Raw genomic sequence first — 72,089 nt, 5'->3', positions numbered from 1 at the left:
TTCACCATGGGCACCCGTATGGGCCCCAGCTATGTCTGTCTCCTTGTTAGCGACGTAGTACAGTCCATCTTCCGTAGTTACACCGGCACCACTCCCCACCTCTTCCTCCACTACATTGATGACTGCATTGGTGCCACCTCGTGCTCTCACGAGGAGGTTGAGCAATTCATCAACTTTACCAACGCATTCCACACAGACCTTTAATTTACCGGGACCATCTCTGACACCTCCCTCCCCTTCCTGGAACCCTCCATCTCCATTACTGATGACTGACTTGACAATGACATTTTTAACGAATCCCATAGCTACCTGAATATTTCCACAGGACTACATTTCCCAAACCAACCGAGTCCCATAGCTCCACCTGCTTCAAAAATTCCGTCCCGCATTCCCAATTCCTCTACCTCCGCCGTATCTGCTCCAGGAGGATCAGTTCCACCACAGAACACACCAAATGGCCTCCTTCATTAGACACGGCAATTTTCTTTCCCAAGTTGTTAAAGATGCCCTCATAGCCATCTCATCCACATCCCGCACCTCCACCCTCAAACTCCATCCCTCTAACCAAGGACAGACCCCTCCTGGTGCTCACCTTCCATCCTACCTACGTACACCAAATCATCCGACGACATTTCCGCCACCTCCAAACGGACCCCACCACTGGGGATATATTTCGCTCCTCAGCCATTTCCACTTTCCACAAAGACCGTTCCCTCCGTGACTACCTGGTCAGGTCTACATCCCCCAACAATCCACTCTCCTTCCTGGCACTCTCCCCAGCCAACTGCGCCCATACCTCCTCTCTCATCTCCATCCAAGGCCCTAAAGGAACCTTTCATATCCATCAAAGTTTTATGTGCACATCCACATATATAATTTCTTGCATCCGTTGCTCCAGAAGCGGTCCCCTCTACAATGGGGAGACTGGAGGTCTCCTAGCAGAGCGCTTTAGGGAACATCCCGGGACACATCTCCGGGACCAATCAACCACATTGCCCTATGGCCCAACGTTTCAACTTCCCCTCCTACTCTTCCAAGGACACCCAGCTCCTGGGCGTCCTCCAGCGCCGCTCCCTCACCACCAGATGCCTGGAGGACGAACGCCTCATCTTCTGCCTCAGAACACTTCAACCCCAGGGCTTCAATTTGAACTTCACCAGTTTCCTCATTTCCCCTTTCTCCTACCTCACACCCGTGACAACCTTCCAGCTCATTACCGTGCCCATGACCTGTCCTACCTGCCTATCCATCTTTCCACCTACTCACTCCACCCTCTCCTCCTACCTAGCACCTTTATCCCCACCCCCATTCACCCATTGGATTCTTTGCTACCTTCTCCCACTCTCTTCCCTGACCTATCACTTCCATCCTCACCCCCATTTACCTATTGTACTGTATGCTACTTTCTCCCCACCTCTACCCCCGTCTCATTTATCTCTGCACTCTGCAGGGTCCCTGCCTCTGTTCCTGATGAAGGGCTTTTGCCCGAAACGTCAATTTTCCTGCTCCTCGGATGCTGCCTGACCTTCCGTGCTTTTACAGCACCACTCTAATCTAGACTCCGGTTTCCAGCATCTGCAGACTTTGTTTTTACCCCATAACTGAACAAGGTGTCAAGAAGACTGAATAAAATTGAACCTTTTGGGAATCAGTTGTAAACTTCCACTGGTTGGGCCATTCAGAACATAATGTGGCTGATGGAAATCAATCCTCTCAGTCCCAGGATATCTCTTTGGGCGATCTTCCTGGTAGCTTCCTCGGCACAAACACCTTCCGCTGCTTCAGGAAAGTCTGACCCTCAACAGTTCGCTCAGAAGTGAGGATGCTCAGAAAAGATCGCGTAAAACTTCAAAACCTAGACAACATTCAAGCTCGTGCTGTTTACATGTAACAGTACTACTGGAACCTGAACATTTCCACAGGTCTAAAAACGAGGAGCTCATTCCACATCTAAAGCTGATTTCATGGAAACATGAGAACTCCATTCAGCCCATCGCAGCTATTGGATAAGAAGAGGCACAGCTCGTTCACTCTCCCTGACCTATTACACAAGAAGATATTTTGGTTTAAAATGCAGATGTTGGAATGCAGGAGGCTGAAAGAACACAACAAACTAGGCAGCATCAGGAGAAGTCCACACCTTTCTTCTTCTTCTTCTTCTATAACCTTTCTTCAGGACTAGGGGTGCTTGTACAGGTAAAGAGGCGAGGTGGGGGAGTAGGAGGAGGCGGCATGGTGAGGTGGAGAACACAGGTAAAGGATACCACCGAGTTGCTCAATGGTAGGAATGAATCCAGTTGACAGCTGGACGCTATGTCTATAACTTTTGCTCATGTCAATAGGCTAAGGTATATGTGTGGGGACTGTTTCTTTCGCTCAGAGGGTCGCGACTGTTGGGGCTTCTTTATCCCAGACAGCTACACCTCTTAAACGATTTGGGGCACAGGGAGATGCTAATGGATTTTGACCCATCAGGGAGTTGAGGGCTACAAAGAATTGGACATGAAAGAGAAATTGCGGACGAGAGAGATCAGCCCTGACCTTACTGGAGGGAAGGGCAGGCTTGAGGGGCTATATAGCCTGGTGTTATTCCAGTATACCCCATAGTCCCGTCACTTTGTTGCCTCTTCCATTTCCTATGTTACTGACTTCAAGTAGCTGAATAGTCACAGACTGTTGCAGCATGATCTAAACTGGGTCCAGTTCTATCGACTCAAGGGGCTGATTGGTCTCCTCCTATAACTGTATAACATGCTCCAGGGGCTGAAAAGCTTCATCCTGTTCTGGTATAACTGGAATACATTTTCTCCAACGACTGCAGATGCTGGAGATCAAAGTCGAAAAGTGTGGCACTGGAATAGCCCAGCAGCTCAGGCAGGAGAATCGATGTTTTGTATATTCCTTATGATGGAATTATGCCGGAAATGTCGATTCTCCTGCCCGTCGAATGGTGCCTTACCTGCTGTGCCTTTCCAGCACCACACGTTTGGACGTTTACTGGCCTGCCCGACTCGACCTTCTTGGTCACGTCAGCAAAGAGTTTTAGGAAATTCGCCAGGCATAAACTTCCACTCAAAACTTCCTACTATTTCTAATCAAACCCTGTTTTCCGAATACATGCACATCTTATCCCTCAGAATTTCTCAGGTTATTTACCTACTACAGATGTTCAGCTTACCGGTGTGTATTTCCCAGGCTTTATTTTTCAGTCCTTCTTGAATAAGGACACAACATTTGCTATCTTTCAGTCGACTGGGATCTCACCTGTGATAACTGATGATCAAAATTATCAGCCAAGGACCCCGCCAATTCTTCTCATTGCATTGCAGCCCATTGCAGTGTTCTTGGATGTATCTGGTAAGGCCCATGAGATTTCTCCAACTTCAAACATTCTAGTACATCCAGAACCTCCTCTACTGTGATATGGACTGTCCCCAAGACATCACCAACAATTTCCCCAAATTCCAAGTATCCCCACTGTAAATATAGAGGAGAAATATTTGGTGAGGGCAATGCCTATCTCTTATGGTACTACACATAAATGTCCACTTTGGTCTTTGAGAGGTCCTATTCTCTCTCCAGTTAACGTTTTTCCTTTAATATCTTTAAAGAGCCTCTTTGGATACACCCTGATCTTTTCAGGCAAGGTTACCACATACCCCCTATTCGCCCTCCTGATTTCCTTCTTCAGGAAACTCCTGTATCCCCTGCACACCTCCAGGGATTTTCTTGATTCCAACTGCCTCTAACTGACCCACGCCTCCACATTTTATTTTGTCAAAACCTAAACATTTCTGTAATTCAGGGTTCCTCATTCCTGTCAACTTTCCTTTCACCCCCACAGGAACATATAGATCTTAAACTTCCACTTGCTGGAGCTCCCTTTTCTTGCAAACAGGCTACTCTAATCAACCCCTGCAAAGTCCTGTCTAAGTCCATCAAAATTAACCTTGTCTCAATTTAGAACTTGAATCTGTGGACCACTTATTTTCCCCTCTCCATAACTATTATAAAATTAATTGAACTATGGTCACTGGTCCCAAAGTGCACACCTACTGTCACCTCACTCACCTGTCCTGACCTATTTTTAGGTCATATTTTGCCACTTCCCGATTAGGACACTCTATATAATGTTTGAGGAAAGATTCCTGACGCACTTACTTGATTCCATCCCATCAAATCCCTTAATGCTCTGGCAGTTCTAGTCAGTGTTATAAAAACTAAAACCCCTATTATAACAACCCGAATGTTTCTGCACGTCTTCCCAATGTCTTTGCATATTTTTGTACCTGTAATTCCTGTTGACTGTTTGGGGGCCTATAGTACAAGCCCATTAGTGTCACCATCCCCTTCTTTTTTCTTAGTTCCACCCACAATGCCTCACTGGATGATTCACCAGTTATTTTATCTCTGATCACTGCTGTGGTACTCCTCTAAATCAGAAACACAAGCCCCTCCCTTATTTCCACCATCTCTGTACCTCCTAATACACTTTACCCTGATACATTAAGCAGTCCGTCCTATCCATCCGTCAGCCATGTTTCTGTAATAGCTACTCTATCCAGCGCCGATTACCGATCCACACCCTAAATTCATCGGCCTCAACTTTTAGTCCTTTTGCATTGAAATAAGTGCAATTTAATCCATAGGCATTCCTTGCTCCCTATGGTATTCCTGCCTGATGTATCTCTTCAACGTACTGTTCTGAATACTGTATCGCCTTCCAACCTCACATTTGCTGCCCAGCTCTTGAGGATACCACGTGCTGCCAATCTCGTTTAAACACTCCCTTGTAGCATGAGCAAAACTGGCTGCGAAGATATTGGTTCCCCCTGCCCCCTCCAGTGCGTGTGACACCAGTCCCTCTTGAACAGGTCAAAACTTTCACAGAAAAGCTACCAATTATCTAAAAATATGAATCCCTCCCCCTGCACCAATTCTTTAGTCACATATTTATCTACCATATTCTCCTATTCTTACGTTCACTACCTCATGACACTGGAAGTAATCAGGAGATTATCACTGTCAAGGCTCTGGTTTTTAACTTTTCTCCCAGCTCTCAGTAATCACTCTGTAGGACCACATTCCTATGTCTACCTGTGTCATTTGTATCAATGTGTATAATTACTTCAAGCAGCTCAAACATCCCTGCTCCCCGAGAACTTTCAGCAGCCACTCAGAGACATGCTGGACCCTGACACCTGAGAGGCCACACCCCATCCTGGGTTCCAGTTTGTGTCTCCCTAACAATCGAATCCTCTATCTCTAAGACGCTGTTTATCTTTATCCTATCCTGCTGCTCCCCAGAGCCAGTCGCAGTGGAACCAATCTGGCTACTGCTGCTTTCCCTTGAACGGTCATTGCCTGACACCCATCCCCCATCTCCCAACACACACAATCAGTAACCAAAATGGTATACGTGTTTTCGAGAAGAATGGCTGCAGGGGATTCCTGCACTCTCTGCCTATTCCGTTTGCCATACCTGCTGGTCGCTCAACTACTCTCTGCCTGGAACATGGCTGTAAGCAAGGGACGCCTGTTGGATTAAATTCCATTTATTTAAATGCAACAGGGCTGACAGGTAATGCATATGAACTCAGGGCGTGGATCTTTACATGGGACTGGGATATTATAGTCTTTACAGAAACATGGCTAAGGGGGGACATGGGCGTTACCACCTCACTAAAGCTCTTATATATGAAGTTCTCAGTATCTTGGATGACCCGGAGACCAGCCAGGTGCAGCTCCTGACCACGGTCTCCCAGGAGCTGCAGCTGGTCGCACTGCCCACATGTGTAGTCAACTCACATTTTGGACTGATTTGATTCCTTCTCTCGACATGGTCATTAAACTGGCCGTGCCTGATGTCCTATTCACCCCGACCTTCCACTCATTTCCTGATCTGCTGCTTTGGGCTAAATGTTAAAGTGTGAAAAGTTTGGGGTGGTGAATTCTGAGACAAACAACTGGCAAAAAACACAGGAAAACTTGCTGTTTGTCAAAGTGAATACCTGGGAATTAATTTATTATGCTTCAGAGAAATAACATCCTTATTGCTAAAGATCTGTATTATAATGGAAAAAAGCTGTGTTCAAGTTATGGCTGTGACTATAATAATGGTGGCAAACAGCCAGAACAATATCAGTGCTATTGTTGGACAATGCTTGCAGAGAGCATGTGAATTACATTGGATGTTCCCAGAGATGGCTGGCCTGACTTTGGTTGAGTAAGTGCTGAAGCTGCATGAGATGATGCTGGTTTGTAATATAGCCACTTATTGAGTACAGTCAAAGGAACAAAGCAGCAACTGCCATTGTTAATTGTTTCAGAATATATCAGAGTGTTCTTGGCTGCCACTGCAAAGAATCATGCAATGAAAAGCAGTCCGATCACGTCTTTGCCAGCAAGTGCACATCCAAAGGCTTATTAAACGTTTTTGTGGTTACCTGCCTCAACCACCCTCCTTGACAACGCATTCCAGATTCATACCACCCTCTCAGTTCATATTCCATATTCCATTCAATAAATCCTCTCTCAATCTCCTGCTTTTCACTTAAAAAGTGTGTCCCTTTGTTTTTGATCCTTTGACTAAGGAAAACAGCTGTTCCTGTTCATCCTCTCCATACCACTTATGCTCTTGTACACCTGTAACAGGTTCCCTCATCAACCTTCCCTGCTGCAAAGAAAAAACGAGCAAATGTAGCCCTCCTACTTCATACTCACTTTTGAGTACTCACTTGTCTTGTTACTTCTGTCTTGCATCTTCCCAATTTATCAGTGTTAAATTTAATCAGGCCATTGATCTAGCTATCTGACTAATCTGTTTCTATCCTCCTGTAGCCTAACACTTCCCTCCTGACTGTGATCCACCCAGCCCATCTTTGTGTCATCCATAACATTGATCATCATTCCACTGCTCCCCACCTCCACATTCTCACAACCATCATTTCTGAATATCGCAAACAAACCGTGATTTCCTTAATGATCTCCAGATGTTATTCAGAGGATGATTTGACAATTCCAGTCACTTGCTTTTCCTATTTTGGTGAATGTATAAGTGATGTAGTTAACACATTTTACGAGGGAGCCACAAATAGCATTTTCGACACAGAGTTGAATTTACCTTTTCCACTCTGCCCCTCTGCATGTTTTATTTATAAACCTTGAAAATATTTTAGGCTAAACTAGGGTTTGACACCTTGCAAGTGGAACATTAGCACTTTGCGTGGCACTGTTTTTTGTAACATTCCGTGCAAATGTTATCTATATTTGTCAAAGAAATAAACTATTATCTTCAATTCAACTTGCTGTCTCCAATCATCTGAATTGCAGACCACTCTCTTACAAACATCTGAGAACAAAACTATGGACAACCTCGAGATCCCTTTTTGCGCTGACTGATTTATCTCTCGTGATCTCTCTGTCACAAACCCTGTCCACTACCAGCTCATAATATCCCCAGTCTCCATCTCTGCGTCAGTGCTGTGGCTGAACAAACCATTGTCTGAACGTTGGTAAAATTCAGACTTTATGTTTCAAGCTCTCTTCTTGTCACTTTTCCAGTTACAAGTATTTCAATCACAAAATTATTCTTGTCTCGGACATTACTTCATGATTGGGACAATGTATGAGAGTAGGAATGTCTCTGGATGTAATTCAGGAGCAAAATTTATTAAACGAAAGGCATTGTTTCAAGCAATTTGTTTCAAGTCCTACCACAGCTGATGGCAGAACTTCAATGAAAATGATAAGAATTGGAATAAAAGTGAATTTACGAAAAAGAACCATAAAACCCACCTTTTGTAGGAAAATCTTGCTGTTTCACTGATGACCTTCGGTAAATAAATCTAATGTTACTACCCGGTCTGGGTTAAGTGTGACTTCAGACCCATATCAATGTCCTTGATTTTATTTTGGCTTGAGGAATGGCCTCACAATCAGGACAATTAGTGATGATTAACAAATGCTAGCCTGGCAGAGACAACGACTTCCCATGGAATAAAACTTTGAAGATTAAACCAAATACAAGAAGATGCTGGAGATCTCATATTGCATGAGAAATGCAAAGAAAAGAACAAAAATTGCTGGGGAGCTTTTCTGAACAGAAAACAGTTGGAAAATAGTGTGAATAATGCTGATGACAGTGAAGTCTGCTTTGAAGGGGAGGAGGAGTGAGTTAAATCGATAGAGAAAGGAAGAGATCGAAGAAAAAGAACAAACAAATGGAATTATAATCATCTAGGATGGAAATAAAATGTGAGATTTACCTCATCTATTTTTAACTTTTCCCATCTTCCTGAATATCTTGCCCATGCCGGTACATGTAAACCCCGCTTTTCAAAAAATCGCTTTTTGCCACTTCCCTTTCCGAAAAACCTCCATTACGTCCTGTTTTCGCTAACCAAAAGAAATTCGAAGAGGATTTTCCCTTTTACCAAGAAAGATGATTTTTTCCCACTTAATTAATGCTACTTTGCTTTATGCCATATCAGCTTATGAAAGGTTTTGTAGGAACACTCTACCTTCAGATACCGAGGGAAACTGTATATATCTAAGATCACGTTTAAAGTGATTTGATCCCACTTGTCTGTCTTGGCTGAGTGTCGTCATCTTCTTAAATTTATTAATGTGAAATAGGTATCGCTGGCTGGGCCAGCACTAGTTCACTCATTTGATTGCCCTTGAGAAGACCTTGAGCCTCAATGGCACTTACACAGAGTGTGGCACTCAAGGTTACAGCTGCACAGGAGGTGTGCAAAGCAAGATCGACTTTCGCAAGATTAATATTATTTGAAAGGTTAGAGATTTCAATTCGTCAGTGTAACTAAGGTAAGGAAGAAGGTGTTCCTGAGCATGCTGGTCCATGTTTTCAAGCCTTTGTATCTTCTCCCTTTTGAAAGAGGTTATAGGAGATCATTACCGGTTTTGGAGATATATTTGATGCTGCCCGCCTTTTGCTCACAATGAGAATTATAATTGGAGGGAATGTTGACTTCCATGATAGTCTGGGCTGTGCACACAACCGTCTGTAGTTTCTTCTGGTCCTGGGAAGAGCTGTTACCGTCACACTATTATGCACATGAATAGAATGCTTTCAGTTGCCAGTATGCAGAGCACTCAGGGAAGGCAGGTCCAAAATATTTAGATGTAGCAATTGGCTATTAAATGGATATCCAAGTTCTGGTTGCTGTTTTGACAGCAATTGAAATTTAACCAATATTTCCAACATGCAACCAAAGAGCCATCACATGCTTCAAAACAATAGAGAAACCATCACCATCACATCGAGGGAGAGCTGGACAGACACTTATAAGGAGAGAGAGAACACAGCGAGGGAAACAGAATGACAGTCAGTAAAACAGAGAAAGGAAACAAAACAAGAAACAAACAGTCACATGGACAGGGAAAAGGGGAGATAGTAAGTTCAGGGAAAGAAACAGAAGACAGAGAAAAGGAAAATACAAGGAAACAGACAGTGTGAGAGAAATAGTGAGAGACAAAGCACACAGGGAGCTGGGGATGGGCTCACAGTGAGCTGGGGATGGGGTCACAGTGAGCTGGGGATGGGGTCACAGTGAGCTGGGGATGGGGTCACAGTGAGCTGGGGATGGGGTCACAGTGAGCTGGGGATAGGGTCACAGTGAACTGGGGATAGGGTCACAGTGAGCTGGGGATAGGGTCACAGTGAGCTGGGGATAGGGTCACAGTGAGCTGGGGATAGGGTCACAGTGAGCTGGGGATGGGGTCACAGTGAGCTAGGGATGGGGTCACAGTGAGCTGGGGATAGGGTCACAGTGAGCTGAGGATAGGGTCACAGTGAGCTGGGGATAGGGTCACAGTGAGCTGGGGATGGGGTCACAGTGAGCTGGGGATAGGGTCACAGTGAGCTGGGGATGGGGAATGGGAGGTGCTGGGGGTGAGGACCAGAGAGAGCTCGGAGTGAGCTGGGGGGAGGGAGATGAGCATTTACTATGACCTGTACCAAGGTGTACAGGCTGATCATAGTAAGCAAGGATGTGCAGAACGATGGCTATAAAACATGTCTGAGAGGCATCCAGGTTACGCTGCACAGCGCACGCGCTAGGTGAGATCAACATGAACAAGATCAGTATTATCTGAGATTAGGGAGTACATTCTTCAGTCAAATAAAAGTCAAGAAGAAACTTTTAATGAACCTGCTGCTCAGTGTTTTCAAGCTTCCATATCTTTTAGCCTGATGGAAGAGGTTGTGGGAGACAATTACTGGGGTGTGATGGGTCTTTGATAATGTTAGAACAAAACATTCCAGCACAGAAACAGGCCAGTCGGTGGTCCGAGCCTGCGCCGATCCAAATCCTCTATCTAAACCTGTCGCCTAATTTCTAAGGATCTGTATCGCTTTGTTCCCTGCACATTCATGTATCTTTCCAGAAACATCTTAAATGGAACCCCCTACTATTCTCTGCCTCCTGTTGCCCAGTCAGTTCTTTCTCCACGTAGCTAGCGCACCATGTGACTTTCACTTTCTCCATAACCTGACCGAGGGGAAACATACCAAACGCCTTCCTGAAGTCCATGTACATGACATCTACAGTATCTCCCTCACCAATCAACTTTGTCACTTCCTCAAAGAATTCTATTGAGTTGTTAAGACATGACCTTCTCTGCACAAAACCATGTTGTCCATCACCGATAAGACTATTTTCATCCAAATGAGAGTAGATCCTATCCCTCAGTATCTTCTCTGGCAGATTCCCTACCCCTAACATCAGTCTCATCAGTCCATAATTGGCTGGATTATCCCTACTACCTTTCTTAAACAAGGGGTTTAACAATTTTCCAGTCTTCCACGACCTCAGACGTGTTCAAGGATGCTACAAAGATATCTGTTAATGCCCCAGATATTTCCTGTCTCCCTTCCCTCAGTAATCTGGGGTAGATGTTGGCAGCCTTTCTGCAGCAACGAACCATGTAAATGGAATCAATGGTTGGGATGTTAGAGTCCGTGTTGGTCAGAGCTGTGCACCCAACCTTCTGTCGTTTCTAACAATCCTGAGGAGAGCAGTTGCTGTACCAGGCTGTTATCCACCGGGACAATACGCTCTCAATGGTGCATCTGTAGAAGTAGTGCATGCTGCATTTCTTGTATCACCTCAGGAAGGAGAGGCATTGTTGAACCTTCCCGACCGTCGGACCTATGTGAGAAGTTCAGGACAGGTTGTGAGTTATCATCACTCCGAGGGACTTGATGCTCTGACTCACTCAAACGGTTGATGTAGATGGGGTGTGTTCCCCTCCTTTCTTCATAAAGTCAGTGATCAGTTCTTTACATTTGCCGATTACAGAGAGAGGTCATTATCAACAGGTCATGCCATCAAGCTCTCTATCGCCTTTCCAGATTCTGACACGTTGTTGTTAAATATCCGTACTGCTATAGTGATGTCATTATCGAACTTGTAGCTGGCGTTGTTTGGAATATGGAAACTCAGTCGTGGCTGTACAGGGAGTACATAGGGGGCTGAGGACACAGCCGTTGTTGTACAAAGAGGACATTAGGGGGCTACAGAAACAGCCGTGGGTTTACAAAGAGTATAATAGTTGGTTTAGGTCATATCCGTGCGTGTACAGGATGGATAGTGGGGGGCTGAGGACACAGCCGTGGGTGTACCTGGAGTACCATAAGGGGCTGAGGGCTCAGACGTGGGAGTACATGGAATACAGTAAGGGGCTGAGGGCACAGACTTGGGTGTGCATGGAGGACAGTGGGGGGCTGAGGACACAGCCGTTGGTGTACAGGGAATACAGTAGGTGATTGAGGGCACATCCATGGGTGATTTGCGAGGACAGTAGTGGGCTGAGGGTACAGCCGTGGGTGTACAGGGAGTATTGTCGCGTGTTGAGAACACATCCTTCAGCAGCTTTAGTGTTCATTGTTATTGTGAAGGAAGTGGTTTAAATCTATCTTCACGATTGTGGGTCAGAAATCTGGGGAGCCAGTTGCAGAGGATGGAACCGAGATCAAGATCGTGGAGTTTTTGATTAGTTTGTAAGGGATAATGATTTTGAATGTGGAGCTTTCGTCAATGAGCAGGAGTCTGGTGTAGGTGTCCTTGTGGTCCAGATCTTCCAGTGATGCGTGCAGGCTCGGATATGGCATCTGTTGTGCACCCGTTACATCAGTCAGCAAATTATAGTGCAGCAGGTCAGGCTGGGAGACTGGAGTTGGTGTGGGCCATAACCAGCCTCTCAAAACACTTCATGATTATTGAGGTCAGAGCCACTGGATGGTCGTCTATAAGGGCATGTTCCATGTGCTTTCTCACGAAGATGATGATAGCCTTCTTGAATCAGATTGGGACTTCGGCTTCTGGAGGGAGAGGCTGAAGTTGTATGTGAATACCTCTGCTAGTTGGTACAAACAGGATCTGAGTGCTCAGGCCCATCACTTTCTTTGATTTGACTCACTGAAAAGCTGACCTTGCCTGCAGCGGTGACAACAGTCACAGGTACATCTGGGGCTTTCGCGGCCTGCGTCAGCCCTCAGTGACAGTCTCACAGTCATTTATGATCGACATCCCCTCCCCACACCTCCCTCTGTCGTCTTCAATACAAAATGACATTAGTTGTTGTGAGCACCATACAGTCAGCATTGAGACAGATTGCCATTGATAGACTGGGATCGTGCGCCATCAAGTTCTGTATCACCATAATGCGGTAAATTCAGAATAAAATAGTGAGCAGGGTGTCAGTGCCAGTGGTGCAAGGAGTGAAGGCATTGCAGGTGTAATTCCAGTCAAAGCACTGCTTAAACCTAAATGGAGTCAACCATCTTGAGCGTTGTGCCTTTTCAATGGCGGATAGTCCTTAGGTAGTCAGGAAGTACTATTTACGTGAACCATCTGACCTGACGGCAGTTTTACTAGGTTTGCAGATGATACAATGATGATTGGATGGGCAGGTGATATTGAGGAAGTGGGGAGACTGCAGAAAGACTTGGACAGTTTAGGACACTGGGAAAACACATGGCTGATGGGACACAATATGGGAACATGTGAGATTATGCACTTCAGTAGGCGGAATACAGGCAGACACTATGTTCTAAAAGGCTTCATGAAATCTGAAGCATAAAAGGAGTTTGGAGTCATTGTCCTCTCTTACGGTTAATGCGCAGGTGCAGTTGGCAGTTAGGAAAGCAAATGCAATGTTAACATTCATTTCAAGAGAGTGAGAGTACAAGAGCGGAGACATACTTCTGAGAATGTAATGGGCTATGGACGGACGGGAATTGGAGTATTGTAAGCTGTTCTGGGGAAGGATCTACGAGTGTTGGACATGATCTATCCTGGGAATGATGGCTTGTCATATGAGCGGCAGTTGAGGGCTCTATGTCTGGACTCAATGGAATTTAGAAGAAGTGGGGGGTGTAATTGATTGAAACTGAGTGATTACTGCAAAGATTGATACAATTATACTATAGAATATATTTCCACAAGTCTTAGAGACTATGACAAAATGAGACAGTTTCAGAGTGAAGAGAGAGGCTGAATGGCCTACATCTATTGCTATATAGCATGCCTGTATTGTCATACGGCCTATTATTCAGTGCAGAATTGTAAATCTCAGACCTGCTCTTGTAACCGTTGTATCTTCATTTTGGTTTGAATTCACCTTCTGGTCAATGGTAACCCCTGTAATATGGACGGTGAGAGGATTCAGTGTGAAGCAGTAGCGCAGTATGATGTTGAATATAAGCTGCTATCTGTGAGTCTCATCTGGCGGGAGTACATTGTCTCGACGATGATTGTCATTTCCAGTCTGCTATTTTTGAAGGATCGATCCAGTTACACTAATATTGCAATTAATAAAACTGGTGCAATTTACCACAGCACTCAGCAACAATATGCCATGGAACACTGAACACCTTTCTCATAACAGAAAGGTCGAAAATGTTCAGGATCAGAAACATTGCTTTCCTGTTCATGTTCAAATCAGAAAACCTGTTACATCGAGGTGTTCAACTTGGAATTTTTTAAACTTATTTTTTTGGTTATGGGAATCGCTGGATGGGCCCACCATTTCTTTTCCGTCCCTAGTTACGCTCTTGAGAAGGTGGTGCTGAGTTGCCTTCTTATACTGCTGCAGTCCAGCTGAGTTGAACCACAATGCTACGAGGGAGGGGATTCCAGGGTTTTGACCCAGCAACAGTGAAAGAATGGTGATATATTTCCAACTCAGGATGTTGACTGGTTTGGAAGGGAGTTTGAAGGTGGTGGTGTTCGCCAAAACCTGCTGCCGTTGTCATTCAAGATGGAACTGATTGTAGGATTGAAAGGGGCTGTCTTGTCGATAGAACATACTGCTGCTACTGAGCATAGGTGGTGAATGGAGTGAATGATTGTGGATGTGGTGCCAATCAATTGGGCTGTTTTGTCCTGGATGGTGTCAAGCTTCTTCAGTGTCGTTGTGGCTGCAGTCATTCAGGCAATTGGGGAGTATTCCATCTCACACCTGACTTGTGTCTTGTAGATGGTGAGCATGCTTTGGGAAGACAAGAGGTGAGTTAAACGCACAATATTCCTAGCCTTGGATCTGCTCTTATATTTATGTGGCGAGTCCAGTAGAATTTCTGATCATTGGTAACCTGAAGTGTATTGATAGAGTGGTTGGGAGGGGAATTTAGTGACAAATATGCTACGGAATACCAAGTGGTTATATAGTTTCTTATTGGTGATAGTCATTGTCTGGCATTTGTGTGGTGCCAGTGTTAGTTGTCGCTTATTAGCCCAAGCCTGGATATTGTCCAGATCCTGTTGCCTTTAGGCATGGACTGCTTCCATAACTGAGCATTTGCAAATGGTGCTGAACATTGTGCAGTCATCGTCGAATATCCCCACTTCTGACCTTATGATGGAGAGAAGGTCATTGATGAAACAACAGAAGGTGTTTAGACCTAGGTTTCATCCGGAGGGCAACTGAAGATATTGCCTGGTATGGTGACGAAACATCTGAAAATGACCATTCCAGCTCATGGAGCAAACCTACGTCCACATTATCCTGAGGGACTTCTGCAGAGATATTCTGGAAGTGAGATGACTGACCTCCAACAACAATAACCGTTTTCCTATCTGTCAGGTATAACTCCAATAATGAAATACTTGCTCGAAATAACCTTTTTGCTTGGGTTCCTTGATGCCACATTTGAAAGAATACAGCCTTGATTTTCAAGTGCTGGAATTCAGTTCCTTTTTCTATGTTTGAACAAAGACTGCGGTGAGGTAAGGAGCTGAGTGTCCCCGGTGGAACCCAAACTGGGCGTCACTGAGCAGGTGCTGCTTGACAGCACTGTTGGTGAGTCCTTCCATCACTTTATTGATGATGGAGAGTAGACTGATGAGGCGGTATTTGGCTGGTTTGAATTTGTCCTGAGTTTTATGTACAGAACATACTTGAGCAGTTTTTTCTCATTGTTTTTACTCTCTATTGCATTAGGGTTAATCCTCTGCTTTGATGGTAATGATTGAATGGTTTATATGCTGCGACATGAGATTACAGATTGTTCTGGGGTATTGTTCTTCTGCTATTGTTGGACCACAGCGTCTTATGGATACTCAGTCTTGAGTTGCTAGATCTGTTTGAAGTCTGTGCCATTTAGCATGGTGATAGCGCCACACAACACTATAGTGTTTATTCTCAATGTGACCGTGAGACTGTGTCTCCTCAACGAGTGTGGTGGTCAGTTTTACCGATGCTGTCATGGACAGATGCATCTACAGTTGGCAGATTGGTAAGGATGAGGTCAGGTGTGTTTTTCTTAGCCTCTCGTTCATTCCCTCGCTACCTTCTGCAGACCCAATCAAATAGATATGTCCTTTAGGATCCGACCAGCGTGATCGGTAGTGCTGCTGCCAAACCACTCTTGGTGGTTGACTTTGAAATTCCTCAGCGAGAATAAACTTTGTGCCCTTTTCACAGAAAGTGCTTTCTCCAAGTGTTGTTCAACATGGAGGAGTACTGATCCAGCTGAGGAATGACGTTACATGTTAATCAGTAAGGCTGCTTTGCTCACGTTTAATCTAAAGTTATGGGACTTCATTGGGTTTGGGGTTAATTCTGGGGACTCGCAGAGCTACTACCTCCAGAATGTATCGCACTGAGCTGCCCCCTCTGCTGGATTGATCCTGACCTTGGGCCAGGACATATCCAGTCATGGTGATGGTGGTTTCTGGGGTATTTCTGTCAGTTATAATTTCATGAACATGAGTTATGTCAGGCTGTTGCTTGACTAGTCTGTAAGGCCGTTGTTCCAATATTGGGACTAGCCCTCAGGTGTTAGTAAGGAGGACTTTGCAGGTCCGACAGTGATGTTTCCAACTGACGTTTTCGGTGGTCAGATCGATAACTGATGGTCCACCTGGTTTCATTTCTTGAGATTTTGTAGCGATTGGTATAACTGAATGACACGCTAGTTCATTTCAAAGCTCGACTGAGAGTCATCACATTGCTTTGGGTCTGGAGTGTGGATGCAAGATTACTTCATTTGAGGATATTAGTAAGCCAAATATTTTTTTTCTTTTCTGACAATCGGCAAAGATTTCCTTCTCATCAGTAGATTCTTAATTCCAGCTTTTTAAAAAATTGTTGAGTCAAACTTTCACTTTCTGCAGTGGCGGGTTTCGAACCTGGGTTCACAGAACAAGAGCTGACTCTCGGGATTGATAATCTCGCGATATTACCATGAGGCCTACTTGGTGCCACATGTTGTATTCATGTGCTATTTCTTGTGTTGCCCTGTTTTTCTTTCACTGCTTCGGTTTTTCCAGAATCTCATCCTTCATTAAATCTGAATTGAAATCCATCGTCATGAGCGTCTTCTGGACTGCTCGAATTTCATTCAGTCTATTTTGTTTGCACAGATATTTCAAGGCAGCTGTACATCAGAGAAGAACAGGAAGAGATAATGGGTGATTGTGCACTGTACTTGTCACCGCACCAGCTTATCTGACCAGGCACCTGAAGTATTTATTGTGGATCAGAGAACTGCCAAATTAATATAACACCGATGGAGGTCAGTCAACCCGTTGTGGGGTCACAAGCTCTTCAACTGCACAACTAGAGATAGAGAGAGCGTGTGGAGATAGATGGCGTGAGAAAGAAATAAACCGGGGAACAGAAAGTGAATGGAGATAAACTGAGAGAGGATAGAAAGGGGAGCGACTGACTGAGAGGGAGAGGAAGAGGTGTCAGATGAGAGTGAAGTCAGATAGATCAGAAGGCAGCATGAGGGTAGATAAATACGGACAGACAGAAGTTGGAAGTTTTATTTAGAAATTCCTCTGAACTGCAATCCATTTGTCTTGGTGCCATACCCTGTGACCACTCTGCCGATACTGGCTGTCGTCCCAGATCATTGTTTTCCAATAATATCACAGACCTATGTTACTGACAGCTAAACAGAACCCAAAAGACCATAGATTAGTTATATGGTGAAGGTGGATTTTTTTAAAAAATTAAACTGTGCCATGAACAGCAGGAAATGGTAACCCCACCCACCTCCAGATACTGTGTGAGAGACTGGGCCAGAGAATCTCAGTGAGGGAGATCACTGACAGAGGGGAAATCAGCATCTCCGCTGTGGATCAAATAATGATTGATACAGTTTGTACATCACTTTTCAAGTTTTCACATCCACATTTCAAATTATATAACTCAATATCAGGAATGCATTTTAACAAACTTATCTCTTTATACTTTGCATCTTTTGGTCTGCATAGAAAATCATTTTGTCCCTGTATTTTGCATTGCATAAATATATTTCATTAATATTGTCTCTGCTAATTTCTCATTATAGATTTATCCTTGAATCTGTCCTTCATATGAGTTATAAAGTGTAACGTTCCAATACTGATAATTAGGGAACAGCAATGTTCCTCTTCCCAGTTTGATCAGCCATGTCCCCCAGTCCACTCCATCTTCTGTCTTTTCCCCAATGTCATAATCACAATGTAATTGAAGTCAGTAAATGACACTTCATCACAGTTCCTTAACATGGATAAAATCAACACTCACGCTTGCCCTCTCTGATTCTGGAATAATCTGAATTGTACTTGTCACGAACAATTTTCTGTTAACATATGCATGCCGTTTGATTGTTATAAACCCACATTGTCTTAGGCACATGTTGCCATCAGATCATGGATGGAAGATGTTCTCCCAATGTTTTTCTGATTTTGCAATGACTGATCAGTATTTATCGGATTTATTTCTACATTTATGAGGAGAGAAGCATGTTTATCTTCAGTTAAACCTCTGGCATTACCTCTATATCCAAGGCAGACTGAATGATTACAAACAAATAATATGTCATCTCCAACATTCCTTCCTTCAGTCACACTCACATCTCACATCCAGAATGCATGTGTTCAAAGTTATTTTTAATTTTAGTAAAACAGTATCACATTGAGAGAGGTTAGCTGGAGCTGTTTGTTCAGTGATTGTGATTATGCGAGTCTCCATTGATCCTATGGGTCCTCAGAGAATTTCAGTCTTCTATCAATAATGGAATGTGTTCAATGGGTAATCCCATAGTATGAGCGGGAGCATCATCCACACCAATAAAAGGGATCAGCAGCTTCAAGGAGAGAGGGAGGAGAGATCTGAATCCGGGAAGAGTACACTGGAGTGTTCCAACAATGGATCAAGATCTGAGAACATTCAAATGGAAATTTCCAATAATGGACAGGAGTTTATCGTGGGGTCTTTTCTGGCTTTCCCAGCCTTGGCTATCATTAGCATCGCGGATTGAAGATGTATTGAAGATTATTCAAGCTGGTTACTATCCTATCCTTGATATAGTTGGTGTTCCTGGTAAGTCACTCTTGTGTCGAGTGAAACGGTCTGAACTGAATCGATGGTCATGATATGCAAATTTTGGAAAGGTGCAAGTCAATGTTTTCAGTTCCAATCAAAGATTCCATTCCTTACATATTATAACTAGCAAATGATTATTTAAAAATTACGCACCAATATGTGAGGATAAAGCAAACTTCTCCTTGATTCGTTTTCTCCTGCACAAGTTTACATTTCCATATCCTCCCCAATCACCATTTCTGTCTAGTACCACCAACATGACATCCCAGTCCCTACTCAGCCTCATTACAATTCCTGAATAAATTATCATTTGTGCCTTTGTTAATCTCCGCATACAGATGTTTCAAGCCCATTCTTACCATGTGTCCATTGCAAAATAATTGCAGTTGAGATGTTTACATTGTTCTCTGCACAGAATTAGAAAGATGTGAAGACAGTGTATGGTGGTTACGTCACTGGCTCATAATCTGCAGCCACAAAATAATAATCTGTTGATATCGGCTTGCCTCGTGCCCATTAGAGAAGGCAATGGGTCATTCTTCTCTGGTCAGGTCTCTGTGTGACTGAAAACCTACAGCACTGCGTTTTAATCTTTACTGTCCTGTGGAACAGCTAACCAGCCACTCAGTTCAAGGTCAACATAACATGCTGGCCTGACCAGGGCTGAATACAACCCGTGAGGGCAGATGAAAAGGTAAGATAACCCCCTTCCTCTGCCTGTATCCCATATTCCTGCGCTGAATTACATTCAGGTAGGTGGCCACTCACACTTTTAGTCGTATTCTTTGTGATTGAGTCTGTCTCCGAGAGTGTTTTCCATCTCGATAGGCACCTCTGGTGCTAGCTTTATTGATGCTGACCTACAGATGGAAGGATGGTTTAAATTCCACGTCAGTGGCTGTGCATTGTAAATGAATGGTATCCTGTGTCACATGAAGGAAATGGAGCAAGTTAAGTGAGGGAAAGGAGTTATTGTGATCAACTGTGAGAGCGTTGTTGAGGCAGGGTTTGGGGTATTGTGGACAGATTTTATCTCCTTTATATGGAGTGATCTCCTTACCACAGAGAGAATGAATAAGAGTCCCACCGGATTAATCCCTGGGATGATGGCACCATGACGAGTGAGTAAAGGTTGATCTGTAGCGCTGTGACATAATAAGAGGTGATTGCATTGAACCCTGAGAGGGATGATCAATCACTCCTTATATTCGAAACAGGCAATGAGAAGGCGATAAATTCCTTGACTGTTGATTCATTCAGAATGCATGATTCTGGATAGTTTAAGTGCCTCTGAGGACGTTACGCCTACCCACCCCAACCCCCACTCCCCACGGCGCTTGACAGAGACAGAGAGGTCCAGGTTTTGAATAAGTTTTCCTCACATTAATACAGTGCAGTTAGTGTGTGATCCTGCACTGAATGTCATATTATCTACCATTCTGACAGCAGCCAATATATCTTCATTCAAAAACAGTCAACTATTTTTGGCCCTGTTGAGACCACACCTGGAGTACTGTGTGCAGTTCTGGTCTCCAAATTTGAGGAAAGACATTTTAGATATTGAGGGAGTGCAGCGTAGGTTCACGAGGTCAATTCCTGGAATGGCGGGATTACCTTACACTGAAAGACTGGAGCGACTGGGCTTGTATACCCTTGAGTTTAGAAGACTTAGAGGGGATCTGATTGAGACATATAAGATTATTAAAGGATTGGATACTCTGGCGGCAGGAAACATGTTTCCACTGATGGGTGAGTGCCGAACCAGAGGACACAGCCTAAAAATACGGGGTAGGCCATTTAGGACAGAGATGATGAGAAACTTCTTCAACCAAAGAGTGGTGGCTGTGTGGAATGCTCTGCCCCAGAGGGCAGCGGAGGCCCAGTCTCTGGATTCATTTAAGAAAGAGTTGGATAGATCTCTCAAGGATTGTGAAATCAAAGGTTATGAAGATAAGGCAGGAACAGGATACTGATTAAGGATGATCAGCCATGATCATATTGAATGGTGGTGCAGGCTCGAATTGCAGAATGGCCTACTCCTGCACCTCTTGTCTATTGTCTATTGCCTATTGTCTATTTCCACCAGCTCCTGACCTTCTTGAAAAACACGAATCCATATTCTCAGAGATGCAAAAAGACTCTTTAAAGTTTAAACCATGATACTATAAGACATAGGGGCCTAAATTAGGCCAGTTAGCCCATCGAGTCTGCTCCGCCATTTGGTCATCGCTGATAAGTTTCTCAAACCCATTCTCCGACCTTCTCCCCGTAACCCTTGATTCCCTGGATAATCTGAAAAGCTATCCCCGTCTCACATATAATCAATAATCTGGCCCCACAGCCTTCTCTGCAAATAAATTACAAAGATTCACCATTCGTTGGTTAAAGAAGTTTCTCCTTAGCAACATCCTAAAAAGATGTTCCCTTGAAGCTTAGGCTGTGTCCTTGGGTCCTCGTCTCTCTTACCAATGGAAACATCTCATGCACATCCACTCTGTTCAGGTAATTCAGTATTCTGTATGTTTCAATTACATTTCCTCTCTTCCTTCTAAACTTTTCAAGTATAGACCCAAAGACTCAAACATTCGCCAAACAACTAACTTTTCACTCCTAAGACGATTCCCGTGAAAATCTTCTGAACACGCTCCAGGGGCAGTATACCTTTCCTGAGATATGGGGCACAACAGTGCGCTCAACTCTCCAAATATCGTCTGACCAAAACTGTATGCAGCTTGTTCTTAGATTCAAATTCTCCCGTAATAAATGCCATCAATAATAAGTGCCCTCTTAACTACTGCCTCAACCTACAAGCTTACCTTAAGAGAACCCTGCACTAGAACTCCCAAGTCCCTTTGCACTTCACAGTTCTGAATTTTCTCCCCATTTAGAAAATAGACCATGCCTCGATTCTTCGTGACAAAGTGCATGACCTCACACTTTGTGACGTTGGAATACATCTGCCAACACTTTTACCTGGTCAATTCCTTCTTCAGCTTCTCTATGCAACCAGTCCATCTGCCTATCTTTGTATCGTCTGCAAACTTAGCCAGAGTGCCCTCAGTTCGATCATCTATATTGTTAACTTAACAAGTAAAAAGTTACGATTCCAACACTGAGCCTTGTGGATCACCTCTTGCCACCGGCTGCCATTCTGAGAAGGACCATTTTATCCCCACTCTCTGCTTTCTGTCAGACAGGCAAGTTCCTATTCATGCCTCTACCTTGCTTCTAACACCACGGACCCTTATCATACTCAATCATCTCCTGTGTGACACCTTGTCAAAGGCCTTCTTGGCGTCCAGGTGGATAACATCCATTGGCTGCACCTGATCGAGCCTGTTCATTTCGTTTTCAAAGATTTCCAATCTTTGTCAGGCATGACCTTCCCTTGATGGAACCATGCTGACTTTGCCCTATTTTAACAAACACTTACAAGTATTCAGAAATCTTATCCTTCACAATGGATTCCATGATCTTACCCACGACAGAGGTTAAGCTATTCATTGCGGTTTCAAAAGTAATTTTTCCTTACTCCCTGCTATAGCTGACTTCCCTCATCAGTCATGGTTACCTCATTCTCCATGTACTCTGCCTCATTTTACTCGGGGTAAATCTCTGCTGCATCCCGAATTACTCAAAAAGTCTACTGCCATTACTGCTCCACTGTCTCTCCTGCTGGGCCCTTCTACCAGTCAATTCTACCAAGCTCCTCTCTCATGTCTCTGCAGTTGCCTTTATTCAGCTTTAATACCGTTACTTCTGAATATAACTTCTCCATCTGAAATTGTAAAGTAAATTCAATCATATTCCGATACTGCCTCCTATGATTTTCTTCACCTTAAGCTCCCTCATCTAATCTGCCTGCACAAGCTGCTCCAAAAAAGCCATCTCATAGACATTCCACAAATTCCTTTTCTTGCAAACCACCATCAATCTGAATTCACAGCCCACTTCGGTAATGAAATCCCACATGATCACTGTAACTTTGTATTTCCTACACATCTTTCTATCTCCTGGTGTATCTTGCACCCCAGCTCCTGAGTACTGTTTGGAGCTCTGAACAGAACTCCAACTATCTGTTTTTAATCTTTTTGATTCATCAATTCTACCGATACAGATTCTACACCATTTTACCTTACATCATCTCTTATTATTGATTTCATTGCATTTCTTACTAATAGGACAGCCCCATTCCCTCTGCCCAACTGCCTACCCTTTTGATAGGATGCATATCCTTGAATATTCAGCTCCCAATCCTGATCCTCTTGCAGCAACGTCTCCGTGATGGCGATCTGCCAATTTGTGTATGAGCCATAAGCTTATTTACCTTATTCCTTATGCTGCATGCATTCCGATATAACAGTTCAGCCCTGTAGTAACTATCCCTCTTCTCATCGTCATTTGTTTGTCCCGAGTGTTTGAAGTTTGATTGCGAACACTTTCCATACTCTGCGTCTGTGCTGAAGATTTGAATAACTTAGAGTTTTAGAGTCATCGAGGTGTACAGAATGGAAACAGACCGTTCGGTCCAATCTGTCCATGCCAATCAGATATCGATAATACAGTCCCACCTGCCAGAACCCGGTCCATATACATCCGAACCCTTCCTCTTCATACACCCATCTAAATGCCTCTTAAACGTTGCAATTGTACCGGCCTCCGCCACATCCTCTGACAGCTTATGCCATACACGTACCACCCTCTGGGTGAAAACGTTGACCCTTAGGTCTCTTTAATATCTTTCCCCTCTCACCCTTAACCTCTGCCCTCTAGTTCTGGACTCCCTGATCCCAGGGAAAAGACTTTGTCTATTTATCATATCCATGCCCCTCATAATTTTGTAAATCTCTAAAAGGTCACTCCTCAGCCTCCGACGATCCAGGGAAAGCAGCCTCAGCCTGCTAAGCCTCTCCCTACAGCTCAAATCCTGCGAACATGACAACATCCTTGTAATTTTTTTCTGCAACCTTTCGAGTTTCACAACATCTTTCTGATACGAAGGACATCAGAATTGCATGCAATATTCCAACAGTGGCCGAACCAATGTCCTGTACAGCCCCAACATGACGTCCCAACTCCTGCACTCAATACTGTGGCCAACAAAGGAAAGCATACCAAACGCCTGCTTCTTGAGATCTGCAGTCTTACCCGCTCCTTTAATTTGGGTTTTATAATTTTCCCTATAACTGACACCACCCCACCCCCATTTAGCTTCATGCCCAGTCTACAGCCCTAGTTATGCGATTTGCTTGAACTCAGCTCCCAACACGTTTCAGATGAAGACCGTCCGATCAGAACAGTGCGCTCCTTCCCCAGTGTCTGGTGTCAATGTCCCATGATACAAACCCATTTCTCCCACACCAAACTTTGAACCACACATTTTCCTGCTGACCCTGTGCTAATTAGCTCATGGCTCAGGCCGTAATTCGGATCCTATTTCCTTTTTGCTTCTGTTTTCTAATTTAGCTCTGAGCTCTTCGTATCCCTTAGCAGAACCTCTGTCCTAGTTTTATCTCTGTCGTTGGTACCGACACAGACCATGACCAATGGATCTTTACCCTCACACTCGAAGTTCCCCTGCAGCCCAGATGAGATATCCCTTTCCCAAACACCAGTCAGTAACGCCGCATTCAGGACTCTCAATCTGGGTCACAGAGAACAGTGTCTATGCCGCTAACTATACTATCCCCAGTTACATTAACATTTCTCTTCTCTTGCCCCACTTGAAAGCTTTCCTCAACTCGGTGTTGCGGCCAATCAGCTCATCCTCCCTGCAGTCCCCATCCCATCCACACAGGGAACAAAACTCTTGAACCTGTTAGACACGGACAGGGGCTGAGGCTCCAGCAATTCTACGTCCTGGATCCCTTTATCTACTTCACTCAGAGATAATCTCTCTGCTTTCTAACCACTGGCTGAATTTGAGTCAGTTGATCTTAGGAGTGTAACTGTCTCTTGAATCACAGCATCCAGGGAACTCATCCCCTCCCTGATGCATCGCAATGTTTCAAGCTCAAACTCCAGCTCACCGACTCAGAACCAGAGTCTTTCTTGCATGCGACATTTACTCCAGACATGGTCACTGGGAACCACCGTGGGGTCGACCACTCCCACATCATGCAGAAACAACACATCACCCGAGCCTCCATTCTTATTTTATTTATCTACTATTGAATGGTTCCTCTGCAATTTCGTTTGTTTATGTACATCTGCTTATGCAAGTTGTAACCAATAAATTAACATGAGTCAATTTAACACAGATTCAAATTTAACACACTGCCTATTAGCAAATGAGATCACATCCTCCCTTTGTCAAACCTGCACATTACCTTCTGATAGAATTCTGACAGACTTGTCAGCGGGCCCATACCTTGATGAAGCCATGCTGACTCAGCCCTATTTTACCATGCACCTCCAACTATTCTGCAATGTCATTGCTAGCAATGCCCTCTAAATCCCTAATAACGGCCGATGCCAGGCTATACTGCCCTATGATTTCCTGTATTTTGCCTTTCTTCCTTCTTACACAGAGATTGTACATTATCCATTTTCCAGTTCTCTGGGACTCTGTCTGATGATAGTTTTTCCTGAACAGTCGCGACCATTGGTTTCACAATCTTCTCCGTGAATTACTTCAGAACATTGGTTGTTATCCTTCCAGTCTGTGTGATTTATCTATTTTCAAACAAAGCTGCTTCCCCAGTACCTTCTCCTCAACGCTGATCACTACATCCGTTCCTCATCCTTGACTCGCTTTAAGGTCTGGATTGTTCATAATATCTACCATTGAGTATTGACGGAAAGTACCTATTCAGGTCATTCTCCAATTCTTTGTTTTCCATTTCTCTGCAGCAAGCCTCAATTTCTGGTTGTCCAATGTTCACTCTCCCCTTTTATATATCTTAACAAAACCCCTGCAATCTCCTTTTCTAAAGCAAGCTAGCTGACATGTTTCGTGTTCATCACTTTGTTGCTTCTTGAATTGTCCTCTGCTGCTGTATAAAGGCTTCCCAATCTTAGGTAGGCTGCGTGTGAGCATTCATGTTAACTTAACTGTTGAAAATATACTAATGTAACTGTCCTAATCCTATTGTCTATCATTGGATAGCGTGGTGACACAGCACTGCTGTCTCACAGTGCCAGGGACTGGGGTTCAATTCCAATCTCTGGACCCTGTCTTTCTGGAGATTTTGCAATCTCTGCATTGGGAGAATTGCCTCTTTTCTCTCTCCACAGTATGTTTCTGTGTTTGTTTCAGGTATCTGCCATCTACAGTATATTTGCTTGTGTTTGATGCAAATATGACGGGTTTATTGTCGACGTCACTCTGGTCCTCAGGCTTCCTGGGTGCTTGGGAATCTTGCGCATCTACTTATGTGAGTCAATGTCCCTGATTACCTACTCTGTCTCTCTCAAACCCTGAGGCCATCCGTCACTGCATGCAGCCTTTCATTGAGCCACCCCGGGATTCCCCACACCCCATGGCCTGGCACTAGATGCTCTTTACTCAGTGAGCGCACAAAGACACTGGGCACTTTCTGACGCGCTGGGATCCGGGGTAAAGGCCCAGCCATTAAAAGGAACAGAATAGCTAAAATCCAATTGAACAGCAAAGCAGAGTAAACAGGCTGACTGGCACCCATCTGTGATGACGTTTTCAGGTATTTTGGACTAATTTCTTTTTATCACCGTCCATGTACAAATAGATGCTCCATAAGTATATCTTGTCACACAGGTTTGGTGGAGGTGACAAATATCAGATCCAATGATCATTAGGACTGATTCGTTGGGCTCCACGTTCCTGGTTAATGAGATCATACTTAAGCTTTTATTGTCAAGTCTATCCATTTCAAAGTAAAGGACTTGCTGGAGTTGTGCTGTAAGCATATTTGAATGTTGGGGAGACTAGATTATGCCACGTGCCAGTGAGGTTAGGAATAGGAAGGTAGTAAAGTTAAAAATATGGCCAAAGAGCTGGTAGGGTAGGCAGCACTTCCAATATGTGGATCATTGGGATTCCCGGGTAGGTAGGATAGACACAAGTAGGACGGGATGCAGCTGAACTGGCAGCAATCTCAGATATGTGGGTCATTGGGAATCCTGGGTCAGTAAGAAATGCACAAGAAGGACGGGATGGATGTGAACCAGCAGCAATCTCCTGGCAGGCAGGTTTGTTATTGTCACTCAGGAGAGTTTAAACTAGAGTGGTGGTGGGGGAGGGAGGGTGGGAGAGCCAGAGCAGTACATCCACACGCACAGTGACGGAAGAGCAGTTGGAGACTAATCCCAGTACAACTAAGAAAAGCAACAAACTGGCAGAGGGGAGTGAACACAATGGGACTGGAAGTCTGAAGTATGCTGATTTTAATGTGAGCAGTGTGACAGGCAAGACAGATGAGTATATATAACTATGATACAAATATTACAGAGATGTGTTTGAGAGAGGGATCAGAAAACTGTCAATCCAATAGGTCTAGAGCGAGTTGAAGAATGTGCCGTGAGAGGCTGGAGACGGTTGTTTGAAGCAAAATAATTACCCAGCAGTTTATTGGAATTGGACAGTGTGGGATGAAATGTACAGATTGAAGGGACAAGGGAGGAAACTGAAATTGTCTGTTTACAATATTTTCCGCTTTACCAAAAGTCCTTTGTAATCTCCTGTTACCAGAGAATAGACGAGGAGGAATTTACATCAGGGAAACGCAAACCAAATATCAGGTCAGAATTTGATGGAGTTTGGCTGAAGTGTATTTATTTCAATGCAAGAATTGTTATGGGTAAGGACGATGAACTGGGAGCCTGAATCCATACATGGGACTATAATGTTGCGGCTTTACAGAGACTTGGTTGAGAGAGGGAAAGGACTGGCCGTTCAAAGTATCCAGAGTTTCATTGGTTTAGGCGAGAAAGAGAAGAAGTTAAATGAGGTGGACGAGTTGTTTTACTGATCAGGGAGAATGCTACATCTGCACGTGAACAGGACATACAGGAGGGACCATCCACTGCAGCAATAAGGGTCAAGCTCAAAAATAAGATGGATACAAGCACTGCGTTACTATAATCTCTCCAACAGCCACGGCAGGATTGAGGAACAGATATGTATGTCGATTAAGGAAAGATGTATTAAAAAAAGAGTGGTCATATTGAGTGACTTGAATATCCCCAATAATGACTGGAAGTCCATTAGAGCAAGGGGCTTAGACGGGGCAAAATTTGTTAACTGCAGCTGTATATGGATAGTCCAATGAGAGGAAGAGCCATACTGGACCTCGTATTGGCTATTTAGCCTGGTCAGGTGACTGACCTTTCAGTGGGACATAATTTTAGAAACAGTGGTCACAGTTCCTTCAGATTTAAGAAAACGTGAACACGGATATGTCAGGACCTTGTGGGAATCTACTGAATTGGCGGAAGGAAAATTACGTCATCTTCAGGCAGAGCTGGGCGGTGTCAATTGGGAGGAGCTGCTATCAGGCAAATCCAATTTTGTAAGAGGGAACTGCTTGTTAAAAGCTGACATCAAAATCATCTCGTGAGCGTTCTCCCAACTGCTCGAATTTCTATCTTATTTTTGAACTGATATTTCAAGGCTGCTGCATATCAGACAACAGAAAGAGATAAAGGATGATTCTGCACTGTGACCTTCGCAGGATCAGCTTGTCTGTCCAGGCACCTGAAGTCTTTATTGTGGGTCAGAGAACTTCACAATTGATAGAGCACTGAAGGAGGCCATTTAGCCCATTGTACACCGACGAGCTCTCCAACAGCACAATTTGTCAACAGAGAGAACAGAATGTGTGTGTGTCTCTGTGTATGTGTGCGTGAGAGAGAGAAAAATTAACAGAGAAAAAAGGAAGTGAAGAGAGATAAAAGGAATGGAGAGGAAACGGAGCGACAGAGTGAGTGAGAGCAAGATGTGTCAGACGAGTCTGAAGTTATATCAGAAGACAGCACGTGGAGAAATACACAGAAATTTCATTTAGAAACTCCCACAGACTGCAAGACCTTTGTCTGGTGCCGTACTCTGTGAGCACTGTGCTGTCATCCCAGATCATTCATCGCCAATAATATCTCAGAACCGGGTTGCTGACGCTGAAGAGAATCCAAAAGAACAATAGATTAGTTATAGGGAGAAGGTGAATTAATTTAAATATTCTGGGCCAACAGGAACGTGTAGTCCCTCTAGACCCGGTGTGAGAGACAGGGCGAGAGATTCTCAATGAGGGGGATCACTGACAGGGGGGAGATCAGCATCTCAGCGGTGGGTCAAATAATGACTGATAAAGGTTGAAAACCTCGTCCATGGTTTTTAAATTCACATTTCAATTCATATATCTCCACATCGTAAGAGTATTTTAACAATCTTGCATCTTTGTAGTTTTCATGTTTTAGTATGTACAGAAAAGCTTGTTTTTTGTCCCTTCATTTTGTATTGGGACCATAGTCCGATTGAATCCTAACTAAGGCTGTAGACAGAGGTCTAAACTGATTAGGAGTTTGTGTGTGTTTTGGCAGGGTGGGGAGGGGGGGGGGTGCTGGGTGTTCCGTTATAGGGTTAAATTAGAAAAGAGGAGGTAAATGTGCAGAGCTCAGGAGAGGTTATTAAAATCTCCAGCACAGACGCAAATAAGACAGAGTGTATGGAAAGTGTAAGCAATCAGACTTCAAGCACACCGGACAAACAAATAACAATGAGAAGAGGAACCGTTAATACAAGATTGAAGGGGTTATGTCTGAATGCGTGCAGTATAAGGAATAGAATAAATGAGCTTGTGGCATAGACTGAAATTGGTAGGTTTGACGTGATGGGCATCACAGAGAAGTGGTTGCAAGGGGATCAGGACATTCAAGGACATATATCCTATCGAAAAGATAGGTAGCGAGGGAGTGGGTTTACATTATTACTAAGAAATTAAATTAAATCAATAGTAAGAAAGGAAGTAAAGTCAGATGTGTAGAATCTGCGTAGGTAGAATTGAGGAATCACAAAGATAAGACAACCACAGTTGGAGACTTGCACAGGCCTCCAAAGAGTAGTTAGGAGCTGTGGTACAAGATAAACCAGGAGATAGAAAAGATCTTTAGGAAAGACAAAGTTACAGTGATCATAGGGGGATTTCTATATGCAAGTGGAATAGGAAACCAAGTTGGGAGTGGATCGCAAGGAAAGGAATTTGAGGAATGTCTATGGGATGGCTTTTTGGAGCATCATGTGGGGGAGCCCACTCGGGAACAGATGACACTGGATTTAATGACGCAGGCTAGATAAGGGAGCTTAAGGTGAAAGAAACTTCAGAAGTGGTGATTAGAACATGGTTGAATTTATTCTGCAATTTGAGAGAGCGAAAGTAGAATCAGAGTTAACAGAATTTCAGCTGAATAAAGGCAACTGGAGAGGCACAAGGGAATAAATGGGTAGAATTGACCGGGACAGGGGCCTAGCAGGAAAGACAGCAGAACAGTCATGGCAGAAAATTCCAAGATTAATTCAGGAGACACTGCAGTAATACATGCTGAGCAATAAAGGCATTGTAGAGGGAGAATGAGGCAACCAGGGCTGACGAGGGAAGTCAGGGATTTTGTATAAGTAACAGCGCAAGCAATGTGAAGGGCAAAGGGAAACTGGAGAATGGGGCCAACAGAAGGCAAGGAAAAAATAAATAAGGAGGGAGAAGATTAAATATGGGAGTAATCTAACCATTAATATAAAGGAAACTTTAAGAGATTCTTTAAATATATAAAGTGCAAAAGAGAGGTAAAAGTGAACATGGACCACTGGAAAATGATGCTGGAGAGACGGTAGTGGGAAACAAAGAAATGGCTGAGGAACGTTGCATCAGTCTTCACGGTGGAAGACACGAGTAATTTCTCAAGAATTGACGAGAGTGAGAGGGCAGTCCTGAATATGGTGGTCATCACCAAGAAGAGCATGTTAGAAAAGGGAATGGGCTGAATGTGGATAGCTCACCTGGACCAGATGGACTACACCCCAGCCTTGTAAGGGAGATAGCTGAAGAGTTAGTGCAAGCGTAAGTGGTAATCATTCAGAAATGACTAAAATCAGGAAACGGCAAAGTGGCTGTATAATTGCTAACATGACACCCCGTTTAATAAGGGAGTTAGGTAGAAGATGGAAAACTGCAGACTGATTTGCCTAACCTTGGTTGTGGGTAACATCGTGGAATCCATCGTGAAGGATGGGATTTCTGATACTTGGAGGTGTTTGGTAAAATAGGACAGAGTCAGCATGGTTTCATCAAGGGGAGATCAGTCCTGCCAAACCGGCTAGAAAACAATGAGGGAGTAATGAGCAGATTAGATCAAGGAGAACAAATAGATGTTATCCATCTGCACTCAAGAATCCTTTGACAAAGTGCCATGCATGAGGTTATTGAGAAAGGTATGAGCCCATGATATTAGAGGCAAGGTGATAGCATGGATAGAAGTTTGGCTGCCTGAGAGAACGCATAGAGTGGGGATAAAAGTGCTCTTCTCTGGAAGGCAACAAGTGACAAGTGGTTTTCCACAAAACTCAGTGTTGGGACCACAACTATTTACTTTTTGCATTCATTATCTATATGAAGGAACTGAGGGCATTCTGGCTAAGCTTTCAAACAGTGCAAAGATAGACAGAGAGACAGGTAGCATTGAAGAGGTGGTTCGGCTGCAGGAGGGTGGTCTCGTGCATCTCCTCAACTTCCCACACCTCCGCCCTTGCACACCACCCTTCCAACGACAACAAGTTAGAACCTCTCTGGTGCTCGCCTTCCATCCCACTAACCTCGGGATACAACGCATCATCCTCCACCATTTCTGCCACCAACAGTCAGACCCCAATACCAGAGTTATTCTTCGCTCCCTACCCCTATCATCATACTGCTGAGACCATTCCCTCACAACTCCCTCGTTAGGTCCACACGCCCCCACCAAGCCACCTTCCACTCGCAACACCATCCCTCGGCACTGCAAGAGATATGAAACCTGTGCCAACACCTCCCTCCTCACCTCCACCCAAGGCCCCAAAGGATCCTACCACATCAGGCAGAGAACATCCTGTGCATCCAAACACCTAATCTAGTCAGTCCATTGCTCCTGTTTCCTATACATTGGCGAGGCAGGATGTCAACATACAGAATGGTTCAGGGAACACACGGAAACCCAACAACCCCACTTCCCTGTGGCCGAATACTTTAACTCTCCCTCCCACTCCGCCAAAGCCCTGCAAGCTTTTGGCCTCCTCGACTGCCAAATTCTAGCCACCTGACTTTTGGAGGAAGAACGCATCATCTTCTGCCTTGGGACCCTCCAAACACACGGTATCAAGGATAATTTCACCAGTTTCCTTATCTCCCCTCCCTCCACCTTATCCCAGATCTAACCCTCCAACTCAGCACCGCCATCTTGAACTGTCCTACCTGTCCATCTACCTTCCCAAGCATCAAATCCACCTTCCATTCTGATCTATCAGGATCATCACCCACCTTCATTTGGCTGTCGCCTTCCAAGCTACCATTCTCCCAGCGCCAGCTCCCCCCCCCCCCCACACACATTTATCTTTCTGCCCCCTTCCACCCACTCCACATTCCTGATGAAGGCTTTATGTCTGAAACGTCGAATGTCCTGCTCCTCGGATGCTGGCTGACAGACTGTGCTTTTCTATGACTACACTTTTTGACTCTGATCTCCAGCATCTGTGGTCCTCACTTTCACCTGCTGAAGGACTTTAACAGGTTTGGAGAGTGGGCAAAGAAGTGGTAGATGGAGTACAATGTGGGAAAGTGTGGGAAAGCATTCTGCCAGGATGAATAGAGGCATGGACTATTTTCGAAATAGCGAGCAAATTCAGAAGTCTGAAGGGCAAAAAGACTAGTCCAGAAGTCTTGAAAGGTAAACCTGCCGTTTGTCAGTAGTTAGGAAGGCAAATACAATGATGATATTTATTTCAAGAAGGCTTAAATATAAAAGCAGGGATGTTCTTCTAAGGCTCTACAAGGCTTTGGTTACGCCACATTTGGATTATTGTGCGCAGTTTTGAGTCCCATATCTCAGGAAGGATGCACTGGTCCTGGTGTGTTTTCCAAAGAGATTCACGAGAATGGTGCCAGGAAATAAAAGCTTATCATATAAAAAATATTTGAGGACTCTGGGTCTGTATTTGGTAGAATTCAGAAGGATGTTAGGAGGTCTAATTGAAACTTACAGAATACTAAATGACCTGGGAGAGAGGGGATTTTGGGAAGATGTATCCAATGTAGGAGAGACTAGTACCCGAGGGGACAGTGGAAAATGAAGATCTTTTCGAACAAAGATAAGGAGAAACCTCTTCAGCCAGACAGCGGTGAATCTATGGAATTCACTGCTACAGAGGGCTGTCGAGTCCAGGTCAGTGAGTATATTTAGGAGTGAGACAGATAGGGGATCTGTAAAGGGGATCAAGGGTTACAGGTAGAAAGTGTGAGAATGGGGTTGAGAAGCATAACAGCCATCATGGAATGGCGGAGCAGGCTCAAATGGCCTAATGGCCAAATTTCTGTTCCAATTTCTTATGGTTGTGTGGTTAATATTGGCTCTCCTCATTCCTCATTGGCAATGTACCCTTGAGTTTGATCTTCATATGATTTATGAAGAATAAAATTCCAATACTGATGGCTGGGAAATATCATGTTCCCTCCCTCCACTCTTAGCAGCCATGCCTCGATATCATAATCAAACTGCAATTGAAATCCAGTGAAATTTACTTCAATACAGTTGATTGACATGGATAACATTAATAGCAGGACCTTTACCTGCCCTCTCTGATCCATGAATAATCATATGAATTGTGTGTCACATCATATTCCCTGTTAACATATCCATGCTATTTGTCTGTTATCACTCATGTTGTCATAAGCAATTTTCTGTCAGATTATGGACTAGAAACGCTCTCTACATATTTTACTGACATTATAATCACTGATCAGTAGTTACAGACAGTATATTTTGATTTATAATCCGAGAAACTTGTTTAAGTTCTGACAATCCTTTGACATTACTGTCATATCTAAGACAGATTGAATGATAACATACAATCAATGTACCATCTCAAATATTTCTTCCTGTTCACCCCCCACACATATCCCATGCCAAATGTGTAAACTTTAAAAGTTCTTTTGAATTTTAATAAAATCATTATTGAATTCAAAGGGGTTAACTGGAGCTATTTGTTCAGTGACTGTGATTAATATCAATCTCAGTGGATCCGAATTATGGCAGTGGAGAGTTTCCATGGTTGAAATATAAATGGGCTCTGTTCAATGAGCTATCACATCGCGAGAGTAGGAGCATCACTGACAGCACTAACAGGGATCAGCAGCTTGAGAGAGAGAGCGGGAGGAGAGATCAAAATCTGAGAACATTAGACAGGAACGTTACAATAATGATTCATAATCTGAGGACCATGGATTGGAATGTTCCAACAATGGATCAGAATCTGAGAACAATTGACTGGAATGGTACAGCAATGTATCAGAATCTGAGAACATTAGACTGGAATATTCCAACAATGGACAGAAGTTTATCCTCGGGTCTTTACTGTCTTTCTTGGCCTTGGATATCATTAACATCACGGATCCTGTATATCCTTTGGATTATTCAAGGTGGTTACTATCCCATCCTTGCGATAGTTGGTGTTCCTGGTAAGTCATTATATTTATCTACTAAACTGGGTTGAACTCAATTTCTGCTCATGATATACAAATTGTGGAAAGTGCAAGTCAATGTCTTCAGTTCCAAACAAAAAAATCCTTTCCTTATAAATTATAGCTATCAAACTACTTTTTATAAATTACTCACTGATAAGCGAGAAGGACACAGAATGTTCTCAAACTCCATAATCCATTTTGTCCCTCACGGATTTACATCTCCATGTCCTCCCCACTCACCAATCCTGTCCAAAACCACCATCATGATATCTCAGTCTCGTCTGCAGCCTCAGTGCAACTTCTGAATGTAACATGATTTTTGCCTTTGTTCAATCTGGATGCAACAGTTTCAAGTGCCTTCTAATCACATGTCCATCACTAAATAATTGCTCTTGAGGATGTTTGACGTGTTCCCTGCACGTACAGGAAGACAGTTTATGGTAGTAAAGTCATTGACTCATAATCTACAGCCACAGAATAATAGTCTGTTGATATCTCATGAAGGAAAGTGGTGGAATTTAAAAGCAACCATTATCATTTGTTATAAAAGTTCATCTACTTGGCTGAAGTCCTTGTGGTAAGTCAATGTGTCAAACATCCCTAATCAGGTTTCCGTGTGACTTCAGTGATGAACATGTGGGTGTACTGCACCTTTAAACTACCTGACAGCAGCAAGTCTTCTGAAAAATAGATATAATTTAACATTTGATCGAACAACTCGATTAGCTCATTGTCTTGAGACAAAAACAAATTCAGCCAAACAGTTAAAATTATACTTCAAATGACCCACTTCCAATTAAGTTTGAATGCAATAGATTGATAATCTTAAAAGCCAATGACACAATCCAATAGTTTGGAGGTACAAGACCGAGGAAAATTGAACAGTTGAGAGCAGAGCTGCCAAGATACCAGCATGCAAAGACTGCCTGAAAAATAGTTCCCTTAAAAGTATATTCATTGATTAGTAACTAGTGAAGCAGAATCCCCCAGAAGAAAAGAAGACAGGACTATGGAGAAGAACCGAAAGTTTCCTGGTTTTGAGATAAGAAGTTTTATTTTGTAAATCTTAATTAGGAATCTTATCTGACTCGTATTGTGGAGGGGGGAAGTCAAAGATAGGTTAGAGGAAGAAGTTGTAAATATTCGTTCGATTATTATTCTCTGTAAAACTTTAAGAAATAAAGTTGTTAATTTTTACTTTAAATAGTTCTTAGACTCTAGAAACATCACACATTACCGCATTGGATAAATCTTTTCAGTGTTGCTGGTTTTAATTAACCAGGAGAATTTATCCTGAATTGTAACACGACAAGCCCCCAGCAATGTGTTTTACTCTTTACTGTCCTGTGGAACAACTGAAACAGCCACTCAATTTAAGATTGGTGTAACATGCTGCCCTGACCAGGGCTGCATACATCCTGTGAGAGAAGAACAAAAGTAAAGGTAGCTCCCACCCTCTCCCTGTTTTCCGTATTTGTACAGCTCATTTCTATTCAGGTAGGTGATCATTACATCTTTTAGGTGTATTCGATCTCATTGAAATGCTCCCCGAGTGTGATGCACATCTCCATAGGCAACTCTGGTGCTGGCTTTATTGATGCTGACGTACAGATATAAGGAACTTATAAATTCCATGTCAGTCGTAGTGCATAGAGAAATAATGGCGTTTCATAACACAGAAAGGAAACGGCGCTGTCTAAGTGAGAGGAAAGGATTATTGTGATCATCCCTGAGTGTGTTGAGGCAGTATTTGGGGTACTGTGGATAGACTTTCTCTCAAGTCTCACCAGACTAATCCCTGGGATGATGGTAACATGAACAGTGAGTGAAGCTCTGTGAGAGAATAAGGTGATTGCATTGAACATTCAGGGGGATGCACAATCACTCATGATGTTCTAAACAGACACTGTTAAGGTGATAAATTCCATGGCTTTTTTTCAATCGGGTTACATGGTTCTCGATAGTTTAAGAGCCTCTGAGAACGTTCCACCCAACCATCCCCACTCCCTATTTCGATTCAGAAACAGAGAGAGAGGTTCAGGCTTTTGAATGCAGTTAATGCAGTTCAATTGGTGCGTGATCCTGCAATGAACATAATACCATCCATAATCCCGACAGCAGCAACAGTACCTTCATTATAAAAGAGTTAACTCTTCCCAGCAGCTTCTGACCTACATAGAGCACATGGGAGTGTCTTCTCGGAGATGGAAGCTGCCTCCTTGAGACTTTACACAAAATATTTGGTTTCCCTTATCACTGCCAGCAAACCATGTTAAGGTAGCACACGTTCTACAAACAATGGAACCATGATTAACACCATGGAGCCCCCTATCAATGCAGTTTCGGTTTTATTGGTTTGTAATGTTAGAGTATCAATGACGTCCTCCTGTTTCTGTATAACTATCTCGTGGGGCTGAATAGCCTCCTCCTGGTCTCATGAAACAGGTTTAAGGGTCTGATTAGGCTCTGCCTGTTCCTGTTTAACAGCTCGATGTACTGACCAGACCCCTCTTATTCCTGTAGAATAGGCAGGTGGATTGAATGGGCTGTCCCTCTTCTTGTTCATGAGTTTCCACGGGCTCAATGGCTTCCACATATCAGTGTGCAACCAGCCTGGGATGCTGATTGAGCTCCTCTATTAACTGTGGAAATGTGCAGGGTCTGGCAGCGCTGTTACATGAATGTTACCGACACTTTACCAGCACAAACGGAATGCTGTCCAGGTCTTGCCGCACATGGACACAAGATGGTTCAGGAGCTGGGGGGGCACAAAATCTCTGAATATTGTGTGATCTTCAGTCATCATCCTTACTTCAGATCTTATGTTGGGGAAAGATATTGATATAGCAGTTGAAGATGTTTGTGCTGAGGAGGCAAACCTGAGGATCTCCTGCAGAGATGTCCAGGAACTGTTAGGGCTGTTGGCCACCGACCAAAAGCATCTTTCTTTGTGCTCTGAAAGACCCAGACAAGTGGGAGGTTATACCTGATTTCCATTTAGCTCAAATAAGTAGGTGATCCTGATGCCATCCTCAGTCAAATACTCACTTGACATCGGAGCCATTCACTGTTTGCTGAGCCCCTGTGTTCACCTCTCGTTCATATCAATTAGGTGACGATGTATGTGTAGGGAATGTTTTCCTCTCATAGCGGGTAATCAATGTCAGGAATTATCTGGGCTAGCGAGTTATGGGATCTACATCACTGAAAGTCTTTAAGGAGGAGGTAGATGGATTTTTGAGCTGTCAGACAGCTAAGGGATGTGAATAATTGGACATTAAAAAGGAGTTAATGCCAATAGTAGATCAGCCATGATGGTAGACAATGGCATGATCGTCCGAATTAGCTGATCCGGTTTCTTTTGTCCTCATATTCTGTAATTACAAATTTAATAGCTGTAATTTTCATAAAAGTTCTGTTATTGAATGTTGCAATCAGACAGAGCAAAGTATTTTGTGAGTCATCTCTGGGTGAGATATGAGGGTTGTATTCACAGTGAATCTGGGCCTGTATTATGACCAACAAATAAAGCACAAGTTGCAGTGAGGAGACACTCTGCAAAGAGACCAGAGGCATCTTTCGAACCCAGCCTGGATTTCCAAATAGTATTTTCCAACCCACACTAAACCGTGTGTGTGTGACAGTCTTGAGGGACTGAATGAGATGCTGTGTTACTGTGGATCAGGTATTTGGAGCAAGTGGCCTCCAACTGCTCCTTGCAGGAGCTGTGAATGGTTGGATGGAACATAGGAACATAGGACTGAGCAGCAGGAGTGTGCCATTAGACACTTTGTCACCGCTCCACCATGCACAAAGATTATGGGTCATGTGATTGTGATCTCCCCAGCACTGTTCTGTCTGTATACCATTTTCTACATTCACTTTTCTGTCAAATGTCAACAAATACAACTTTGAATAAATGTAAACATCCAGGCACCACAAACTTCTGGGGAGGGAATTTCCACTTGGACAGCCCTTTGAAAATTTCTCATTTGTGTTCTAGCCAATGTTGGAGGGTCACTGTTTCCTTTTGCGTCTCACACCTCCACTGGTTACACCAATCTCAAATGTAACCAGTTTAATGATGTACCAATGATATCGGTCTCAGATTAGGTCATTTTCTAGAAAGAAAATGTCAGACACAGAACGTTGAACTCATATCAAATAGTAAAATGACAGAGTGTTCCAAATGTTATTCTGCCTTTGAAGCTATTCTGTTCAAATAAGCTACTGATTGTGGGATTTCTTTCTGGAACATTTGGATTTGGCTGAATTCCCTTTGTTTCGGGCATATGACAGTTTCCAATGAATCCTCACCAGGAATCCACCACAAGTGGCAAAGATAACTCAGGGATTTTATAGACTGACACTTTGCTATCTGGTGGAACAAAGTAAGAGAAAGGGATCAATTGGCTATTGATTCTCAGGCAGTGAACAATTTTCTCCCTCTCTGTGTTGAAACATACAATAATGTCAACTGAACACCAAACTGGACCATGTGTGCTCTCCTGGAACATTCTCGGGAAAACCTGATTATGGATTATATGCAGCGGCATCATTGCTCTTGTTGTACACAATTCCATTCAATCTCAAAAAATGTCCCCATTTTATAATTTGATAACATACTTACACGTGTCTGTGTAATTTGTAAATATTGGTAGGTGTCTTCATAGTATTGTGTGTTAATTTCAATACATCTTTTTCTTCAAATATTTTCTCTAGCTTTAGTCTCCCTGACAAGAGATAATATCCATCCAGCTGATGCACTTTTCTGAAATTCATGGTGGTTCAATGCTATTTCTAGGCGAAGATCGGAACTGATTATCCCCCATAACCAAAGGCCGGCATCCCAGGAATGAGAAAAGGGAAACCTCTTTGAAAATTTCAAAAATAATTATATCCTGTTATTTTAGTGTTAGGGGATCAAAACTGTACACAGTGCTTCAGATGTGGTCTCATCAATGCCCTGTACAGATGCAGTAAAACATTCCTGCAATTAAACCTTAACCTTTTGTCAAAAACAGCATCATTCCACTTACCTTCCAAATCACTTGCTGCATCTGCAGACTGAATTCACATGATTCATGTCCCAGGAACATGGAAACCTCCTGTATCACAGAGTTCTGCAATCTCTCTCCATTTAAATTGATTACCATTATTTTATCCTTCATGCCAAAACAGACAATTTACGTTGTTATTTCTACTGAAGGATTGCACACTAACCATCCCTGTCTATAATCATATCGCAGACTCAGTATCTCAATTTGACGACACAATGAATCTTGGTGTACGTGCTAATTGAGCTCCAAGCCATTCCCTCCCCTTCCTCCAGATCATTGATACAGATTATTGGTCATTGATGACCCCACAGTGATCTCTGAGGCACTCCATCAGTTAGAGCTTTGCAGCCTGAAAGTAAACATTTCTCTCTACTCACTATTTCCTGCTAGCGACATATTCCCTGTTCCTGTGTAGCCGCTCAGGCGGGTTGAATGGCCTCGTCCTGGTCTGTGTAATATACCCAACGATCTGAATTACTTAATTCGATATTCCTGTGTAATTTCTTAGAGGGGCAGAATGGTCTCCTCTTGTCTCATTATAACGATCGTGTCTGACGGATTGGGGTGGTCCCCTACCCTGGAATAGCATCGAGGGGTGGATTGAGGGAACAACACATTCAGGTGAATTGGCCATGCTAAATTGACCATAGTGTTAGGTAAGGGGTAAATGTGGGGGTATGGGTGGGTTGCGCTTCGGCGGGGCAGTGTGGACTTGTTGGGCCGAAGCGCCTGTTTCCACACTGTAAGTAATCTAATCTAAACACAAGGGTTCGGGGCAGCAGTATATCTCTGTCACAGCCTCGATGGTAGATTGAGGGAATAACACATGGGGTAGCGGCAGCAGTATATCTCTGTAACAGCATCGAGGGTGGATTGAGGGAACAACACATGAGGTAGGGGCAACAGTATATCTCTGTAACAGCTTTGAGTGGTGGATTGAGGGAACAACACATGGAGTAGGGGCAGCAGTATATCTCTACAACAGCATCGAGGGTGGATTGAGATAACAACACATTCAGAATGCTCATGGCTGGTCCAATTGTATCTGATCATCCCTCTTCTGTCTGTTCCCGATAAACATTGACTCTCCTGTCCAGCAAAGATCAGTCGAGTTCAGTCTATATTCCATCCTCAAAGTATCCTCAATATTCCCTATTCCCTGAGGATGAGGATACCACAGACCGCACAGCACTAAATGGAAAGGGTCATCTTTATTTCATTTTCGGACCCATTACATTAAAATTGTGCTAACCTCACATCAAATCACCACCTCTTTTCACACTTAAGGATATAATAATTATGAATAACCATAAAATATTCTGCCCTCCAAACCTGTCCCACATTCCCACTGACTCTTTCCAGTCAAATATGTATCAAATCCAGCCTCTGCTGCAATCTCAGAAAATGAATACTTGACAGCATAACACCACATGAGCATGAAAAAAGGAGCAGAATGAGGCCATTCGGCCCACCAAGTCTAATATGCCATTCAATAATTTCTTGTATGTACACTAAACCCAATCTCCTGCCTTCTCTTTAGAATCCTTGATCCCTTTATAAACCAAAAAATGTGTCGATTTGTGTCTTAATGACACTAGTGCTTGTGTCTGTGTGTGCATGTGTGTATATATGTGTGTGTGTGTGTGTGTGTCCGTATGTGTATGTCCAAGTGATTGTTTTCTGTGTATTTGTGTGTCTACATCTGTGTACCTATGTATCAGCCTCTGTGTTTCTATGTGTGTTTGTGTCTATTTGTGTGCAATTGTATGTGTCTCTGTGTGTTGCAATCTGTGTGTATGCCCATCTCCTTATATGTGTTGTGCATGTTAGTATGTTGGGGTGTTTACCAATGTCTGTGCATTTCAGTGTCTGCATCTCTGTGCAGTGAGGTATCGGTTTTTGTTTGGGACTGAATGGACTGACGTTGGAACTGACAGTGGGTTTAAAGTGAGAACTGAATGTCGCTCTTTACTCAGTTGATGGGAAGTGGATGTTTCAGAAGCTCCACATCAGCCATCTTGTTTCTGTCCGGCTCATGCCAGGTTCCTCCCCACATGGTGGGAGAAGGGGGTGTGAGGGAACAGATATCAGGCACAGCACCACCCGGCTTGGCCCTTTCTGTCCCATTCCAAACAGTTTCTCCTGGAACAGGAGAAAGGGAGAGAGGGAGGGAGAGTGGAAATGAGTGACCCTGCTGTTAGTGCTGGTGGATGTGGGGCGGGGGGGAATGGTGAGGGGTCCGGAATGAGTCAGTCAACAGTTGTAAATCAATTTAGTATTATTAGTGTGGGGGGTATTGTGTAGGTGACAGAGAAAGTGAGGAAGAAAGTTGCTGAATTCAATCGTGAGTTTGGAAATGCCTGAGCCTTATTTGGAAATAGAGTGTGAGCCTTGTTCGGGGGTCAGTGCTATAACAGGCATACAGGGAGTGTGAAGGAGCAGATGGAATATGGTGACCCTTATCCAGACAGAGCGGAGAAGGTTATTAACGCTTGGCCTGTATCACAAGGTGACCCTTCCGGAATGTCTTGTCCAAATCTATCACCAATGACGCCACAGACCATGTCCCTCAGATTCATTTTAAGGGGAGCTAACAAATAACAAGGAGAAGCAAACATTGGTGTAATATATATCGAAACTAAAACTGTCGCAGAAATTCTGAGCGTCATATGCGCTGAAAATTAGACATGCAAATATCATGGATACTGCAGTCTTATTGGATGGTCTCAAGTTGCATCTCAACTGCGTTAACTAAGTGACTGCTCATACTGTGAAAAATAAATTCCCTAAATGTATATCAGGTGGGTTGAAGAGTATGTATTGAACCAAACTAGAGATCAAGTTTTTTCGGATTTGGTGTTGTGTCGTCAGGAGGACTAATCAATGTCCTTGCTCTGAAGCAGCTTTGGAGGAGTAGTGACATTAATATGTTGTATTTTACACAGCGTCTGCATACAATATAGAATGTTTGTACATTTTGGTCAATGATGGATGCATGGAGCCGAGAAGGTCAAGTTTGTTCCAGTGAATTGGGAAAATAAAAAATAACATTCAGTGGGAGATAAGCAATGGTTGTTAGAGTTATAGAGTCCTATAGCATGGAGACAGGCCCTTCGGCCCAAACTGATCCATTCCGACCAAAATGTCAATTCACACTAACCCCATTTCCCAGCCATTGCCCCGCATCCTTCTAATCCTTTCCTATCCTGTATTTGTCCAAATGCATTTTAAATGTTGTGAATGTACCCACCTTAACGACTTCTGCTGGCAGCTCATTCCATATGCGTATCACCCTGTGTGTAAAAAAGTTGCGCCTCAGGTTCCCTTTTATTCTTACTCCTCTGATCTTAAACTGATGCCCTCCAGTCCGTGATTGTCCAATCCAGGGAAGTAAAGGCTGAGAGCATTCACTCTATCCATGCCTGTTATGATCTTATACCCTTCAATAAGATCCTCTCCCCAGTCACATACACGCAAAAGTAAACAGTCCTAGCTTTTCCAACCTCTCCCTCTAACTCAGAGCCTTGAGTCCTTGGCAACATCGTCGTAAATTTCTTCTGCACTCATTCCAGTTTAATAACATCATTCCTATAGAAAAGTTAACAAAACTGAACATAACGCTATAAGTATGGCCTCATCAGTGCCCCGTAGTCTGCAGCATAGCTCCCCAAATTCGCTACTTAGTGCCCTGACTGATGAATGCCAGTGTGCCAAAAGTCTTCTTCATTGCCTTGTCTACCTCTGAATCAACTTTCAGAGAACCACGTCCCTGAATTCCATGGTCCCTCTGTTCAACTACATTCCTGAAGACACAGCCATTCACCATAAAACTCCGATATTGATTTGAGATTGTAAAGTGCAAGAACTTGCACTGATCTGCATTAAAATCCATTTCCCATTTCTCGGCTCACTTCCCCAGCTGATCAAGGTGCTGCTGTAAGTTCTGAAATTTCTGATTACCTTTGTCATTCTCCATGTAACCGCCTATTTTATTGTCACCTTCAAACTTATAAATCATGCACGTACATTCTCATCTAAATTATAGATATATGTAATATATAGTGGTGCCAGCATCGCCACGATGCATCCATTAGTCCCAGGCCTCCAGTCTGACAAGCACCCTTCCACTATTACTCTTTGCTTCCTCCCATCAAGCCAACTTTATATCCAATTTGTCAGCTCCTCCTCAATTTCATGCGATCTAACCTTCCAGAGCAGCGCACCATGTGGAAGCTTATTGAAGGCCTTACTTGAATCCATATAGACTACGCATACCACCCTGATCTCCTCAAAGTTGCTGGTCACTTCGTCAAAGAATTCGAACAAATTTGTGAGCTATGGTGTCCGATGCACAAAGCCGTGCTAACTTTGATGATAGACTTTTGCCCGAAACGTTGATTTTCCTGTTCCTCGGATGCTGCTTGCTCTGCTGTGCTTTTCTTGCACCACTCTAATCTTGCTCCGAATCACACCCTGTCTTTCCTAAAACACGTATATCTTATCGCTCAGAACCTTTTCAAGGAAGTTACCTGCTACAGATTTTAGGTTTAGTGGTCCATAGTTCCAAAGTTTTTCTTTTTAAGCCCTTCTTGAGTAAAGGCACAGCATTCGCTACTCCCCCAGTCCTCCGGGACCTCACCTGTTGGCCAGCGATGATGTAACAATATCAGCCATGGCTCCCGCAATACCTTCTCTATCCTCCTGCAGTGTTCCTGAATATATCTGGTCAGGACCAGGAGATTTATAGAAATAATGCAAAGTCTGAAAAATACGTCTATTTATTTCAGGTAAAAACACCAAAGAAAGGGAAAATGACACAATGATGTTTAACACAAATTAGAAAAGGTATTAATGATAGGAAGTGGATTCGGAAGAATTTCAGTCATTGTGAAAACCTGAGAATTCGGAGAAGTTCACGATCTAGAAACAAGGGCCATGAAATTGATCAGGAAATCAAAAACAGAACATGAATGCTAACAAACAAGAACAAAAACACTGCATAAGTCTACAAGCTGTATTTCAAAGGAAACAAAACAAAAGCAAGGTCAAATATGGAAATTGGTAATCGGGAGAGGAGGGTTTATTGTGAAAAACAGGGAAATGACCAAAAAAAAACCAGTTACTTTGCATCTGTCTTCACGGAGGAAGATCCACAAAATCATTCAGAAATACCAAGTGATCATGTCGTGCTTGTGCAACTGAAGACATAAAGTCAACATATGTCAGTAACAAGGAGGTATTTGAGAATGTAACTGGATTGAGCATTGCTAAGTCTGACAAACCTAATGTACTTCATATTAAAATGTCAGACATATATCGGCAACAGAAATATTAATTGCACAGTCGATGACTGTGTTTCATTTTCCTGTGCATTCTGCAGAGGCTGGAAGCCATTGTGGATAAATGGAAGTTAGCAAACGTGGTCCAAGCACTATACATTAATGGAAGGAATCCAAGCATCTACAAAAGGAAGAAGACATAGTTTGGAGAACTGCCGAACAATTAACGTGACATCTGCAAGTTGGAAACTGTTGGAATCTATTATACAGCATGTGATATTGGATATTTAGGGATTAACAGTAATAATGGAGAAAATCCATATGTCTTCCTGACAGATGTCTAACTCGATGTGCTATTAGTTTTCATACCCCAACAACCACCCTCTGAGAAAAGAAACAGGAAGTGACTTCGCCACAGGAAATAGCATCAGCAATACAAAGAAATCCAAGCATATAAATGGAAAGCAAAAAATTTTAAGCATTGTTTCGTATGAGGTCCACTGAAGATGTAACCTTGTAAGATAAAGAACCGTCTGGAAATGAAGTGAGCAAACCTACATCCATTGTGTAAAGTGTTGGTGACCCAATCTGAGAAAGAATATACTGACCACAAAAAAGTACAATGGACATTGTCCAGATTAATCCCTCGATGGCGAGATTGCCTGATGAGGAAACTCGGCCTGTGTTCTTTAGAGTTTGAACGAATGAGAGGAGGGTCACAATGAAACTTGGAAACTTCACAAAACATATGTCAAGTTGGAAATAAACATTACGTTTCCCTGGCTGTCAGTTCCACATACAAGGCAAATAATTGCAGTTTAAGAGACAGAGCAATTAAGACCGCAATAATGAGGAAATTCTTCACTTTGTGAGAACTGCCTAAAACAGGGGCATAGAAAACTGCTGGTAGGGCAAGATTAGGGAGAATCCCCAGATATTCTGTAAGTGTGTCAAGCTGAAAAGAATAACAAAGGAACAAGTAGGAGTCATTCGTGACTTGCCAAGTTGCATCCAAATCACCTTACTGTTCGGAGACAGAGGGTAGTGGTTGAAGGCTGTTAGTGTGACTGAGACAGGTGTCCAATGGTGTATCACAGGGATCAGTGCTGTATCAGTGCTGTGATACGGAGGTATTGGTGTTGGACTGGGGTGGACAAACTTAAAAATCACATACCACCAGGTGATAGTCCAGCAGGTTTATTCAGAGGAACGAGATTTCAAAGCGCACAACCACTTGATGAAGAAGCAGCTCTTCGAGGGTAGTGCCTCCGAATAATCCTGTTGGACTATAACCTGGTGTTGTGTCATCTTTAACCTGATTATTTGTGGTATTCATAAGTGATGCAGCTGTGAATATAGACGGGGGTGGCGCGAGTGTGACAACTAAGTTTGCGTTTGATACAAAGATTGGCCGGGTGGTTGGCAGTGAGGAGGAAGGTCTTATGATACAGGAAGATACAGATGGAATGGTCAGATGGGTGGATCAATGGCAGATGGAATGTAACCCTGATGAATATGAAATGATGCACTTTGGAAGAAGGAACTGGACAGGGGAGAACTCAATGAATGGCAGCACACGAGGAAGCTCAGAGGGTGTTTCTCCACAAATCCCTGATTGTGACTAAACCGGTTAATGCACAATTTGAGAAAGCATAGGGACCGTAGATATAACCTTTATTCATCAAGGCATAGATTATAAGAGCTATGCGGAAGTTTGCTTTTGCCAAGATGGAATACTGATTGTAGTTCTGGGAGCCAGATTACAGGAAGAGTGTGATTGTGGTGGAGAGGGCTCAGAGGAGATTCACCAGGATGTTCACTCGGATGGAGCATATGAGCTATGGAGATAGGCGGGATAAGCTCGGGCTGTTTAGTTTGGAGGAGAGAAGGCTGAGTGGGCCGAGATTCAGAAGGATAGGATTACGAGGGACATGGACAGGATGGATTGATGGTAGCTGTTCCTTTTAGGCAAAGGGCCAAGAACAATGAAGCACATTATAAAGTGAAGGATTTTAGATGTGGAGAGGAATTGAGGATTGTTTTTCTCTCAGAGGGTGCTGGGGTCAGGAATGCACTTCCTGAGAGAAGAATTATCAAGGTAACTTCACAACCATCAGAAAATACACGGTTGTGAACATGAAATGCCATAAGATTCACGGCTACGGTCTTGTGTTGGTAAGTGGGGCTTATGTCGACCGTGCTGTATTGTTGATGGGACAAAGTCTGTGCTTCTGTGTTTGTATGGCTGTGGAAGATCAATAAGTGAGTAGCTTAAGATAGGAATTGATGGGTTTCTGAAGGGTTTTAAGGGTTAACAAGGGTTTTAAGATTGAACTTGTAATATCTTCTGAAAATATGTCAATGGCAAAATTACGGGAGAAAAAAAAGGTGCAGCTTTCTGACAGTCTGATACCAGATAATTGAGGACAGGGAAAAAGCAGAACTGTGGAGCAAATACTTCAGTTATGTCTTCACATAAGAAAACGAAACAAAAAAGAAAACTTCCCAACAAAACTAGTGAACATTAGTTTGTTTAGAAAAAGGGAATAGAATGAAATTAGCACCTGAACAGTTTTCGAGGAAGTATTGGAACTGAAATTAATGAGCACAGACAAAGTCAACAGAGATTGATCAAATGGGAATCATATTTGAGAAAGTTCCTTTAGCATAATTATGGAGAAGCAATCAATGAAATATGTGCATTTTCAGAAAGATTTTTGATAAAGCCTATTATGCAAATTCAAATCCTCTGGGATTGGGACTAATATGGTTTTAGAATGGGAGAGCTGTCAGGAAGCAGTGAGTAGAAATAAAAGAATGCATTTTTTGAATGGAAGGCTTGGATGATATAGCAAGGGTTGGGGTTTGGGCCCCAGCTATTCCCAATACACATCATATGTATGATTGAGTGGATCAAGTACAATATTTTCAAGTTTGCAGATGGCACTAAACAATATCAGATTGTGAGTGAGTGAGCAGGATGTCAAAATGCTCCAAGGTGATTGAGACAAGTGGAGTGCCTGGGCAAATATGTGGCACATGAGGAGCAATGGGGAGGGGAGGCGGGGGATATGTGATATTGTGACCTTTGATGGGAAAAACAGAACTGGAGCCTATCATTTGAAAAGGGATTGGTTGAAAAATGTTGATCTATAAAGGAACTTAAACTGTATTTTTGTTTCTTCTGTGCAGCCCTCCGAGGTCAGTGTAGGGCAATGAGATCTGAATCATGAAGTCAGTACTGGGAATGGCATTGGCACGCTGACCAGTGTACACAGACCCAACAAGTGGGGAGCTGTAACATTGAAAAGGATCTGGATCTCCCTGTACACCAGTCACTGAAAGCAATATTGCAGGAGCAGAAAGCAGATAGGCAGATAAATCGTGTATTCACCTTCATTTCAGGGGGATTTGAATACAAGAGTAAGGGTGTTTTACTGCAGGGCGTTGGTGAGACCTCATCTCGAACACTGTGCAGTATTATGTACAGTTTTGGTCTTCTTACCTAATAAAGGACAAACCTGACATTGAGGGAGAGCAGCGAAGATGACCAGACTGATCGCTGTTGTGGGAGCAGAATCTGGGGTGGCTAGGCCTGAATTCCATGGGCTTTAGGAAAATGAGTGGAGATCTCAGTGAAATATATATAACTCTGTCAGGACAAGACAGATTGGAAGCAGGGGTGACTATTTTCCTTGCTGGGACATCAAAACAAGGGGCCACAGTATTAGGTACAGACAGACCACTCTGCATTGAGATGAGAATAAGTGTCTGCACTCAGAGACTGGTGAACCTGGAGAATTATCTCCCAGATCAGACTGTGGAAACCAAGGCACTGAATATAAAAATGGATTTCTGGAAACTAAAGGGATAGGGAGAGAGCAGGGTATGGTATGAAGATAGAGGATCAAATATCATTACAGGTTGTTCTTCAATAACGTGGTAGCTGTGTTCCTGTACATCACATGTGTTGCAGAAAATCATGTAATAATAATAATGTGGCCTATGGGGAAAACAGAATAATGGGTAAACCGCAAAATATCAGTAAAAAACCAAAATTAAAGTTCGTCTAACACACACACCCTAGCGCAGTCTAATTAAACCTTTAAATCATATATTGTAATGAAATAGTGCTGTAAACACAACACTTTCACAATACAGTCACTGGCTACATCCCTGCACCTTTCACCAAATTCTTCACCTGAAAGCGCGCAGGGCTGACTGACCACCTGATGCCAACATGGAATTCCATTTCTCCCCAAGATTCTCCCCCAGTTTGAAATAAAGTTCCTTCTAATTGGAGAGAACACTTTCCCGATTCAGGCTCAGGTTTAAGGCTTTGCAGAGGGGATTGCATTCCTGTTTTAGCTGAACACTCAGAGGGTGCATTTTGCAGACAGAGGATCCTGAAGCTGGGTTTTGTTGTTCAGCTGGTGCCTGGCAAGGAATCGCGCCACAGTGAGCGGGAGCTCAATTTATAGAGAAAAGGTGCACAATTCACGAATCGCATTGCTGTCAAATCACGTTTAATAAACCCGCGTTATCAGAAAACTGCCTGTATATTGAATCGAGGAGCAAGATTGATGGACTGAAGGGACTACAACAGTTCTTATTTTATATTTCACAATGTTTAAACATACTAATGGATATGAACACTGTTTCGGGAAAACTGCATTGTGGAGATTTTCTCCATGAACTAGAATGGGGAAGGCGCAATGTGTTGTATGACCTATTCCTTTCCCGATGTTTCTGTGCAGTCTGTGGGAAAGCACTGTAAATGTTGTCACAAGCTCTCAGATGTTAGGAAGGAGGTTGCTGCAGGGTCAACAGGACTGTGATTCCCGTTCCCTTTTCTGATATGGTGGCTGGTGCCGTTTATTCTAACTGGTTTTATCCTTTAAGACCTTGGAGCAGTGTGATTCAATTGAGAGTCTTGCTTGGCTGTTTCAGGGACCATTGAAGACTTTATCACATGTCTGTGTGTCTGGAGTCACTTTTAGACCAGACCAGGAAAGCACGGGAGATTCACTTCCTGAAAATACATTGTGGAAGGAGATCGATGTTTACAATCAACATTGGATGCAAGGTCACTGTGACCATCACCAGATTCTAGATCTTGATATTTTATTTTTTTAAACTTCCATCAGCTGCCAGAGCATAATCCTGTGTTGGATTAGTAATCTAGTGACATTTCCACAACAGCACCATCTCCACATAGGAACCTATTAGAAACCACACTGAGCGGGTTATTTCTGTACTGCTTCACAACTCTGTCAAGATGAACTCCCACCAATTTGTTTATCGTGAAGTGACTGAGGGGGTGTGAAATGGTCAGAATGTAATTATTCATCTATTAGGGGACTGGACATAGCTGAGTAATTTTCCACATTGTCAGGGAGATGTCGGAGTTGGAGCTGTAATGAAACATCTTCCCCAGGAACACGGCTTGTTGTGCAGCACAAGTCTTCAGTCCTATTGCAGGAATGGAGTCAGGACCCATTGCCTTTGTCGTATCTACTGTGTTCAGCTGTTTCCTCATGTCACATGCAGCGAATCGAATTTGTTGAACACTACCATCTGTGATTCTGTGGGCATCATGGCGAGGGTGAGTTGAATCATTCAACACCTCTGGCTGAGGATGGTGCAGATACTATATCCTTGTCATTTTCACTGAGGTGCAGGGCTGTTCCATTATTTAGGATGGGGATATTTCTGGTGTCCTCTCCTCCAGTAAGTTGTTTAAGAGTACACCAACACTTATGTCTGCATGTGGCAGGACTGCAGAGCTTAGATCTGATCTGTTGGTCTTGGGATCATTTCATCCTCTCTATCAGATGTTAGTTCTGCTGTTTGGAATGAAACCACTCAAGCGCCGTAGCTTTGATGGTTTGTCATCAGCTTTAGGTACACATGGTTCTGACCGTGGCATGTTCACCCACACTCGTCACTGAACAATCACTCGGTTTGATGGTAATGGTAGACTGATGGAATATCCTGGGGAAAATGTGGCAGATTATGTTTGAATACAATCCTGCTTCTGTTGCTGCTGTTGTCTACAGCATCACGTGATAGCCTAGTTTGAGCTGCAATATCTGCAATTCAATTCTACTGACTGTTCCCCAGTTCACATCGAAACCCATTCACCCATCAGCCTTGTACTCAGTGAACGAACCTGGTTTCTGATGCAGTAACACTTTCATATTCTCATTCTGCTGAGAGTTCTCCTTAGTGTCATGCTTCAAATTTGTTACATTACTCAAACCCTTTAACATATTCATCTGAAACGGTTCCTTTCTCATAATGCCATCTTCTGCATTTGAATTGAATGTGTTTCCCTCTGGTTTTTTCCCTGACCATGATTATGAGCTCTCTGGTGTCAGTGATGCCAGCCTTATGCAGTTTCTGAGCGAATGAAAATAAGCACTTTGCGTTATTGTTCAGTACCCAGTGTTGGGCACTCCGTGTTGGACAGGGCGTTTGAGCAGCTTTCACACACGTCATTGGAACTTGTTCAAAAACAGAAATTGCTGAAGAAATAAAGCAGCTCTGGCGGCATCTTCTGTAGTGAATGCAGAGTTAATCTTTCGGATCCAGTGACCCTCTACAAAGCTCACAGTTTCTCCAGCAATTTATGTATTTATTTCCAGTATCCATAGTTATTTATTTAATTGAATTTTTTGCTGTGCCTATTCGTTTTTGGAGAAACTCAGCAGGCCTGACAGAATCTGCAGAAATACAGAAACAGAGTTGACGTTATAAGCCCAGTGTGACTTGTTCAAAACTGAAAAAGGTTGGAAACTGGGCTTTGTAATCCCTTGCCGTAGATGGGGGATGGGTGACTTGGAAAAGAGGGCATGGCAAAAGATAAGCGGGCTATTAGCAGTGGTAAACGAGAAGATAATGCAAAATGGGTTTCAATTCAGGTGTAAATGGGGGAAAGGGGTTCTCTCGAACTGAGCGTAAGATGAAGAAGACACAACCACACAAGGTCATAGGAAGAACAGGAGGGAGAATGTTGACCATGTGGTATTAAATAGATCCAGATCTATACGTTTTGACAGTATACATCATCACTGCCTTCACACTATGGAAGTCAGGTGCTTGACCTCTTATTAGCACGAGTAAGAGTTTCATGCTGCCTTAGTTTTGTAACATAGAACAAAACTAACAGTATGACATTTGGGCTGTTTTCTTTACCTGTCATTTTTAATATTCTTTCCAATTTGTCGAGCTTATCGTTAAATGTTTGATCTTGAAGTTAGTATCAGATGGAGTGTACGAGTTTGAGGGGTGGCATTCTATAAGTTTATAATATCATGGGAGGCATGGATAGAGTGAATACCGAAGGTCTTTTCTGTAGGATCGGGGAGTTCAAACACAAATGCATAGCTTTAAGGTGGAAGGGAGAAACTTGAAAGGGACAAAGTGACAACATTTTTTACACAGAGGGTGATGTATCTATGGAATGAGCTGCCAGAGAAACAGTGGTAGATGCTTGTACAGCTACAATATTTCAAAGGCATTTAGACCAACATATGAATGGGAAACGTTTGAAGGCATATGGGCCAAGTGCAAGCAGATGAGATTAGTTTAGATAAGAAAACCTGGTCAGCATGGACAAGTTGGATCAAATGGTCTGTTTGTGCACGATATGACTGTATGAATCTAGAAAGTGAGGAAAATGTACGAAAAGATATGATGTAATAAATCGGACAGAGATATAGAACATGCATCAAGAGCTTTCGTATCTCCATAAAAAAAGCTTGAAGATGTGTGTGTGAGCTGAAGCAGAAGTGAAGTGAGGAAAGTACATTGAGGCCATTAGGAGGGTGTGACTGGAGAACCGGCCACAGCGAACAGGCAGATAATTTACACTAGTATTTTAATTCACTGTTCGTGGAAAAAGTACTGTAAGCATGTCAATTGTATAAACAGTATGGTAATAGGAGGGCAGTTCTTGAACTGTCTCTAACAAAAGGAACAAGGTTTTTAACTAACAGATAAGAATAAGGGTAGGCGGGTCAGCAGTAATTCATAGTTAATTTTAAAAGAAGTGGTCACAGAGTGACTAGCGGCATTGTGTGAAATATTCCATAACTCTTTGGATTACAGGAGTGTTCCAGTGAAACTGGAGAACTTCCAATGTGGCGCCTGTCTTCAAGAAAGTAATGAGACAGAAGGCAGGAACAATTTAGCCTAACCATTATTGCTGGGAATCTGCTAGAGCCTGTTATTAAGGAAGGAATTGCAGCGCACTTAGAAAAGCTTAATGCAGAGTTGGCATGGTTTTATGAAGGGGAAACTATTTTTGTCCTGTAAAATCGAGTATATCAAGATTAGAGTCATGCTGGAAAAGCATAGCAGGCAGAATCCAAGGAGCAGGAAATTAAATGTTTCGGGCAGGAGCCCTTCATCAGGAACACCTGAGAATGTGACAGGCAGATTTGATAAAGGGAACTGGTCAACATGAGGCTTTCCAGAGATTTTAGACAAGGTATCACAAAATAAACGCTCTGTCACAAGACAGAGACTCGTAGTATGATGAAAAATATATTAGCATGGGATGACAGTTGCTTAACACATAGAAATCAGAGAGTCAGGATTAATTGATCTTTATGATAAAGACGTATCTACTGGATTACCACAAATATAAGTCTGACGGCATCAGTTATTTACAATCTATACTGATAGCCTGAAGGTGAAAGCTGAGTGCAATATACATCCGAGTTTGTGGATGACACTGAGAACCAAAATGCTGGCTGTGTTTTTAATGAAGAGGACTCCCAAAAAAGGAGCAGTACAAAGGGATTGGAGTGTTCCTGTGTATGAATCATAACGTCAGCATGCTGATGCAGCAAGTAACTAGGTTGGTTCATGAGGCGGCTTCCTGGGATGGAAGGGTTGAATTATTGAATACATCTAAAATGGTGAGGAGATTATTCATTGTGGTTGAAATGAATGAGGGTGATATTACTGAAATGTACAAGATACAGAGGGAGCTTGACTAGGTAGATGCTGAGAAGGTGTTTCACATAAGTCTCGAACTCGAGGCAGTAGATACCGAATAAGGAACATCGATTTCAATCTGAGGTGAAAAATGATGAACTCTCTCAGAAGGTAGTGAATGTCTGGAATTCCCTAAACTAGAGAGTTGTGGAAGGATACAGGGAATTTGGTAGGAAATTGGAGTTGAACTCGGAAGTAGATCAGCCATGTTCTTATTGAATGAGAGTTCAGGCCTGAGGGGCCGAATAGCCGAGTCATGTTCCTACTTCTTAAGTTTTTATGTTATGATTTTGGAAATTAATGAGTTATTTTCCTGGAAGTCGTGTTGTACAATGTTGCATTCGTGACAGGAGAAAAAATGCCTGAGTTAACCCTGGATGGGATATGAGGGCAGTATTCTGAGCAATTCCAGAGCAGAAGTTACAGAGTGGGGAAGCCTGGAAAAAGGGATTGCGGCTGGGGGGTCACTTCCTGACCAAACCTGGAATTTCCAAGTGTATTTCCGTAACTACATCTAACCATCTGCGTGGCCTCGCTCTGTCTGTGTGTACCAGATCCGAAGGGCTGAATCGGACATCAGAATACAGGGCTGAGGGACACGAGTGGGCCAATCGGCCCTTTGACACTACTCCACCAGTAAAGAAGGTCATGGCTCCTCTCATTGTGCTCCCAGCTGCATTTTTCTCTCCATGCAGCGTTATCCCTGATTCATCTGTCTACGGAAAATCAGACAAAGCCATAAAAAGATAATATAATATTATATAATATTAATATAAAGATTCAAACTTCTGGGAAAGAGAATTCCCACTTGAATGAAATCCCACTTTGTGATTTTTTCCTCACTCCGGTTCTGACTGAGGTTGGGGGGTGTCACTTTTTCCTTTCCTAGTTCCACTCCTCCACTGCTCACAACAAATTTTAAATGCAACCAGGTTGGTGATATGACCAATGATAAAGGTCTCAGACTGGGTCAGGTTCAGTGATAGGAACAGGTCAGGCAGATTTCTTTCATCAGCCGCAGGTAACAAATAGGGCTAATGGAGCAGAATGTTAGATTTGTGGTCAGTACTGCTGCCTCATATCAACAAGGAGCTGAACTCAATTCCAACCTCGTCCGACCCTCGATGTGGAGTTTGATCATTCTTCCTATGTCTGTGTGAGTTTCTTCCCAGTTCTCCAGTTTCCTCCCACAGTTCAAAGATATCCAGCTTAATTTGATTGACCATGCTAAATTACCCAGAGTGACCTGGAATGTGTAGGTTAAGTGGGTTAGTCATGGGAAATGCAGGGTTACATGGATAGGGTAAGGGGACAGGTCTGGATAGGATAATGTTCGGTGGGTTGGTGTGGACTCGATGGATCGAATGTCCTGTTGCCACCCTGTAGGGTTTCAATGACAACGGCGTCAAGATTGGGCTATACAAACTCCCAGTTGGTATATACCTGATCCACTCGCCACAAGGCTTTGTATATTTCAATAAAATCAGCTCTCATTCCAACGGTAGCCTGTTAAAGTCGCCATAATATCAGCCCTTCATGCATGGAATAAATGAAGTGAAACATCTATGAACTGCTTCCAGTGTTACAATATCATTGCTCAGATACGAATGCAAAAATAAAGCTAATCTCACACACCGATGAATCAGTTTATTTTTGTTTTCTCAGAGTGGAGTGAGTCTTATAAACACTCTTCCCCGCAGAACATGGGAGGCAGAGATATTGGATACATTTGAGGCAATGTTCACGAATCACAAAGGAGTCAAGGATTATCGAGCAGCAATGTGCAGTGTTGGGGAAATTGTAGACAGTGGTTCCGAATGACACGGCTCCAGGAAATCCAGGAATTAGACAAAATGGATAAGATCGATAAAGTTTTAAAGGGGATCAGGATTGCAGCGATCTGAAAGTCCTGAAAGTAATGCTCGATCCCACCCCACCACAGTCATTTACTTAAAGGTCAACAATAAAAGAGCTACAGAATACTGAATAATGCCAATTTGTCAAGTGGAAATGACAAAACAAGGGAAAGGATTGACTAAGTCCCAACACACAGGGCACCCGTCAGAAGCTTTCAGCACGCCTGTGGCCGCACCTGCAACCCCCTCTGCTCGTTCGATGGACCCAGTTACTCAGCAGGTCTTGGTCATCAAATTCACCAAGTTACATGAAATGATTGAAGGCATGATTGAAGAAAAGTTCAGCAGGAGGCTAGAACCACTCTCAGCCATGCTCCAAAAAATATGAGCAGCAAATATGAAAGTCTTGGAAACAGAACAGATGAGGTCGAGCGTCAAACTACAGGGGCAGAGTCAGTGATCGATTCCTCTAAGGAGCGGATCCTCGCCCTTGGAAAACAGGTCCGTATCTTAAATGAACAATTTGACAACCTCGAAAACAGGGGCAGAATGAAGAATGTTCATATCATCGGTCTGCTGGAGACATAAGGTGTTCAGCCAGTGAGTTTTTTTCGAGAACTGGCTGCCGTGTTCCTTCACTTCGAAGCTGAAGAGGGACGAGTGAAGAGTGAGACAGTTCATCGGGTTATGGAGCGTAGGTCAGACTCAGACCAAAGCCCTCACCCTGTTCTTGTGCAATTACGTAGTTGCAGAGACAATCAAAGACTTATGGAATCTTCCAGAACACAGGGAAAAGATCCGACGAGGACTCCAGGATTATTTTTCTCCAGGTCTTTTCAGCGGCAGATTCAGAAAAGAAAATCTTTTGATGATATCAAGAGAAGATTAAGGGAACTTGAGATTCAGTATTCCTTCATGAACGCAGCGGTGCTCCATATGCTTTCAATAGTTCTACGCACTGGTGGATCTTTCAATAGATTCATTGGCGCTCCAGAGGACGCGAAAACTTTGTGGACGCTATAAAGCAGGCTGGATGCTTTAATAGATATCGATAACCATTCTTCTCTCGTTTTAAAGAACGTTTGTTGAATCTTTCTTGGTATTAAGTAATGTTAAATTACAGTCAGGGTAGAGTACACAATTTTAACTTGATTAACATTACTATTCGTTTTTCTCGTGCTTAGTTTGTGTGTCGGGTTCGGCTCAAGCTGGAGGGAGTTATGAAGCTGATCATGAAGACTGAATGCCTACGTTAGGGAAGTTCAATCCCGATGTTTGTGATTAATTGCCCGGGATGCTGTATTGATAATAGGGTAGAAGATAAAGATTTGCGACGTGCAACTGCCCCCAGTGGGGGAGGGGGGAAGGTGTAAATGCCCCTCCTGAGTGTCATTGACACTTTTTAGCCTGTTTTTTGTTTGTTTTTATATGTATTTAGTTGTAGAACATTTTGAAAGCGTGTTAGTTGTTGTAGTTTTAGTTAGTATGTTTTTTTTAGGCTCGATGAGTCTTTTTTCATTGATGCTCAGCGATTTGTCATTCAGGTTCTTCCTCTCTGGAGTTCAAATGTTGTTCCAGTGTGGTATGGCTAATGTCATGCTTCAATGGTATATCTTGAGCATTAAGGGGACGCAGTTAAGAGGAAAAAGGTACTTTCTAGCCTTAACAAGGAGAGAGTTGACCTTGTCCTATTGCAGCAGATGCACCTCGATGACAAGAAATATTTGACGTTCCAGCAGGGCGGGTTTGAATGGGTTTTAATTTTCGTCTTTTAATAGTAGGAGTAGGGGAGAAGCCATACTGGATAAGAAGAATCTTCCATTTAAATTACTAGATTGTATTTGATACTCACGGAAGGATCATAATCCCCCAAGCCTTGAACTATGGTAAATAATCCAATATTTTGAATAGTAATTGCGACCCCCCACCCCCACCTCGGCGTACCCTCTTAAAATCCTGGTAGATGCATTTTCTAGCATCATGGCACATTATCGTAGGAGATTTCAACTGTCTTATGGAACCCACAGTGGACAGAATGTCCGAAGGTCCCTCAATACCCTCGTTATAATGTAAGTAATATGGTGGATTTGTGTGCAGAACTAGAGCTGGTGGATGTCTGGAGGTACATCTACCTCACAAGTAGGGCTATTAATATCTTCTTTTACCCGCAGAAATGCCACACCAGGTTCGATTTCTTCCCCATCCCTGCAACAATCTTAGATTCGGTGGCATCCTGCACAATTGGGAATATTACCATTTCTGACCATACTTATTGATAAAGATTTAGGGAAATATAACAGATTCGAGACACTGGCGAATGTATCCCTTTATTGTTAAGACTAGTTAGTTCATTGAGTATTTCTATAATGAATTCAGATCTTTCTTAGCCATTAATTCAGATTCAACCAGTAAACCATCCATTCTATGGGAAATTGTTCAGGCTTATGCCAAGGGAATAATTATTCCTTAGGATGTAGCAGAAGGGGGAGCAGGAACGCTGGTTTGAGGCACAGCTGAGGGCAGCCGAGAGGGCATACTGTGATAGACCCTCAGTAGCTAAGCTGCAGAGGATTACAACGCTTCGGTCTACAGTGAATTCCACGCTCACACAGACAGCCAAGAAGGAACTTACTTTTGCTAAACAAAGGCTGTTTGAGCATGGTGATAAGTCAGGCAGGTATTTATTCTATCTTGCCAGGAAAACGAGCGCCCCTCTAAGCTATTACCTCAATTAGGGAAGGTATTGGGATCCTTACCTTCAATTCCAAAAAGTTTGGTGTCTCCTGTCCAAGATTTTTCTCCGAATTATTTCAGACTGAGCATTATGAGGACAGATGGATTAAAATGGAGTCACTTTTCATTTTTCAGGAGTAACCCTGAATAAGTGGTGTGCCTTAATGCACCATTGTCTGCGCAAGAGGGTGTGAAGCAGCTTCAGAATGCAAAGGTGCATATTCCTGACAGATTTCCTCGTGAATTTTATAGATAATTTATAAACCTATTGTCAGGGCTGATGTTTAACATGTTCTGTCACTCATACAGTCACGAACCCATCCCTCCATCCTTAAGAGAGGCTCATATCTCTATGATGATGAAGAAAGGAAGACCCTGGAGGATTGTGCTTCTTACACGCCAATCTCAAATTTAAATGTTGGTTTCAAAATCCATTCTGAGACCCGTGCATTAAGGCTGGAAACTTTGCTGCCTTCCGTTACCAAAGAGGACCAAACAGTCTTTATAAAGGGCCGCAGATCTTCCTACAATGTGAAGAGTTTACTCAATATGATCCAAGAGTGTCAACAACAATCTGTCCAGGGATTATTGATCTCTTTTGATGAGGGAAAGCATTTGATTGGGTTGAGTGGCCGGATCTCTTCTGTACATTAGAACGGGTTGGTCTACGCAAAGATTTTATCAAGTGGGTGAGGATCCTTTACCCTGATCCTCTGGCTGCGGTTCTCACTAATAGTGTGGCCAACCAGTAATATTAATATTTCTCCAGGCAGCCGACAAGGTTGACACCTTTCACCATTGTTGTTTACGTTGGGGATTGAGCCACTGGAGGAGTCCATCCGTGGGATGTCAACACATCTGACCCAGAAGTGGGATAGAAGTCACGAAAGATTACATTGTATGCAGATGAGGGTCTTATGTTTTTTGTCAAATCCCGTAATTTCGGTAGGTCATGTGATGCAATGCATGAATTCGCTTGTTGCCTTTCCGGGCAATAAATTAATTTTACAAAGTTGGAGGCCATGCCTATGGGAGATCTTAGGGAAATACCTGATACTAAGGGCAAATCCTGGTTTCCTTTTAAATGGTCACGGGGGTGGTTTCCCTATTTCAGTATAGTCATTACATCTGTCTTTGATCATTTATTTAATGTGAACGGTGTCCATTTGTTTGACAAAATTAAACAAAACCTTCAAAGATGGGAGGCAATTCAAATATCCTGGCTAGATCGGATAGCTGTTATTAAAATGACTGTCCTTCCTCATTTCCGAGACGCCGTGTGAATGTTTTCTTTGATGTTTCCCAGACAGATATTTCGGAAATAGAATGGCTGGTTTAGCTCTTTTATTTGCCACCATAAGCGATTCCTTATCAAGCTAACAAAATTGCAACTGCCCCACAGATTGCGGGGGGTAGATCTCCCAGATTAAAAGCAATGAAGTAAGCTTTTTTAATCATCCTATGTTCGTGCCTGGGATTTATGGAGTATTGTCAAAAACTAATTATTATCAATACTGTTAAAACTTGAAGAACAATGCGTCAGATCGAGAGCAATACAGCCAAAACCATGTTTCTTACCGCTTTAATTGCTATACCAGGGTTGTCAACCGGGGATAATGGATTCCAGGTGTAAACTGTGGGCAGCCAGGGGAGTACCTTGCTTGGGTGATTTAGAATTAGTAGAATCCCTAAAGTGTGGATACAAGCCCTTGGGCCCAGCAAGTCAACTTCGAACCACTGAAGAGTAACCCACCCAGACCCATTCCCCTACCATTCTATACCTACCCTGACTAATGTCTGAACTTACAGATCCTTGAACACTTTGAGTGATTTAGCATTGGCCAATTCATCTAACCTGCACATCTTTGTGACTGTGGGAGGAAACCTACGCAGTCACAGTTGAGAACATACTAACTCCACACAGCCAGTCACCCAAGGCTGGAACCAAACCCGTGACCCTGGTGCGGTGAATCAGCCGTGCAAACCACTGAGCCCACCACGTGTTACTTGAGGGAGAAACAATGATATCATTTGATCAAATAACTCGTAAGTATGAACTACGTAGTAGAGATTTCTTCTGTTTTTTTCCAGATTAGAGATTTGATTTTAAAAACACACACTTTTAACAGACTCTTATAGATCCGATACAGAGAAGCGGGTGCTTACTGCTAAGAATACACTCTCTGTCAGTACCCTTTATCATTTGTTGGAGAGTGTCCCCTCAGACAAGACTGTGCAGCTTCGTGATGTCTGTGCGGGAGAGTTGGGGGTTTAGATCTCTTTGGAGACATGGGAGAATATTTGTGAAAATGCTCGAAGGATTTTGATCTGTAAAAGGACCAATTCCATGCAGTTGCAAATTCTTCATAGGGCCTATCTAACACCACATTTTCTCTCAAAATTCAAAGTGGGATTATCTTCAGCATGTCCTAAATGCAGAATGACTACAGGCATTCTTACTCATTGTATGTGGTCCTGCTGCAGGTTTCGTATATATCGGATCACTGTGTTCGGTGCGGTAGAGTGGGTCTTGGGGGACCGAATTGGAGATGGACACGGTTTCTCTTTCCCTGCACCTGCGCAGAGTATCTTACGCAGATGCACATGGGAAAAAATATATCCTTACTTTCTGTGCTAGGAAATAATATTCTGTTGTGTTGGATGTCTGAAACTCCCAGGATGTGTTGGGTCTTTGTAAGCTCATCATGGAGAATATCCCTTTGGACTTTCTCACCAGTATGGTGCACCAAAAAACAGATTAATATAAGTCATAGAGTCATAGAGATGTACAGCATGGAAACAGACCCTTCGGTCCAACCCGTCCATGCCAACCACATATCCGAATACAATCTAGTCCCACCTGCCAGCACCCGGCCCATAACCCTCCAAGCCCTTCCTATTCAATATACTCATCCAAATGCCACTTAAATGTTGCACTTGTGCTAGCCTCCCCCACTTCACCTGGCAGTTCATTACATACACGTACCACCCTCTGTGTGAAATAGTTACCCTGTAGGTCTCTTTTACATCTTACTACTCTCACCTTAAAATTATGCCCTCCACTTCTGGACTCCCTGACCCCAGGGAAAACTCTTTCCCTATATAACCTATCCATGCTCCTTATATTTTTGAAAGCCTCTATAATGTCATCCCTCAGCATCCGAAGCTGCAGCGAAAACAGCCTCAGCCTATTCAGCCTCTCTCTATAGGTCAAATCCTCCAATCCTTATAAATCTTTTCTGAACCCTTTCAAGTTTCTCAACTTTTTCCGATAGGAAGGAGAGCAGAATTGCACGCAATATTCCAACACTGGCCTAACCAATATCCTGTACAGCTGCAACATGACTTCTCAACTCCTGTACTCAATACTCTGACCAATAAAGGAAAGCATACCAAACGCCTTCTTCACTATCGTATCTACTTGCGACTCCACTTTCAAGGAGCTATGAACCTGCACTCCAAGGTCTCTTTGTTCAGCAAAACTCCCTGGGACCTTACAATTAAGTGTATAAGTCCTGCTATGATTTGCTTTCCCAAAATGCAGCACCTTGCATTTATCTGAATTAAACTCCATCTGCCACTTCTCAGCTCATTGGCCCATCTTGTCAAGATCCTGTTGTAATCGGAGGTGACCTCTTCGCTGTTCACTGTACCTCCAATTTTGTTGTCATCTGCAAACTTACTAACTGTATCTCATATGCTCGCATCCAAGTCATTTATGTCAATGACAAAAAGTAGTGAATCCAGCACCGATCCTTGTGGCACTCCACTGGTCAGAGGCCTCCAGTCTAAAAAACAACCCTCCACCACCACACTCTGTCTTCTACCTTTGAGCCAGTTCTGTATCCAAATGGCTAGTTCTCCCTGTATTCCATGAGATCTAACCTTGCAAATCAGTCTCCCATGGGGATCCTTGTCGAAACCCTTACTGAAGTCCATATGGATCACATCTATCCCTCTGCCCCCATCAATCCTCTTTGATACTTCCTCAAAAAACTCAATCAACTTTGTGAGACATGATTCCCCATGCACAAAGCCATGTTGACTATCCCTAATCAGTCCTTGCCTTTCCAAAAACATGCACATCCTGTCCCTCAGGATTCCCTCCAACACCTTGACCACCACCAACGTCAGGCTCATTGGTCGAGAGTTCCCTGGCTTGTCCTTACCACCCTTCTTAAACAGTGGTACCACGTTTGCCACTTCCAGTCTTCCGGCACCTCACCAGTGACAACACCAGTTACAACAATCTCAGCAAGAGGCCCAGCAAACACTTCTCTAGCTTCCCACAGAGTTCTAGGGTACACCTAATCAGGTCCTGGGGATATATCCACCTTTAAACGTTTGAAGACACCCAGCACTTCCTCCTCCGTAATATGGACATTTTGGAAGGTGTCACCATCTATTTCCCTACATGTGATATCTTCCGTATCCTTTTCGACAGTAAATACTGATGCAAAATACTCGTTTAGTACCTCCCCCACACTTCCTTTACTAGGAAAAGTATTGTGTTGTGTCTGATGTCTGAAACACCCCCGCCTCCCCCCTCCACCCCCCGGGTCTGCTGGCTCGTGGTAAGCTCATCATGGAGAATATCCCTTTGGACGTTTTGACCTGTATGGTGCGCCAGAAAGCAGAGACTTATATAAGATATAGCAATCTTTTTTGGATTATCACGATTAGGCTTAACTGCCAGTCTAAAAATGGCTTTTATATAGCAATGACGATATTGTCTAATGAAACTAATATGAAGAATTGTGAACATATTAATGTATATCAGTTAATGCTCTCGAAGAACAAGAGCTATCGCTTTCTTCTTCTGAGCTGTATTATTTATTTATTATTTATTGTTTATTTTTGTTTTTCTTCTGTCCGTTTATAGACTTTAACTTATTTTGTATGTACATGCACATGGGTGAAATATTGTTCAGTTATTTGAGTTGTTTTGCTTTGTTTTAACATAATAATAAAAATCTATTTTTCAGTCAAAATTTTTTTAAAAAAATTAAAATGCTAACATTGATAGAATAGAGTCCCAAAGAGCTCTCATTAGATAGATCACTCATGGTGGTTTACACTGAATGTCACCACACCTTGGGTGACAGGGTGAGGTTGAGAGAGCATCCTCTTCATGGTAACCTCAGTTAGTTTGGGGAATTGAACCTTCGCTGGTGCCCTCCCTCTGCATCACAAACCAACCATCCAGCCAACTGAGTGGGAGACTGTGTAACTGTTACACACAGAATCAGTCACAGACAAAGGGCAAAAGAAACATTCATGACACAAAAAAGGTGTATTTGGGATAATCGTCATGATAAGGGCTGAGGATAAAAACGTTCTCTTCTTGAAATTGTATTTTACAAGTTTTTGGAAGCTTTCTTTTACTGAATACAATAAGGTGAGACAAGTGAAATAACCAGAATGTCTAATTGTGATTGGATATCGATAACCGTAAATTAAGTGCATGTTTTTGATTGGTCTGTGGAAAGCATGCTGACTATTGTATGAATTTCGAAAGCAGATGAAATATATTGTTCGAGGAGTCTGTCCCCATGGGAAATGCCATCGGACACATGCAAGAAGAAACACTGGGTAAAAAGTTTCTGAGAATCGTCTGCTCGGTAACAGGAAGCTGGGAGTTGAATGACTGAAAGTTCCTGTAACGTGGAGCTGAGAAAACTATCATTTCACCTCCAAACGTATTGAATGTTGGAGCATGTTTGCAGTACTGAATGGCCTCATGATGGATTTCAATTGTGTGTGATTTGAAAAACGTACATCTTTACTCCATCCTCTTACATGTCACACACTGGGGCACAGCCGCTTTACTGAAACTGGGAATAAGTTGGAACATGATCTGGAAAATTCCATAATTGGCATTCCCCAGAATATTCTGTAACTCTGTAGGGGGCATTAGAGATACAGAGAGAAAGAGAGGGATGGTGCTGTATGCAGTAGTGAGAGTGGAGGAGCATGAGCCTTGTTCGGGAACCGGTGCTATAACAGATATACAGTGAGTGTGAGGGAGCAGAGAGAATATGGTGACCCTTATCCTAACAGAGTGGGGAAGGTTATTGAAGCTTGTCCTGTTTTGCTGGACATTTACTCAGACCACAGATACTGCACTGAGCTGGGTGGTGAGCTCAGACCAGGCTCGGTGTGTCTGGTGGAGCGATCCCTCTGGGAAGAGAATGGTCCCCTTTTGTACTAGCTCATCCACCAGGACCTCTGTGCCCCTGTCGAAAACCGTGATGTAATTTCCCCTTATCTGCCATGCTCAGGGTAAACTGTGCAGGGCAGCTGCAAACTGAGAAAGCTCAACCATGTGCCCCTTGGCCTTTTAAAGATGGCCCAGTGTCATGGAATATCCAGGAGCATCCGGGCGATTTTGAGTACCTCCAGTCATGATGGGTGGGAGAATCGAGCTGGCATTGTATGAGAGCGACACAATGGAGTGGGGTGGGTAGTTAATGAGATGAGTTTGGTAAGATAGCACCAGGAAAGTAGTTCAGCCTCGTGCAGACAATCCCTCTGTCACACTTAATGAAAATGTCACTGCGACAGTTTTTTGTTAGATTCAGCCCAGTGAGGTGAACACTCTGCTGTCCTCACTCCTAGTTACAAAGCTGCAGAACAAATGCTCATCCAAAACTCTCCATCGCCTGAACTCACAGCAATATCCCTTTCACTCATCATTCTTCAAAGTACTGAGCCGTGTTGCATGATACTATCGAAATGTCTTCATTTCAGCATTCTGAAACCTGTGAACATATCCTTCAATGACATTTTTTCTCAGTCTCCCCCACTCTGTTTCCACTCCAAAACACACTCATTTGCAGACATATTGCACGAGACTCCCAGTATGACTGGACCATGGCAACCAGAATGTCCATCCAGACTCACCCCATTCCCCTGCCCTTGTTCTGTATCCCTCTAATCCTTACCTATCTGTGTATTTGTCCAAATGCCTTTTCAATGTTGTTATTGTACCCACCTCAATCACTTCCACTGGCAGCTCAGTCTGTATGCATACCACACTTTGTGTAAAAACGTTGCCCCTCAGGTTCCTTTTTATATACTTTTTTTTCCTTTCCAAACATTAATGGATGTCCTCTACTCCTCGATTCATCAACCGTGGGAAAAAAATTGAAGTATTCACCCCATGCACGCCTCTCATAATTTTATAAGAGTTACACTTCAATAAGAATCCCCTCCGTATCCTACGCTGAAAAGAAATAAGTTCTAACCTGTCCAACCTCTGCCTATAACTGAGAGCCTTTAGCCCAGGAAACATCTTTGGAAATTTGTTCTACACTCTTTCTCGTTCAATAATATCCTTTCTAGAGCAAGATGAACAAAACTGAACACAATACTCCAACTGCAACCGAACCAACATCCTGTACAACTGCAATATATCGTCCCAACATCGATACTCAATGTCCTGATGAAGGCCAGTGTGCCAACAGCCTTTTTCACTGTCCTGTGTATCTGTGACTCAAATTTCAGACATCCGTACAATTGATCTCCAACGTCCTTTTGTTCCACTACACTCCTTAAGGCCCGCTCATTCATCATTAAACTCCTACCTGGATTTGACTTTCCAAAATGTAAGACGTCACACTTATCTGTATTAAACTCAAATTGCTATTTCTGAGCCCACATCCTCAGCTGACCACGGTACTGCTGCAATTTCTGATAATGTTTCTCATTGTAAATGATGCCTCCTAATTTCGAGTCATGTGCAAACTTACTAACCTTGCGTTGTGCACTCTGGTCCAAATCATTGGTATAAGACAACGAACAGCAATGGGCCCAGGACCGAACACTGAGGTACTCCACTAGTCGCAGGCCTCCAGTCCGACAAGCATACCTCCACCATAGCCATTTGCTTCATAACGTCAAGACAATTGTGTCACCAATTTGCCAGTTTACATTGGAGTCCATGTAATCTAACCTTCCAGATCGACCTACCATGTGGAACCTTATCAAAGGCCTTACTTAAATCCATATAGACTATGTCCACCACCCTGCCTTGTCAACCTTCCTGGTCACTTCCTCAAAAACTCTAACAAAAATTCTAAGGCACGATCTGTAACGCACAAAGCAATGCTGACTGCTCCAACTCAAACTCTGTTTTTCCAAATGCATGCATACCTAATATCTCAGAACCTTCTCAAACGGTTTAGTGAAAACAGATATGAAGCTTACTGGTCTATCTTTCCCAGGCTTTTCTTTTCAACCCTTATTGAATAAGGGCACATTTGTTACCACACAGTCTTCTGGGTCCTTGGCCCCTGAACTGTCTTCTCTCGCCACCTGCAGTGGTCTTCGAAATATCTGGTCAGGACCAAGAGATTTATCTGACTTTATGCATTCTAATATGTCCATCAGCACCTCTACTGTGATATGGACTGTACCAAGATATCACAACTAACCTCCCAAAGGTCACAGGTCTTCATGTCTTTCTTCATGATAAACACAGATGGGGAATTGAGGAACTCACCCATCTCTTGAGGTTTTACACATGCGTGCCCATTTTGGATTTGAAGACGTCCTATTCTCTCTCTGGTTGTTCTTTTTCTTTACTATTCTGAATTTGGATTCACACTAATCTGCTCAGCCAAAACTATCTCATACTCCCTTTTCGTCTTGCTGATTTCCTTCTTCAGTAAACTCTTCTATCCCCTGTGTTCCTCCCGGGATTCCCTTGATACGACCTGCCTGTACCTGAGCCATGCCTCATTTTTTTTCTGATCAGAGCCTCAATATTTCTTGTAATCCAGCGTTGTCTCTTCCAGCCTCACTTTCCCTTCACCCTCACAGGAACATATAGACCTTGAACTCGAGCTATCTCACTTTTGAAGCCCTCTTACTTGCCTGGGATCGTTTTGCCTCGAAACAAACTACTCCAATCATCCCCTGCAATCCTCTGTCTAATTCCAACAACATACGCCTTGCCCCAATTTAGAACTTGTATCTGTGGACCAATTTTGTCCCTACCATAACTATTTTAAAACTAACACAGCTCTAGTCACTATTCCCAAAATGCTCGCCACTTTACCTCCGTCACCTATCCGACCTTATTTTTCAACAGTAGGTCGAGTTTGTCCCTTCCCCAATAGGAACCTCTCTATATTGCTTGTGGAAGCTTTCCTGAACACACTTAACAACTTATGTTCCATCTAAGTTCTTAACCATCTGGAAGTCCTAGTCTATGTTAGAAAAATTAAAATCACCTTTAATGACAACACTATTGCTCCTGCAAGTCTCGCCAGTCTCTCTGAATATTTGTTCCTCTAATTCTCATTGATTATTTGGAGGCTTATAGTGCAACCACTATAACATCACCATCCCCCTCTTAATTCTTTGCACCGTTCACAAAACCTTATTGGATATTATCTCAGTTATTTCAACTTTAAATACTAAAGAGATATGCGCCTCAATCAGAACTATTGGTATTTAAATTGTTTCCGTTTACATCTCTTCCTCACATTGATTTTCACATTCGCAGCACCCCTTGTCAAGGTACAGTGCAGATATGGAGCCGTAAATGGATGGGAACTCCACATTCTGTCACTAACACCATTGGTTACATTTTTCCCCACACTGGGCAGTGATCTAATACAGTGTTACCGAACAATGAAACAGTCTGGGTTTATATATGAATGAACCAGTGCGGTCTGCACAGCTCCTCACGCTGGACATTTACCCCAGGATTAAAGATCAAGTATTGGTGTGGGCTGCATAGAGTTTCACTCTGAACATTGCTGGGTCGCATACAGCAGTACACTAGCCGGATCTACACAGTGCTCCATCCTGAATATGTAATGGACGGGCTGGTTATGTGAGTTGGATTGCGAATGTGAGAGTACGAAACATCTGACAATACCTTTATTATGTGTTTTCATTCTTGTCATTGGACCCCTCAAATCCTGACTCATCCTGTTAGACACATCCTTCTAGATGAGTCATGGTGAGTGTTCTTGCAGCACCTGAGTCTGCAACATGACCAAGAAACGGCGCAGAGGATGCAGTGAGCGGAGTCTCCATAAAATGGAATGAGGGAATCACCATCAGATCAGCCGTGGTCTTAGTGAATGTTGGGGCAGGATTGAATGGACCACTAATGCAACATATTCATATATTTCTGTTTGTTCCAAGCAAACTCCCCTTCTCTCCCAGTGTCCCATACTTGTGGGGAGTGAGTCACCTCCTGCTGTCCTTGCATAACAGGATGCTGGGGCCTCACTAACCTCCAGATTTCCCTGTGCCCCAGTTTCGAGCTCTGAGTGACTCCCTCCTTTCCCTGTGTCACAGTCTCAAGCAGTTGAATGACTGCGTCCTGTTATGTGTCCCAATCTTGAGCAGCTGTGTGGCTGCCTCCTGATCCAAGGTTTGCGATAGTAGATGTCCCCCTCCAGCTACTGACTGACAGGTTCCAATATCTCTGTGCTCACCTGCTGCTGCTGTGGAATGGAGTCGAGGGCCTGAATGGCCTCTTCACGTTCCTTACAGCTTCTCTTTAATAAAAGCCTTTGTAAAACACCATCAAAATCTGAATGATGTATTTTTGTATTTTACTCTCAGCAATTGAACAAACAAGTTGCCTGACAGAATTCAGAAGTTGAATAGCGTCCTCCTTTCCTGTGTTATACACTCAAGAGGCAATAGAGTCTCAGAAATGCGCAGCACGGAAAAATACCTTTCGGTCTGATTGCCCACATCGACCAAATATCCGAAATAAATCTCGTCCCCCTTGCCAGCACTTGGCCCATCTCCCTCTAAACACTTCCCATGCATGTATCCATCTAACTGCATTTTAAATGGTGTCACTGGTCCTGCCTCCACCACTGCTTTCAATCCATATACACAGCAGTCTCTATGTGAAAATGTTGTCCCTCATGTTCCTTTTTAAATCTTTCCACTCTCACCTTAAATCTTTGTCTTCTAATTTTGGAGTCGCCTATCCTGGGTAAAAGACGTTGATTGTTTGCACTATCTTTGCCCCTCATGATTTTATAAACCTCTTTAAGGTCACCCCTTAGCATCAACACTTGAAAGTAGTCCCAGTCTATTCAAACTCTCCCTGTAACTCTAACCCTCCAACACCTGTAACATTCTTTTAAATCTCTTATGTACCCTTTCAAGTTTGACAACATCTTACCGACAGCAGGGAGACCAGAATTAAGGGCAATATTACAAAAGTGGCCAAACCAATGTCCGGTACAGATGCAACACGTCGTGAAAATGTTTAGACTCAAAGCACGGTCCAATAAAGGGAAGATCACCAAGTGCCTTCTTCACTACACTGTCTACCTGTGACGGCACTTTTAAGGAACAGAGAACCTGCACCACAAGGTGACACAGTAGCTCAGTGGCTAGCATTGCTGCTTCAGTGCGCAGCGATCTGGGTTTAACTCCATCCTTGAATGACTGCCTGTGTGGAGTTTGCACATTCTCCCCGTGTCTGCATGAGTCTCCTCCGGATGTTATGTTTTCCTCCGACAGTACACAAATATACAGATAAGGGTAGATTGGCCATGCTAAATTGCGTAAAGTACCCAGGGATGTGTAGGCGAGGTGGATTAGCCATGGGAAATGCAGGCTCAGAGTGATAGGGGAGGGGTTTGTCCAGTAGGATACTGTTTTGAGGTTAAGTGTGGCCTCGATGGGCCGAATAGGCTGTTTCCTCACTATCGGGATTCAATCATTTCTATGGAGTTTTCTTTGATTGGCAGCTTTCGACAGGACCCTACCTATATATCTTGCCTTGATTTGTCTTGCCAAAATGCAATTCCTCACATTTAAATAAAATAAACTCCATCTGCCACTCCTCGGCTCACCTAAGCAACGTCCCAGTATAGTCTGAGAGTTAATTTTTCACTGTCGACGACACCACCAAATTTGCTATTATCTACAATCTTACTGACAATACTTCATATACTCAAATGTAAATGATTTGTATCAGTGACAAAAGGCAGTGGACCCACTATTGATCTTTGCAGCACGTCACTCGTCACAGGTCTCCAAGATTAATGAACAAATGTCCACTCTCACGCCCTGTTTCCAATATCCAAGAAAATTTTGCATCTAAATGACGAGTTCTCCCTGGATTCCTGGCAGTCTAACCTTGCTACCCAGTCTACCATGTCGAACATTTTGGCTTTCTTACTGAGTTCCATAAAGACAATATCCACTGTCCTGCCGTCATTAATCATCTTCATCACTTCCTCAAAACATTCCACCCAGTTTGTGAGATGTGATCTCCAAAGTACAAAGCCCTCTTCAGTCCTTGTCTTTCCAAATGCATATCGATTTTTTTCCTCGAAATCCCCTCCAACAATTTAGTCACCATTACCCTCAGGCTCACCGTTCTATGGTTACCTGTTTTTTCCTTACTTTCTTAAATAATGACACTATGTTAGCAGTCCTCCAGTCTTTTGACACCTCACCTGTGGAAATCAATGTTAAAAATATATCAGCAAGATGCTGAGCAATCTCTTTCTTAGCTTCCCACAAACATCTGGGATATAACTGCTCAGGTCCCAGGATTTGTTCACCTTTATATGTTTTAAAATGTCTGACATCTCCTTGTAATATAGACACTTTCAAGATATCACTATATATTTCTTCATTCTGTCGTTCATGTAAACTCGTCCACACTAAATACTGAGGAGAAATACATGTTTTGTATCCCTCCAATCTCCTATGGTTCCACACATCGGTGGCCTTACTGATCTTTAAGGTGCCCTACTCTCTCCCAAGTTAATCTTTTGACATTAAAGGATTTGTATAATTTCTTCAATGCCTCGTTAACCGTATTTCTAAAGCCATCACTTGTCCACATTTTTTGGCCCGATTTCCCCATTGACTGTACACTTGCTGCCCTTACACACCTCTCGGGATTCACTTGATCTCAGCTCTGTTTACCTGACATATGCCTCCTTCCTTACCTTGACCAGAGCATCAATATATCTGGCCATCCAGCACTCTCTGCACCCACCAGCCTTGCCCGTCTCACTCATGGGAACACGTTGGCTCTGGACACTCTGAAACCACGTTTTGATGGCCTTGCATTTTCCAACCATCCCTTTACTGTGAATAGGGTATTCCAATCAGCCTTTTACAGGGCTCGCCTAACACTTTGAAAGTTGGTCTTATTCAAAGTTAGAACCTTAATGCTTTCATCAGGTCTTTACTATTCCAAAACTAATTTAAAACTAATATTTATGCGTAACAAAAAGTTAAAGAAACACTTCCTGCCCCTCTGTCACAGACTCGAGAATAGGCTCCTCGTGACCTTTTGTAATAGACTGGAAAGCATGAATGGCCTCCTCCTGTCCTTATGTAGACCCGAGATATTAAATGACACAGCAACCCGGGGATTACGAGCAGCCAGTAAACTGTATCAGATGGAGGTCCATCCCTTCTCAGTTACAGAAACACAGACAACACAATGTACTCCAGGTGCTCTCTCAGTAACACTTCACAGAGCAGCAGTGACACATCTCTTTGTTTTGAATGATTCTGTTGGCAAATGTGCCAATATTCTAGATTTCCACCTTTTCAAGTAGCAACAGGCTAATATGGGCTTAATGGCCTTCTCTAATCCCTCTGTAAGAGGCCCAT

This window comes from Chiloscyllium punctatum, unplaced genomic scaffold (assembly GCF_047496795.1).
Source record: "Chiloscyllium punctatum isolate Juve2018m unplaced genomic scaffold, sChiPun1.3 scaffold_131, whole genome shotgun sequence".
Taxonomy (NCBI): Eukaryota; Metazoa; Chordata; class Chondrichthyes; order Orectolobiformes; family Hemiscylliidae; genus Chiloscyllium; species Chiloscyllium punctatum.
This window is presented reverse-complemented; position numbering follows the sequence as displayed.